The sequence below is a fragment of the Chiroxiphia lanceolata genome, chromosome 19 (genome assembly GCF_009829145.1).
Source record: "Chiroxiphia lanceolata isolate bChiLan1 chromosome 19, bChiLan1.pri, whole genome shotgun sequence".
Classification (NCBI taxonomy): Eukaryota; Metazoa; Chordata; class Aves; order Passeriformes; family Pipridae; genus Chiroxiphia; species Chiroxiphia lanceolata.
Window position 1 is genome coordinate 496,956 of NC_045655.1, and position 71,574 is coordinate 568,529.

The following is a 71,574-nucleotide window of genomic DNA, read 5'->3' on the forward strand; positions in this document are numbered from 1 at the left end:
AAGGAGATTTTGTTCTCCCTATTTTCCCCCCTGCTCTTCATTTTGGTTCAGTCCTGAAAAGGGAGGAGTTGGAGAGAAGCGAGGTGTCCCACTGTATGCAGATACAATTTGCCATTTTGGCACACCTCATCTTGAGGAAGTGTTTCCTTGGGTTCAGCTGGAGTCAGAGAGGTTGAAAGGTCAAGTCAGGTTAATTTGTGACACTGACACAGCAAGCATTTAGGGTTTTTTCCTAAACCTGCTGAAAAAGAAGAAAGGCGTAACATTTATCACTTGAAACTGATTCGTTAATTTGAGCAATGTTTCCTTTCATCTTGTAGTTCTGTTGAGTTAAATTCTGTTAAATGTTTGGGAGGATCTGCACTGTTATGCACAGAAATGTAGCTACCACTGTTTTTTCATGTTTCCACACTTGCATAATTGAGTTGTGTACAGCAGAATAGTATTGGGGCAGCACTGAGTTACCATGTTTATAAAATGCACCTGGGAAAATGTCTAATAATACAAACTTCGAAGTGAAAAGAAAAGTAAGTGATTCCTGTCAAATGGCAGACTTTGCCATTCCCAGGTCTTCCTCCTCTTTATTTTTCTGCCATTCCTGTTTCCATATATCTCTATAGGGCTGGATTCTGTCAATGCTGGAAGAAAAACACAGCCCAGCTGAAAGAGAAGAGGCAAAATTAAAGACATGCATGGAAACAGACTGTTATGCTCAGAAATGCAGCTTGGGCAAAGCACTGGAGTGCTGATATTCCCCGTGGGGGAAAGGGAACTCAGGCATCCTGAAAACAGATCCTTCATGAGAAGATCACAGAATACAGAACCTGATTCAAGCCCTCTCCATGAGCAGGGCCACCTAGAGCTAGTTGACACCTGGAGCCAGATCAGGTAGATCAGCCTCACCTTCTCCCACAGCTTGTAATCCAACTGCTTCTCACCCATGTTCTGTGCTTATTGAAAAGAGTCTGAGAGTAAGAGGTCATATTTTAGTGCAGATTGAATTGTGCAAGGAAGTGGAAATGTCTCAAGAGTGCTTGTCTCTGATCCCTTGACACTCCCCTTGGCACACTGGAGTCCTAGTGGTCGTTCATAGTATAGGAGTGTGATGAGGAATACATTTGGTGCAGGTTTCTCAGCGTGCAGCTGCAGTGGAACTGCAGGTTCAGCTCTGGGGAGAAGGAGCCTGAGTCAAGAGGACGTGAACTGCCGACAAACTGCTGACCAAAGGGCCAGGGAGCTGTGGCCCAGCCAGGTGAGGGACCCTCAGAGGCACAGCAGGAGCCAACAACTCCCAGATTTTCCCTTGCTTAGACTGTGAAGGCATAAAAGCCCTGGGGTTTCTTTGTTTGGGGTCCCTCCTCAGAGGCAGCAGCTCAAGCTGTTATTTTGTTATTGCACCATGATTAAATTATTTTGAGGATCAGGATGTGTGAGATTCTGCTCTGGGAAATCTGGGGTGGAGCCGGTGAGGTCTGACTCTGTTCTTGGGGGGGGGTGCAGCTGCACAAGGGCCTTGGACCCAGCTCAGGTGGTAGAGTGTGACTGACAGAGGAACTCCCGGAGGGTTGGACAGGGAAGTTTCCCCAGTGAAGAAACGTAAGAATAGCTGTATCAAGATCTTCCTAGCCTAGAATCTTGTCCCTGACACTTGCCAAGAAGAGATTCTCAGTTAGAATATGTGAAAATAAGTATGTAGAGATCTTGCTGAGAACATTCCCACAGCCTCTCTGATGTGTTGCTAAGAGATTTTCTGAGTCCGTGACAGTGTCTTTATTTTTACGTCTAAACTCCATTTTTATACTACGAATTTGTCAATTTCCTAGCACTGGATAGTTGTATACCAGAGGAACATGTACATCACTTTGGTGCAAAACCTACTATATTCCATAGCAAAAGTTCTGTTTTGTGACCTGGTTAAAAATAGAAAAAAAAAAGAAAATCATAGTTCTACAGTTTCAGCACAGTAAAGGACATGGAGATTTGACTGAGATGTAGACATAGGGCTATAAGTAGTGTCTTTATTTTTCTAAATCTCCCAGAAGAGCCAGTGGTTCTTGACACTTTAAAAAGGCTCTGCCTCTATAGGGACAATGATGGGGCAATGCACACAATGTCTTCAGCCACCCCTGGAACTGGAGGTCTGATCAATAGTACCTCAGAAGTCATGTAATGGAATTGTCTCTACACTTACTTAAACCCAGTTCACAAAGTTATTTCTGCAAGTCTGAAGTCTACAGACATGTCTTAAATAAAAAAAAAAGAAAAATAAAGAAGAAAAAAAGAGGGCAGGTGTTGCTGTTGGAGAGCCACAACTAAACTTCCTGCTCTTAATGCCAGAAAGAAAACATAAAGAATAAGGTTACAGATGAGATGAAAAGTAGTGATTATGTTAGGGCAAAAATGCATGGGATTGGTCATAAATATAATCATGAGAGATTCAGAGACTTCAATACTGAGAATGTATTTGCAAAAAAAGCTGGAACAAGTTAATGTTAAGAAATGGAGCCTCCCAGATGGGTGCACATTTTCTCCAGCTTGAAATGAGGACATGTAAAAACAGTGTGTTAATTTGGTGTTAATTTGACTGCAATCTCTGGGTAAGAAAGTAGGCATTTTTTTCTATTTTGAGGAACTGAGACATTGCAATCACCATGTCCGAAGAGCATTCTGGCATAAATAAGGCACAAATCACTTCCTAGAAGCAAAATTCTGATTTTCCTGAAATATGTGTCTACTGAAGGCTAAAATGAGAGCCTTCAAGATGATAACTTGATCCATATGAGCTGTGTGATAGTGGAGTAAATACTACTCTCCTATATAAATTCTGAAGTAAGATAAGAACTCTATAGAAGCAACGCCTGAGAGAGAGAGTTCAGGGCATCAGAGGAAGTCACAGGAGTGCTGTAGCCTTCACCAAGAGGCAAGATGATACTGAGTACATGAGCTGACATGGTGCTGGCGCAGTATAAGACCCTGATGACACCTCCTCAGCCAAATCTACTGGAGGGACAAGACATTCTTCAGCCTCAAGTGACCAATATTTCCATTGCAATATTTCCATAGCAATATTTCCATTTGAGCTTTGTAGTTCTTTGAATTGTCTGATACATCAGATATTTTGTTAAAAAGCATTCCCCCTGGGATTTGCAGCTTGGTAGTGTTGTTGTTCCTCTCAGTATCTTCCTCTCAGTTCCTCTCAGCCACACTCTCAGCATGGGCAGGGCATGCTGGAGGCATCAGTGCACCCCGTGGACTCCAATTAACTGCCTGACCTGGAATATTCAGGCTCCGTGGCAGCAGCATTTCTGCTGCCCTCTGTGTAAAACGAGAGCTCCCAGGAGTGTTAGCACATGATGAAAAGAAATGCTGATGCTCTAATCTGCTAGAGCAGAACTTCTCGTCCTTACCCTTCTGTTAAGACATAGCTGGGTACTCGACCATGGCAATGGTAAGGACATACTTTGCTTATAAAATCAATAAGAATCCGATCAGACTGAAGTAAAGTGTGTTTCTTGCAGGCTGTTTGTGTGTCATACTGTGGCTGACATGATGTGTTGCCTGGCAAAGGAATGTGTTTTGGAGATCTATTAGACATACCTAATGGAGAAATCTATGCTGGCCCAGGAAAAAGAAGTAGTGGGAAACACAAACTGAAATCTGGAAGAAAGTTACTAATAATCATTAATGAGGGCCTTGAATGCATCCTCTGGGATGAAAAGCAGCTCAGGATATTCATTGCATGAGCTATGAGAGATGCGACCTAAAACCCCAAATCCATGGACCTAGAACACAAGCCCCAGGATAGTGCTGTTAGTGAAATTCGAGGGGCAGGGTTTTTTTGTTTGTTTTGGGTTTTATTTGTTTATGTGTTTTCTTTTTGTTTTGTTTTGGTTTTTTTTGTTTGTTTTTTTTTTTTTTTTGTGGGTGTGTGTGTGAATGTGTGGCTTTTCTCTCTTTAAGTCCTGTCCCTCTGTTCTTAGTGGTTGCTATGGTTGCGACCTTGCTTCAATTCACGGAAATCAAAGCAGTTACCTCTCCTGGTATGGAGTGTTGGAAGTTACGTTTTTGTAAAGGTGATGCTGTTCTTTTCCAACAGGGATTCCAAATGGCTTCCTGAAAAGCTACAGTGACAGGTAATCTGCAGTTAAGGGGAAGGTGTCATTTCACTGAGCAGAGGAAGGTAAAAACTGTGACCTGGGATGTTGGGATAAACAGTTCTGGAAAGTGCATCACAGTTGTCTAATCATCCTCCTCCTACCAGAACAGCAAACATGAGAGGATAACACCTGAGCATTGTTTTAAAAAGAGATGAGGGTGATATAGAGGATACTTTTTTCACCACACACTGGAGCTCCTGTGACATAGAAGATTAGTAGGGTGGAAAGACTGAGAAGCCAGTGGGAAGAAGAATGCCTGGAAATGTCTGTGATGTTGGAAAGCAAAGCAGAAATGACAGAAATCAGTGTTCAAAGTTTAGTATTAGAAAGAGAAGACAACCGGATTATGAGGTATGATTCATGTATAATAGAAATTCAAATATCTTTGGATGGAAGTATATTAGCTTAATTTTCAAGCCTGACTCTTTTGAGGCTATAAAAGGAAGTTAGACAGACATTGCATCACTTTTGCAACAACATTCTGTATGAAAAATCTCAAAAAATCATAGAATTGTAGAACAACTCAGGTTGGAAGGGACCTCAACAGATCATCTGGCCCAGACTTTCATGGGAAAGGGAATTTAAGTGAGATTATCTAGCACCTGTTCAGTCACCTTGTGGAAATCTCCAGTGACGGAGACTGGCCTTAGGCCATCTATTTCCCTAAGACAATTGTTCAAATGAATGATTTTTCTGACTGTAATAATTTCTTTCATAAATCAAGAATAAACCTCTCCCAGTGTAACTTGCACCCACTACCCTTTGTCCTCGCCATGTGGCTCAGAGCTTCTGCCCTCATTGACACACCCTTTAAGTACTGGAAAACTGTGATGAGGGTGTGCCCTGAGCCATTTCTTCTCCAGGGAGAAAAGAACTAACTCCTTCATTCTTTCCTCATAAGGCAGGTTCTCCAGTACTTAATCTTTGTGGTCTCCTTCAGACCCACTCCTCTGTCCATGTCTTTCTTGAACTACGAAGATCATAACAGGACACACAAGAGGCCTGACAACTGTTGAGAGAGTGGGATAATCACTTCTTTAACTGTGCTAGTAATACCTTATGCATGCAGTCCAGCATAATATCTTCCTTCATTAAAATAAGAATTTTGATTCTTTGTTAGGTCCCACAGAGATTTTCGTTTGTATGTTGGAATATAATGTCATTGCTCTGCAGGACACTTATGCAAGTGCTGTGCACAGGTTGGAGCTGTGAGGAGAAGGAGAAGGACTGTGACGTCACTGCTCTGTACTTCAGAATGTATGTCAAAGAGTTACCTGCTTGTAAAATAACATCTCATGAAGAGCTTGCTATGCTTTTACTCTCTTTGGTCTCCAAGGAGTGTCCCACACTCTACCTGCCCTTCCAGTCCCCACCATCACTTCTGCTATCCCAAGGTGCCCCTAGTTCAGTGTTTTCAGCTGTTTCTTTCAACACCACTGCTCACAAGGACGGGGTGTGAGGATGCACCAGACACAACCTACCCGCGCCTCCTTCGGTGCCAGGACAAAGCAGAGATTCAGAGAACAGATCTGTTTCTTGAGGCACTCTGTGACCCAGCAAGACAGCCATTGTAGGGCAATGGGCATGAAATGGGTGAGTGGACAATGGGTTCACAAGAACAGGGAGGATTCCCCTTCTGCAGACTGTAGGTACAGCTGCTACAGTCTCTCCCTGCATCCCTTTGTTCTTCTTATCACACCTGTGGCCAATGCAGCCACTGTTCAGCACCTGGGAACAGCAGCTACTCACACTGTGACCCAGATACTTGAAGAGGGCTGATGTTGTAACTTGCAAACACTTTCTCAGATGATCAGAAGCAGCAGAGTTGAAGTCCAGGGTCAGGTACCAACAGCCAAATGATGTTAAATTGATTGCTCTCTTCCTTTCTCTTTTCTTTTTTCCTTCCTTCCATCTCCACTCTTTCTCCCCTCTCCTTCATCCAGTTCCTTGTTCCCCACCTCAGTTTTTCTTTCTCAGTCTTGCTTTCTTTTTAATCTTTCTCAGTCTCTTCCTCCCTTCCCCTCTTTTCTCTGTCTTTTTCTACATTTCATTCTCTTTCTCAATTTCTTTTTCTCAATTGCTCCTGACCCCCCTCATCCTCTTCTCTCCTCCCTCTCCCTCCTTTGTTTCTCTGTTCCTTTCCCTCTTTTGCTCTCTGGTCCCCTCCTTTTCTGTCATTGGGGAGGAAAGCCCTTTCTGGTCAAGGCACTGTTCCTGTGGCCTGAGGGCATGGACAGTGAGTACCCGGAGAACTGGAAAGCTGGATCTGGCATTATCAGCTCAGTTGGTGAGAGCATGGTGATGGTTAATGCCCAGTTGTGGGTTTGATCCCTGTCTGGGCCATTCATTAAGAGTTGGACTCAATGATCCTTGCGGGTCCCTTCCAACTCAGAATATTCTGTGATTATTGTAAGGAACTTCTTTCTTAAAGTCAGAAACACTTTCTCCACATTTTAGTGCCTCTTCTAAGATTGATGCCTCCTATCTTTCATGGCCAAGCTGTTTAAGGTCAGAGAACTCCATAGTCCACATGAGGCAGCAGTTTCAGTGAAGCTCATCAGCTGCATCTGTTTTAAACCTTCTTTTAGAGATGTTCCTTTATGCCTGTAATGGGCCCATGTTTTTCCCAAGATCAGTTACCTGTGCATCAGCACATTTCAGGGCACAAGCCGTCTGACTCCAGAAATAGTGCGTTGATGCAAAATGACTCCTGTTCTCCACCTAAGGCAGCAAATCACAAAGTGAGGAGAAACTGGTTTTCCTTAACCCTCCCTTTAATATTCCACTCTGATTCCAAAAAGTCCTTAGCCAAGCTTTCCAAGATGGCTGGTGGCAAGGCCAGGTCAGCCCAGTGCAACGTGTGGGACTTCTCAGCCTTTCCCACACATGTGATTTGAAGCAGATAATTGGCCCAAGGTGTTGTCATTTAAGGAACCTGCAATGTTACCTTTCATCGGTTGAGCATTTAGGAATAAATCCTCAGGCCATCAGGTGAGAGATGAGCCCCAACAGTTTCAAGCGCTCCAAGTGCATCATGATTTTTCCACAGTCAGACCAGGCTGTTCATTTTGGAGGGTCATTATAACATTGTCCAAAGGGAGCAGGGATTTTCGGCATCAACTTATGGTTCCCAAAGTTGTTGTGATCTTTGCTAATCAGTCAGCAGGTTTAAAAAGGTAATGATGGAGCTGGAAATGCTTCTCCATGTTTTCACTGAGCCACAATTGCTATATGGTCATTTTTTAATTAAGCTTTTACAGTTGTTTGTTGATTTGTTTTTTTAAAGAAATACGTGCTTTAGGACAAACGAAATCTTCTTATTTACTTTCAAGGTGTAGAAACAAAGGATTTGTCTGGAAAGAAAGGATCCCACTTATTTCTTGGGACCATATGTGGGAAGGGAAAAGGAGAGCAGTGATTTCCCCTTTTTGGTGCCCAGATCTCACTGTCATGAATACAGTTTTCACAGCTTCACACATAGAGATGCTGTCTCTGAGGAGCATTACTTACAGTGACACAGGAGTCAACACAGGGCGTCACCTTTTCCTAAACAGATTTAGTTGCTGCCCAGCAAACTGCTTCCATATTTAGTTATAACATCGGAGGATTCCTTGTGTGAATACCTCAGCGCGTCTGAGAGGAGGAGGACCTCCCAGTCCTGAATGATGTTGCTGCAAAAACACTGTGGTCAGTGCAAAAAGCTTCCTTTCTTCTGTCTCCTTCCCACCTCCCCTCCAACAGCTCCAGCTCCCTTCCCCAGCAGTTTCACGTCTCCTTGAAGTATTCCCTGGAAATGTAGCAGTGTAGAGCTGTCCAGGAACCTTGAGGGACTAATAAGTGTCCCTGTAGTGTGAGAGAGCCAAGTCTCTGTACAATGGTAAAATGGAAATGGTATCTGCATGTAGAACCTGCCCTTGGCAGCTCTGTGATATGCCTGGGTCCAGTGCTGCCACAACAGTGGTTCCCTGTTTTAAGTCCTGCTTCTTACCTTGCAGGAAATAGCCTCTTGTTTAAGACTTCAGAGCAGCACACATTGTGTAGATGACTTGTTTCTTCTCTGTCCAGGCCTAATGTAGTCAGTGTCTACATTCCACTTACCATTGCTGCAGGAGTCAGACAGGTAGGACACAGTTTGGCATTATTATCTATGTGGTTTTTCCTCTGTAAAGTGTTAGGTTTTGTGGTATCTTTAAAGTGATAATGTTCTCAGTATTATTCTCACTTGCACGATCAAAACCAGTTCCTTTAGCTTTTTGTATCTATACATAACTCTTAATTGTTCCTTAGCACAAAAGCTTATATATTTCAATACTGGAAAACACTATACTGTACTGAAGCAGTTCCCAGCTCATTCTGGTGGCTCTATATGTTACATTGGTTGGGGTTTATCCTTTTGTTCACACTTCTACCAAGCTGTTCAATAATCTCAATTTCATTTACAACAGGAACATTCTGCATTAATATTGCCTATTCTAACAGAGAAAGTAAGAAACTGCAATGTCCTCTTACCCAAATAATACATTATTAGTTTTGTTTTGGAATTGATTGTTAACAACTTCTGCATGAAGCTACTAACAAGGCTACCTGACCTTTAAATCTTCTCAGTAACAAGCCACTCTCTAGAGTTCCTGGCCTTCACCTGCCTTATTCAAAGGGGACAGCACCTCAGTCCTTGCATTAAGTTCCTCCACAAGGACTCAGAGACATCCAGTTACTGCTGGGGCTACAAATGTTTTTCTTATGGGGCAATTTACCTCTGAATACCACTTGCCCAAGTGGTAATGGGACCGGCAATGAGAACCTCTGAGTACTGCAGCCAGAAAGAGGCAAAAACATTTTTGCTGTGCCAAGACAGAAAAAGTACTTGTCCTGCCTTTGTCCTGATTGTCTCCCAGTATGAAAATTAAATTAGTCTTATTCCCTCCTTGGTGATGTATAAAGACACAGTGGAGAAATACTGGAGATGGGACAAGTAAAGCCCTGCTGCTACCCAAAGGTTAAAGTGAAACAAAATATTTAATTTGAAAATCCCACAAACTTATGTAACTGGAGGATTGAATTGAAACAACCAAAAGCATTGATTCTGCTGTGTATGCAAAGGAATCTATATTGTTTATTCTCTACATATTGACATGGTGATAAACACTTCTTGCAGAAGGAAATGACAGAGGGTTCACATTTTGTGCAGCCCTCAGGTCACTTTGCTGCCTCGTGACATCCTCACTCTTCCTCTCCTATCTTCTTCCCATGAAACTCCCGACTCTTGGCTCGGAGCTTGTTGACCTGTGACTCTGCAATGTCAGCCCGTTCCTCGGCTTCCTCCAGCTCGTGCTGGATCTTGCGGAACTTGGAGAGGTTGACATTGGAGAGCTCCTCCTGTGTGGGGAGAGGGAGTTGGTGGTGAGGAGCCCAGGGCAGGGATTTCACTCCTCCTGCACCTCAGCCTTGTGGGGCTTCAGCTCTTCCCTGGGGGAGGCACAAACCTCTGTCCCCCTTCCACCACTGCTCACATGTCAGCTCACCCCAGCCTCCTCATCCTCCCCTTCCCAGGATCCCTCTGGGAAAAGCATCACCAGGACTGTGTCATACGGGAGGAACAGCTTTGTCACTTGGATTTGTCACTTGTGCTCTTGTTCTCCCACTACTTGCTGCCTCATTGTCAGTGTCACTTATCAGGTTGAGAAAGATCCTGAAGCGTTCTGCTGCTGACTATTAGCAGAGATTCAGGAACTTCTCAGTGAGTGGATGTGGCCCCCGGGTTTGTTTGCTCTGACCTCCTGCACAAAACAGGCTGTAGAACTTGCCTCAGTTCATCCTTGACTGCAAAGTGCCCAGAGCTCACCAAGGCCTCATGACACAACAGCAAAACAGCGAGGCCAAGGCTGTTGTGCCTTGGGAGTTTCTTTCAAGCCCCTTTCCTGGTGTTCAGCCTCATTCAATGCCTGTGCTGCCCCAATGGAATGTGGCCCTTGCCCATTCTTCCAGCAATACTTACAGCTTCCTCAGCCTGTCTCTTGTAGGATTTCACCTTCATTTGCAGCTTGTCCACCAGATCCTGCAGCCTGAGAATATTCTTCCTGTCTTCCTCAGACTAGAGGAGATGGTAAGGAGGAAGGAGAATGAATTCCTGGTTCTGCATCACACAGGATTAAGAAATCCCCTTGGGGATGGTGTGTGCAAAATGAGACTTGCTGTGAGAAAACTCTGTTTAAGCCCAAGGAGGCCTCCAGCTTTACCTGGTAGGTGAGTTCCTTCACCCTCCTCTCGTACTTGCGCACACCCTTCACGGCTTCAGCGCTGCGCTTCTGCTCAGCATCAACCTCCCCTTCCAGCTCCCGCACCTGCAATGAGAAGCCCGTCCCTGCAGCTTCCCTGCGGGTGTCTCTCCAAGGGATGGGGTCACTCATGCACCAACACAGCCCTACTCACCCTGGCCTCCAGCTTCTGGATTTGCTTCTTGCCTCCCTTCAGGGCCAACTGCTCGGCCTCTTCCAGACGAAGCTGCAGGTCCTTCACCGTCTGGTCCAGGTTCTTCTTCATCCTCTCCAGGTGGGCACTGGTGTCCTGCTCCTTCTTCAGTTCTTCTGCCATCATGGCCGCCTGAGCAGAGCAAAAGGTCAAAGCCCTTGTGGGGCTGGAGACATTTTGGGGAGAATACATCCCCCATCAGCAATGAAAGGAGCCCCGACTCACATCTGTGATGGCCTTCTTGGCCTTCTCTTCAGCATTGCGGGCCTCCTGGATCGTATCCTCCATTTCGCTCTGAATCTGAGAAATGTCTGTCTCCAGCTTCTTCTTGGTGTTGATCAAGCTGGTGTTCTGTTGAACAATAAATATTTTGTCCAGTTAGTTCCAAAAGAGAACACTTATTTTAGGAATGTATTGTTTCAATGTAAAGTTATCTTCTATATATCTAATATTAAGATTCTCCCGATGCATCTTGTGATGTCATGCACAGCTAGATAGCAGAGAGTTCTTAAAATTTGAAGAAGCCCTTCTGACTTCTGATGCAATTCTACTCATTTACCTATAATCCGTTTCTTCATACAAGTTTACTAATTCTGGTTAAGGTGAAGTTTTTTATCACAACTGTTGATTTAAGAATTTGCACAGCTGAAAATCGGTAAAGGAAAAAAAAGGCTCATGAGGTTTTGAATCTCATGAGTCTAACCTGAGTGTGGAGGAGCTGAACTCTCTCACTGGCATCCATCAGTTCCTGCTCAGCCACTTTCCTCGACCGCTCCGTCTGCTCCAGGGCTGCCCGTAGCTCCTCAATTTCAGCCTGCAGCAGGTTTGCTCTGCGCTCCACCATGGCCACCTGCTCCTTCAGGTCATCCTGGGTCCTGAGAGCATCGTCCAAATGGATCTGGGTGTCCTGTAAGAGAGGAAAGAGAATTTAAAAGGCATCACAGCACTGCTGCAATTGCCACCAGTCCAGTAATTACTATGGTAGTACAATATATATAATCAAATATTTATAGGAGGCATTATTGTCAGTAAATGCACAGTATCTAAGAATGTGAGCAGGAAGCTGATTCATGGTATTGTGCTCTGTCCCTGGCTGAGTGACAGCCCTGCCTAAATTTTAGGCTGTGCAAAGGGAAGGCAAGCCTGAATTCAAACTCTGACTGACAATACTTCCAAGATAAAGGAAACTGGACCTTTGTTCCTGCTTGGGGCAGCAGAAAGAACTTTCCTTCGTCCTCTGAAGTGCTGCTATGTAACAGATACTATGCTCTGGGGTTGAAAAACAAAGAGCACATGAGTGACAGGATCCTACTATTCTGTGTAGGCTTTAATGATACTGCAGTAAGACAACTTATAACCGTCAAAAGATGGCCCTCAGAGCAAAGGATACGAAGTACAGGTGGCAGAGTACTTTCCTCCAGTCAGAGGAAAGGGTTTAAGAAGGAGAAGAATGACTGAAAAGGTGAATGGGTGTTTATCTGGCTGTGTAGCTGATGTCATAATCAAGGTTTTGGCTTCTATGATCATGGGTATACCTTTGAGAAACTCTCTCTGTTGGGAGCTGACGAGATTCACCTGAGCAAGTAGGGCAGGAGGGTGTTCACCAGTAATCTAGCTAGAGCTTTAAACTAGACTTAGTAGGAGAAGAGAACGGAGTTTTGAGTTAGGGAGAAGAGCCAGGGCCTGCTGATGCATTAGGAAGCAACAGGGAAATGTTCCAAAGAATTTAGGGTTCATTCCTCTAAAAAAGTGATAACTGAGGTGCCTCTATACCAATGCATGTAGCATGGGTAACAAATAGGAGGAGTTAGAAGCCCCTGTACATCTAGAAAACTCTGATCTAAATGCTGTCACTGGAGCCTGGTGGGATGAATCACATGGCTGGAGTGCTGCATCAATGGCTATAAAATGTTCGGAAGGGACAATGAAGGTACAAGGAAGGGGCAAGGAAGAAGGGGTGAGAAGGTGGTGTCTATGGATTGTTTGCACAGAGCTGTCTTTGAAAAACAGTGATTTGTCAGGTTGATAGCTTGTGATTAAAAATTAGAGGCCAAGCTAACAAAGGAAACCTTATGGCTGGTGATTACTATGAGGATCCTGACCTAGGGGAGACTTGTAACCAACTATCATAACTTCGACTATTGGAAGCATCGTGTTTTCATGACCCAGTCCTGTTAGGAGACTTGAATCACTTTGACATCTGCTGGAAAAGCAGCACAGCAAGCTGTAAGCAGTCCAGGAGATTCCTGGAGTGTATGAAGGATAATATCTTCATCCAGGGGATAGGCTGCCCCACTGAAGAACTGTTACTGGGCCTGCCACTTACCGACACAAATGAACCAATTAGAGATGTCAAAACTGGTGACAAACTGGGCTGCAGTGATCAACCCCTGGTGGTATTCATGATTTTGAGGGGTCTGGGCCAGTTGAAGAGTAAGGTCAAGACCCTGAATTTTAGGAGAGTGGACTTTCTGTTGTTTAAGGAATTACTGGGTGGAACCCTGTTGAGAAACTGTCCTCAAAAATAAAGAAGCAGAAAAGAGTTAACATTTTTCTTAGAGTGCAAGAGCTCTAAATTGCCACTTGGAAGCAGTCAGGCAAGGAAGGCAGTAGAACAGAGTGGGTGAGCAAGGAGCTCCAGAACAAACTCCAGTGTAAGAAGGAAAAGCATAGGCAGTAGAACCAGGGACATATATCCTGAGAAGACGATAGAGATGCTGCCTGGATGTGCAGGGGCAGGCTTACAAGAGCCAAGGCACAGTTCGATCTGAATTCCTGTTTTTTAAAGTTGAGTTACTCCCATTGAGTACTGTGGGCAATTCTGGGCCCTGCAATTAAGGAAATATGAGACATGAATGCATCTAGAGGAAGGCAGCAAAGCAAGAGAAAGCGCTGGAAGGCATGTTATCTGAGGAGTGGCTGAGGACATGAGGGTTGTCTGGTTTGCAAAGAAGGCTGCTGAGAGGTGACCTCATTGCTCTACAGCTTTCTGAAGTGGGGCAGAACAGAGAGAGCGCTGATCTCCCTGATATCCAGTGACTGCATGTTGTGGATGTGCCACCACTGGAAGTGTTCAAGGTCAGATTGGATGGGACTTTGAGCTGTCTGATCTAGTACAAGGTGTTCTAGCCCACGGCAGAGGGGCTGGACTAGATGAACGTTGTGGGTCTCCTTCAACCCAAATCATTCAATAAATCAATGATTCTATGATATTACACAAATGAGATTCCTATATGCACATCCTTAGCTTAACATACCTTGAGCACAGCCTGTGTGTTTCGCAGGTTCTTTTGTGCCTCTGCAGCCACACGGTTGGCATGGCTGAGCTGGATCTCCATTTCATTCAGGTCTCCCTCCATCTTCTTCTTCAGCCTCAGGGCTTCATTCCTGCTCCTGATCTCAGCATCCAGGGTGCTTTGCATGGACTCCACAATTCTGAGGTGGTTCCTCTTCAGCTGGTCGATCTCCTCATCTTTCTCTGCTATCTTCCTGTCAATCTCAGACTTCACCTGGTTGAGCTCCAGCTGCAGGCGCAGGATCTTCCCCTCTTCATGTTCCAGAGAGGCCTGGACAAGTGGACACAAACATGGGGAACACTGATAAACCTACTGCTTGCTTTCTAGGGAATTTTCTAGAGAATATTCCAGGAAATCTCAGCTGGCTGCCCTCCGCAGCCAGAACAGAGCAGAAGCAAGGCCTTTTTAGCATTGTTTCTGCCTTGCTCACACATTTAGTGCAGACAGCAATGATTCTGACCAGGTACCTCAGCTTCCTCCAGAGCAGCCTGGATTTCAGATTTCTCCTGCTCAACTTGCTTCTTGACTTTCTCCAGCTCATGAATTGCCTTTCCTCCCTCCGCAATCTGCTCCGTGAGGTCGGAAATCTCCTCTGTGGGAACAATGACCAATGGCTTGCTCAGGCCCAGAGCAGAATGGGAAGGGCCCTGTCCCACCAGGGTGACAGGCATCTTTGCAGAGCTGCAGGCACAGACCCCGCAGCAATGCTCAGCTGGTGAGAAAGCCCATCCCGGAGCAGAGGGCCAGGGACTTACGCTGCAAGTTCTTGTTCTCCCGCTTCATTGTTTCCAGGTGGTCCAAGGACTCCTCATAGGCATTCTTCATCTTAAACAGCTCCGTGCTGAGGGAGCGAGACTCCTTCTGGGAGGCCTCCAGCTCAGCCTGCGTTTCCTCATACTTCTGCTTCCATTCTGCCAGGATCTGAAGAGAAACGGGGCGTGAGTAGGGATGTGGCCATCCCGGGGGGAGGCTCTGCCCAGGAGTCCCAGGGCTGGAGCCCAGAAGACCTTGTCAAAGTTCTTCTGCTTCTTGTCCAGAGCAGCGCAGGCAGCATTGGATCGCTCCACATCAATCATCAGGTCCTCCACTTCATTCTGCAGCCTCTGCTTTGTCTTTTCCAGGGAGGCACATTTGGCATTGACAGCTTCGACGTGTTCCTCTGCATCCTGCAGGCGCTGTGCCAGCTTCTTCCTGGGAGGACATAAGCACAGTGGCAGCTTAGAGCTTAGAAGGGAGTCAGTTCTGCACTGCCATGAGAGGGCAGTTGGCCACTTTGGGGGTTTTGAGCTGAGCACTTTTCGCAGATCCTAAAGGATCTGTCCTTTCTGTGTGCATTAGGCCTGTCTTTGCACTTCTAGCCCTAAAGCCTATGCTTTCTCTTCCAATATACACTTTTTCCCTCCTCCCCTCTCTCTGCTTTGCACACAAAGACAGTATATCCCTGCCTTTATTTCAGCCCTGTCTCAGCCCACTCAGAGACTCCCATTTCCCTTGACCGCTCTCAGTCTTCTGCAGTCATTTCTCATCCCACTCCCCACGTACTTGGCCTCCTCGAGCTCCTCTGTGCGCTGAATCGCGTCCGTCTCGTATTTGGTTCTCCACTGGGCCACTTCGCTGTTGGCCTTGGACAGGGCGCGCTGCAGCTCCCCCTTGGCTTCCTGCTCCTCCTCATATTGTTCCCGGAGCAAGTCACAGTCGTGGCGAGCGGACTGCAGGGCGTGGGCCAGGGCGTTCTTGGCCTGCAGCAACAAGAGTATTGAGTCACGGACCAGAAATACCCTGGGAAATCTGACTGAATATTAATGAGACACTGTATTATTCTTCTATGCAAAATGACAGTGGGGACTGACAAAGAGAATAATGGATAAATTCTAGGGAGAAGCTAACGTGAGAAGAGAAGCACTAAATTACCTAAATGTTTTTTTCCCCTGTCTCATCATGATAGCTCAGTAGTCATGTAAGTATCTGAAGCACCTCTTAGAGAGGAGGCATCTAATGGCAATATCCTGGGAAATCTCTTCCGATGAATTAATTTCACACTGCAAACAAGAATGCTCAAAGACTGTTTGCAACAAAGGGCAGAGGTAGGCCTGGAGGACTAAATCCACTAATCACACTCGCTGCAGAAATGAAAACATTCCCCCAGTATGGCTTGTGCTAAGCATATCCTGCCCCCACTAGGCAGTGTGACATTATGAGTGTTTTCAGTGGCCAGCTGTAGGAAATCACAAATTACCTTAATTTCTTCCTCTAAGTGTCTCTTGAGTTCCTCAATCTGTTGAGTGAAAGCCTGTTTGCCTCTTGACAGCTGAGAAATCAGAGCATCTTTCTCCTCCACCTGGCGTGAATATTCACCTGGGAAAGCACATGAAAAGGAGGCACTCTGATCGTTATTTTTGACCCCAACAAGCTGTTTTAGGAGTCCCACCACACACAGGGGAGTCTCTCTCACCTGACTCTGTCTGCAGACGAGCTCTTTGAGCATTGAGGTCATTGATCATGCGCTGATGCTCTTCTTCCTTTGTCTTAATCTCACTCAGCTGGTCTTCCAGGGTGCGGCACATCTTCTCCAGATTTGCCTGTGGAGGTCAGAGAATGAAAGAAGATTAGCATTTAGATGCCTTCTTATTAGGAAGAGTAGGATTCTAAGCAGAAAAACATGAACAGACTTGCAAGCTCTGGACTGTTCCTTGGTGTTAGAAGGTAAGAAACACAGCTCCATAGAGAGACAGGGAGTTAGATGGTAACCAGGCTGTAATTTGAAAAGACGCATTTCAATGGAATTAATTTTCAAGTGGTTTACAGTCTCTTTTTCCATACCTTGGCTTTGGAGACAGACTCCATGTTACTGGCCAAGTCATCAATCTCCATCTTGAGCTCACTCTTCTCCTTCTCCAGCTTCTGCTTGACGCGCTGCAGGTTGTCGATCTGCTCCCCGAGCTCAGCTGTGCTGTCCGCGTGCTTCTTGCGCAGGGCGGCAGCCGTGGCTTCGTGCTGCAGCGTGGCCTCTTCGAGGTCCCGGCGCATCTTCTGGAATTCTGCCTCCCGCTTCTTGTTCATCTCCACCTGAGCTGCCGTCGCCCCTCCTGCTTCTTCCAGGCGCTCGCTGATCTCCTCCAGCTCCCTGGACAGGTCAGCCCGATGCTTCTCTGCTTTAGCGCGAGAGGTTCGCTCGGCCTCGATTTCCTCCTCCAGTTCCTCAATACGGGCCTGGAGAACACGAGGGACCCTTAACACCCGTGCCCTCCTCCTCCCTGAGCCGAGCCTGGGGCAGGCAGGGGAAGGAGCAGACACTTGCCTGCAGCTCCTTGATCTTCTTCTGTAGTTGCATGCCCAGGGCTTGTTCATCCTCGATTTTGCTCTGGATCTGGCTGATTTCAAAGTCTTTCCTTTGGGCAAAGCAAAGTGGGTTACAGCTCAAAGGAAAAAGACAAGAGCTGCAGCCCAGCACTGAGGTGCCCCAGGGCCACACTTACTTCTTCAGTTTCTCGTCCAGCTGCTGCTTATCATTCTCCAGATCCATGATGCTGTCCTGGGCCAGCTTCAGGTCTCCTTCCAGTTTCCTCTTGGCTCTCTCCAGGTCCATGCGCAGTTTCTTCTCTTGCTCCAGGGACCCTTCCAGCTACACAGAACAAGGCCATCAGTGCTCCACCAGCCAGCTCAAACTCCATACCTGTCTGTTCCTGCTGTGTGTCCGTGGGCTTACATCGTCCACTTGCTGCTCCAGCTTGGTCTTGGCTTTGGTCAGTGTATTGACTTTGTCCTCCTCTGCCTGCAGGTCATCCAGGGTCTGCTGATGGGCCTCTTGGAGGGCTTTCTTCTCTTTTGTCAGCTTGGCGATGGTCTCGTCCAGGGCTGCCATCTCCTCTGTGAGGTTTTTCACCTTCAGGAAGAAGGGAGCAAGTGTAAATCAATGAAGTAGATACAGAAGTCCTGGAAGAGCACGGGACTCTTTTCTGGCGTGTGGGTGAGATTTTCTGCCTCATACCTTGTTTTCAGTTGCGTGCTTTTCCTTCTCCACCTTGGCCAGTGTTAGCTCAAGGTCATCAATATCTTTCTTCAGCTCTGAACATTCATCCTCCAGTTTTCTCTTCTTGGCTGTCAGCTCAGCATTGATTTCCTCCTCATCCTCAGCCCTTTCAGTCACTTCTTTAACTTTGGCTTCCAGCTGGATTTTGGTTTTGATGAGCTGGTCACACCTTTCCTCAGCATCAGCCAAAGCATCAGCTTCCTTGTGAAAAAATACAGGAAGGATTATTTATTGCTGAAGGAACAGATGTGCATTTCTAAGACCTTTGGGATTATTTTTGGGAAAAAGTTATTGTGCAATTATGTTACAAATTACAAATCTAGAATAAGATTTTCATAAATTTTATTTTTTTCAGACCTTTAGAGTCATCAGTGCAGCTCTGTGTAGCTACATTGCATTTCACCTTATTTATTTCGTGTGTATTATAAAGTCACTTAGATTTAGTTTTCCTTTTCTCTTTAGAAAGTGATTGTTTATTATGGTGTACTATATTCAAATTTATGTGGAAGTACTGAGAAATGTAAATAACTCTACCGTTGAGGAAATACTTGAAACTTGAATTAGTAGCTTTATACCCGGCTATTGCAGTTAGTGGACACTAGAATAAAATTCATCTTTCCTCAAAATAGACATTTCAACTCATGGGTGTTGCCAAAATGCTGTCCATCATTCTGAGAGGCCAAATGGCTTTAGAGACAAACACAGTGCTTCTGTTTTAAATTCTAATGGGCATCTATGTCTTCTGGGAGCAATAGGTACAGGAGCTGAGGAACTCATTCTTTAGATTAAACTCCACTTCACAGTAGTGAGACTGAATGGGGGAAAGAATGTGGTCTGAATTTTACATTTAGTTACCTCGTATTAGGCTTAAAATATTTTATAAGAAAGCTTAGTATGCAATTTGAGAATCCTGTAGTAGGAAAGAAGAGTTAGATCTTATTTATTTATTTCCCCTGTAAAGAAAGTTATAGAAAAATGTTACTCACAGCCTGCACTTGGAGCTGCAGATCATTTTTTTCCTGCACCAGTTTCACCATTTTCTCCTCCAGCTCCTTCCGCTTTGCCTCAGACTTTGCAAGTTCTTCCTTAGTTTTCTCAAACTCCTCCTTCATGTTGGCCATCTCCTTCTCAGACTCTGCACTCTTCAGCAAGGGCTTGATCTTGAAGAACAGCTTCATCCAGGGCCAGTGTTTGACATTCATGAATGCACGAATGTTGTACTGGATGCAGAAGATGGACTCTCTGGAGCATAATTCAAGTGTACAATGAGTATTTTCAGTTTGAAAATTGTCAACACTTTCCTCCAACCACAGTGAGTTTAACTGAAGACAAGGAATGTGTACCTTCTCTCCACCATTCTCTGGTACTCCACCCTCATCAGGAAGCCCCTGCATCTGGCCTGTGTGCGGGTGATGAGCTGTGCCAGCTTCTCATCCCTCATCTCCTCCAGGAGCCCCAGCAGCCCAGCTTTGAAGAACACCTTAGAGAGGGAATGTTGCAGGACATCACTGTCAGGCCAGGCAAAGCACAGGCACAGAGTGAGTGAGGGAATGGGGGATTTGTACCTTGGTGTGTCCAAATTTGTACTGGGTGTGGTCTACATCAATTGAGCCAAGGAGCTTCTCGGAAGCCTTCTTGCTGTCGATGAACTGTCCCTCTGGGATGGCACTGGCATTAAGCACCTTGTATCTGTGAAAAGAGGAAGAGAAGGCTATTTTTTCCCAACCAACACACAGGAGCCACTAAACCCCGCCAGCTCATATATAGCTGTTTTTGACAACAAACCAAATGGACCTATGAATGGACCAACAACACTTTTAATGATGCTGAGAAGTGCAGTGCTCTTACCTCTGTTTGAAGTCAGCATAGAGGACTCTGCTGGGGAACCCTTTCCTGCAGATCCTGATCCCTTCCAACACGCCGTTACAGCGCAGCTGGTGCAGCACCAGCTCGTGCTCCATGGCACCTGAGCAAGGCAGAGCAGAGCACAAAGGAGTGGCACAGATTCCAGTGTGGAGGAGAATGGATGTCAGAGCAAACCCTCTTCCTACTTGAGCATCTTACCGGGTGTTTTGGTCTCATTGGGGATGATACAGCGCACAAAATGGGGGTGAGTGCTCCGCAGATTGGTCATCAGCTTGTTTAAGTTCTCCTGTGGGAACACATGATCACATGCTGCAGCTTAGATTAAAGAAATTTGCTTCTGCATGCTTTGTACCTAGATGCCAAGGAACTAATATAATGGATCTTAGGAAAAAGAAGCTTTCAAATTCAAAATTTAGATTTAAATAAATCTTCTATGCACTTTTCATTAAAAAATATTCTCATAAAGGAGTTTAAAATTTTTCACCTTATTTTGGAGGAAGTAAAATAATACTCTATAAATATTTTATGACAAGCCTTTTGGAGATTAATACTTACATTACATGCCAGATTCTGAAAAATGTTTTTCAAAAAGAATGTGAGTGAACTCCTATTAGAAAGTCAGAGGATCAAATGAAGACTGGATCCTAAATTTGAACAGAAAACTACTAGAAAAAAGCACTTCATACTTATTATTGTTCTTCATTCAAGAAATGTCAGAAGGAGAACCCAAGTGTATATAGCTCAGATTTGACAGTGTTCATGTCACTTTATAGACAATGAATCCATCCGTTACCCGGAAAAGAGCTGAGACGGTCTGGAAAGAAGAGCCCTTCTTCTTGCCACCCTTCTTTCCACCACCAGCACCACCACCGCTAGCCTCTTAAAAAAAAAAAAAGAAAAAAAAAAGAAAAATTTTTCAATATATTCTTTTTTTATTGCATCTTTAAGTATCACAAAGCTTGAAAAAGAAAATAAAAAAATAACCTGTTTCTGCTCCACCATAGGAAGCAAAAAGTAAAGCCAGGGTCTTGACAGATGATTTCTGGTACAGCCCAATGACAGTTTCATTCAGGGGGTCCTTGTTCTTCTCCAACCACCCAGTGATGTTGTAGTCCACTGTGCCAGCGTAGTGCACCAGGGAGAAGTGGGCCTCAGCCTTGCCTTTGGCAGGTTTGGGCTTCTGGAAGTTGCTGGACTTGCCCAGGTGCTGGTCATAGAGCTTGTTCTTGAAAGAGGTGTCAGTTGCCTTGGGGAACATGCACTCCTCTTCCAGGATGGAGAAGATGCCCATGGGCTGGAAGATAGTTCAATAAAAAAGAGAGACTGCCTGTAGAATAATATGACTATGACCTGGTTTCAAAGGGAAGATAGTAAAAGACAGAAAGCTGAGAAACAAACTTTGCCATTAAGAACATTTCTTTCTGAAAAGTGAGTTTAAAGATTCACCTGCTTGACTCATACTTTGTGATTTAGGAATGGTTTTTGTTCCAGAAACCATGTTACAGATCAGGAGGAGAAAAGTATATTGAAAAATAGTTTTCACAAATGTGAACTATTTTGCATATTTATTTTGCATTGCATATTTACTTCTGCTTTTGAACTTTCAATCAATTCCCTAAATTATATGGTACTACAAAAAATCTCAGTTTCTTGCTCTCAGACATCAGGCATTGACTCTGTTGGCCTGTCCTTACTTTGCTATGAAACATATAGGAAAAAAATGTATTGTTCAGATAACTTCATTCCAGAATCTTAAGAAAATATTTTCATGTTACTGTAGGAGCTACTCTGTGTTTTTGAAGATAATATCCTTTAATCATGCAAATGGAGATACCTTCCATGCAGAGAATGTGAAAGAATTACTTCTACAGTTTTCTCTGGACTTTGTAATATCTATTATGCATAATTAGCAACAGATAAAGACATATTTCAACAACTAAAACTAAGAAAGTAACAGGGGAAACTTAAAATAATCTGGTCCTGAAAATGCAAGACATTTTCAAGTCAAAATGTACCTTCTCAATGAGCTCAATGCAGGCAGCCAGGTCCATCCCAAAGTCAATGAATGTCCATTCAATTCCCTCCTTCTTGTACTCCTCCTGCTCCAGCACGAACATGTGGTGGTTGAAGAACTGTTGCAGTTTCTCATTGGTGAAATTGATGCACAGCTGCTCCAGGCTGTTGAACTGCACAGTGGAAAAACCCCACAACAACCAGCCCTCGTCAACATGCACAGTTCTTAATCATGCCTTTATCAATCTTCTCAGTTAAAACACAACTGTATTATCACAACCACACCATAACTGGATCTATATGCAGCTTCACAAAGAAATACCTTCATAATGAAAATGAGGGTTTATTTCAGAGCAGATATTCCTAGTGAATCTACTAAAAATCATAAAATACTTTGGCAATTTTTTATTCAGTCAAAAAGGTGTGCTCTTCAGGCAAGGTGTGCTCTTGTCTCCAAATTTAAAAACTTGATCTCTCTGGTTAACATTCCTTGGTTCTTAAAACAATTTACACATCTTTAACCTGTTATTAGCTCAGTTGGTTAGAGCATGGTGCTATAATACCCAGGTCATGGTTTGATCCCCATATGGGCCATTAGCTTCAGCGGTGGACTCAATGATCTTTGTGGGTGCCTTCCAGCTCAGAATACTCTGTGATTCTGTGATATATTTGTCGACGGGTCTCCTAGTTCTGCTCTAGAAGCTCTTCTATAAATATATTGTAATTATGTTGGTTTATTTAATCTCTAAAGTTAAGATCAAACTGTTATATCATAATGCATAAAATACTTTTTGCTACTTCTACACAAACAGAATCACTCTGTGCTTGTGCTGATGAAGCTTTTGAGGATTTTGCTCTCTGCTATAAAGGAAAATGATGGGATTTTTTTCCCCATAAAGTTGCAAATAACTAGCATGTTAAGCCTTCAGAGGAACATCGCTTGCAAGTCCTCAGATATAACAATCTCTCACTGCAAGAGTAGTCCTCAAAACTGGAATCCTTACATCAAAAATCTCGAAGCCAGCAATGTCCAGCACACCAATGAAGTACTGCCTGGGCTGCTTCGTGTCCAGCTGTTGGTTGATGCGAACAACCATCCACAGGAACATCTTCTCATAGACAGCCTTTGCCAGGGCACCCACTGAATTGTTCACCTAAAGCACAGAGGAAGGTTTGGAGGTTATTATACACAGCAGAGGAGAACCAACACCAACCATCAAAGTATGTTCCACATTATTCTATTTTTCCTACCTGCTGCACTGTTTGGCCCTTGGTCACGTATTCATTCCCCACCTTGACTCGGGGGTAGCAGAGGGCCTTGAGCAGGTCTGCTGAGTTCAGACCCATCAGGTAGGCAGCCTTGTCAGCAACTAAGTAGAAGGACAAGAAGATAGAAAAATTAAGACTAATATGACATGCAGCACTTTGAGCGATGAACCCTTTGCAAAACAGCTGCAATATTGAATGTCCTTGTGACCAAATTCTGCTTACTGGATCTCAGAGGAGCCATGACATAGTTATTAAAAAAAAAAATCTTTATTTTGAAACTAAAAAGTCTTAAAAGAAGCATCTAGAAGCAATGTATTTATTAAAATTCATACTAGTATTCATACTAGTATTCATTAGCAATTTTACCCTAGATAATAAGTGGTTTATGAAGTAGAAGTCCTAATACTGAATATAGTCCCTCCATTTTCTTTAAAGATCAACCTGAAACGAATTTTTTAAAAATCTTTCCCTTCTCAGTGGGTTTAAACACACTGAGCAGGCTGTGCTAATTCAGAGTGGTAGCTCAGGAGAGATTTATGGGCATATATGCAATTGATATTGCAGATAATGATTAGGCAGTAATCAAAAAAAGGCTGTATTTTAGATGGCAGTTTCATGCCTATATACTATTTCACTTAAACACATCTGTACTGTTTTCTGTCTCCATCTTCCAATTATTGAATTACTATTGCTACTTCTATTCTAATAGGTCAGCCAAAGATTTTGCTGATACCTTCAGTGCCATCAGGCTCTGCCTGCTCCTCACGCTGCTTCTGCTTGAACTTCAGGTTCCCATAGTGCATGACAGCCCCTGTCAGCTTGTAGATGGCTGTTTTCTCATCAGCACTGAAGCCCAGGATGTCAATGGCACTCTGCACCAGGAACAGTAAAATAAAAACTTTGTCTTGGAGAGATGACAATAGGTACAATGTTCTTAATTGGTACTCACATCTGTGGCCATGAGCTCCTCCTGGTCGTTAATGCTGGGAACAGTGATCTCACCTTGACTCACAAACTGATAGTCATATGGGTTGGTGGTGATGAGGAGCATGTCTGAAAGTAAGAGGGGATATACAGGCTTATTTTAGTCAAGCAAGTAACAGTGTTCAGCAGTCTTCCTCCAGTTATTAATTCTTCCTACCAATTAGCTCTGGCTTCTTGTTGGACATGATCTGATAAAAGATGTGGTAGCTTCTTTCTGCCTTGAGCTGGAAAGTGACTCTGGACTTCTCCAGCAGATCTGGAGAAAAAAATTTAGTTAGAAAAAAGAAGAAACAGGAAAAAAAAAGGTAAAGTAAAAAGAAGATGGGAAGAAAAACAGGGAAGGCAGGATAGATATTTCAATGAAAAGATGTTTTATGGATAGACAGGTGAGTAGATGGATTGTTCAGGAAAGTGTCTTACATGTTTCAATATCTGCAGAAGCCAGTTTTCCTGTGGCACCAAAATGAATTCTGATGAATTTGCCCTTTAAAGGAATTAAAGATTATTAGGATTTACAACATAAAAAATATCACTGAAATGAAGAGTTCTTCCATTTATTCCACGGGGCACAAGATTTCTACTTAGAGACATTCCACTATTAACATAAATTTGTCTTTTTCATTTTTGACCAAAAAATAATCAACAGTGGCACAACTGTATTTTGTGTAGGTTGAATGTACGAATTGAAGGAATGTGTGGGTTTCATTAGAGAAACTATCCTAACTGTATCCTGCACACAGAGAGCAGTTGCCTTAATGATACGAAAACAGCAATTTAAGTAGTTCAGCTGCTTAAATCTGTATTGCTAATAGACAATTTCACTTGTGGTTAAATAAATTTGAGATAAAGCTACTATATTAAATTAGAAACTCTCTCCCATTCCTTGCTTCCTTCCTTCCTGAACAACAGAAAAGGATAACCGACATAAACTTCTATTTCCTATCTTTGAGGAATCATTTTGTTAAGCAACTCACAAAGCGCGAGGAGTTGTCGTTCCTCACGGTCTTGGCGTTTCCAAAGGCCTCCAGCAGTGGGTTGGCGCTGATGATTTGATCTTCAAGTGTTCCCTGCAGGGGGAAAATTATTGATGGTTGTCCTTTCCAAAAATCATGTCAGGAACAGAGGAAAGCATTGCCAGCATGTGTCTATTAATTTACCTGCATTTTGCCTGATGTCTGCTCCTCCTTCTTCTTGTCCCCACTGGCTGCAATTGTTGCAAAGTACTGGATGACACGCTTTGTGTTCACAGTCTTCCCGGCACCGGATTCTCCGCTGTCAGAGCAAGGAGGGAAGCAGAGAGCGTGTGGTCAGGCAGGAGGGGCCCTGGCTCTGGGCAGCCCCTCAGGGACCCGAGCAGGGGGTGTACGTACGTGATCAGGATGGACTGGTTCTCCCGATCTGGGGAAGAGGCAGAAATACAGTACTTAAAAGTCAATGAACAACAGAGAAAGAATGAAACATGGTTAGGTAAGTTAAATGTTTTGCCTTATGTCAGATTGACTTAAACAAAGAAATGAACACTCAAAACACATCACTGTGTGCAGAGGTGTCTTTCCTTTATAAGAGTAGAAACAACGTTATGAAGATAGCAAACCCCACAATATGAATTGTGTTTTAGAACCATGAAAGCTTTGAAGAAGTCCCTTCATATTGCTGAGAATTTAATGGTCCAATCTCTCTGAGACAGACAGAGCCACTCACCAGTCAGCATGAACTGATAGGCGTTGTCAGAGATGGAGAAGATGTGTGGAGGGGCCTCCTGGCGCTTCTTGCCTCGGTAGGCCAACACCACCTCCGGGTTGTACACGGGCAGCCACTTGTAGGGGTTGACAGTGACGCAGAAGAGACCCGAGTAGGTCTGCGAGGAAGGGACACAGCACGTTGGCTTCCCCTGGGCCTGGCAGAGCAGTTCCTCCAGCTGCCCAAAGGAAGCTGCTGCTGCCACTTACGTAGATCATCCAGGCTGCGTAACGCTCTTTGAGGTTGTACAGCACAGCGGGTTCGTGGAGGTGGGTCATCATGGCCATGTCCTCGATTTTGTCGTACTTGGGAGGGTTCATGGAGTAGATCTGATCATCCTTCACAGTCAGGGTCTGTCAGAGGACATGCATGGATGTCAGCTAAGAACCCAGAGTGGGAAGAAAATGTTGTCCTTCCGGCTTGTTTTTCACTCACCTCTCCCTTTTCAGTCTTGACAGTGACTTTCCCTGATTCCCTGCTCTGGATTGTCCCTTTCACAAAGGATTCCTTTGCATGTACCACAAAGACGGATGACTTGGCATCGAAAGGCTTGTTCTGAGCCTCAATTCTCTCCTTCTCTGACTTCCGGAGGTAAGGAGCTGCCTCCCCAAAAATGGCCATTTCGGAATCCGAAGACATGGCTGCACTTTGTGGAGAGGCTCGTCAGTAGAGAGCACTGTGGAAGAGCAGATATATTACTCAATTTTGTCAAAAATAAGCACTTTTTATTAGAATAAAAGATGTGGGGGGAAAGAAACTATATTGATACCCTTATTAGCCTTTTGGAAGGAATTGCATATTTTTGCTTTGGTGGGTTTCAACAGTTATGGAAAATGTGAAAATTATATTCGGCGGAAATTATTTGCTTGTGCTGAAATCACATTTAAAATAACCCATAACTTAGTATTTGGTATTCAAGGACTGTACTGTGTAATAAAGGACCTCAAAAATCCTCTCAACTGCTTAGGCATTCCTAAAATTAATTTGAAATTATTATAATGCTATTTCCTCCCAAGTGATACTAATTCACAAAGCTTAGAATGCTTATACTCCACTGTTTGGAGTATCATACTGAAAACTCAAGCTTCTCAGTGGCTTAGTTTCAGTATTTAAAACATTTGTATAATTGTACTAATAATACAATTTTTTGCTAATTTTATTGACTTCTTGGCATAAATTGCAACAATGCCAAAAGAAGAGCAATACCTTTTCAGACCACACTGAGATAGCTCCTTTTCTAGTACTTCCTTTTTCTTTTTAAAACACAAAGTTTCCAACACAAAGTTTCAAAGCTCAAATCAGGAATTTAAAAATAAGGAATTTTAAAGCCAGTATTAATTTCTCGGAACTGTTTTTTTCTTCCCCCTGTCCTTCCCTCTCACTCTGAGAAAAAAAACCCAAAACAGTAGGCAGCTTAGGAAAACGTTTACATATCACTTTCTATATAGAGTTAGGTACCTGATATTTACACAATAATATTGTGCTACATTTGTACTAAAATGAGAGAATAACAGGATAATTCTTTATTTGTGTCTGGAGGAACAGGTAGTGGCTTCCAGAGGAGGAGAGTTGCAGCTTCCATTTTTTGAGGCAGAGACCAGGCAGAGCAGCACAGGGGTCAAACAGCAGTGCTGTGTTTTACACAGGTGACAATCAGATCTTGGTTGCTCATATTACAGCTCTTTCTACTCTTACTGCTTTAGTGATTCCATGGCAAATTTTGGACAAAACATCACATTAATTCACATGTTCTGAGACAAAATATTGAATTTTACACTTTTCGTACGGTGTTCTTCTTGGTCAAATTCTACTGCTGCACCAGCAATGATGGGAAGGCCGTGCACCTCAGTGCCTGCTAGGGGAGTTAAGCAGAGGTAAAGAATGTCCCAATGGGGATTTCCTGGTCTGCCATGAATAGTCAGAGACTTCAAACAAGCCACCTTAAGAACGGACCAGATGATCTTCTGAGGTCCCTTACAACCTGGGTTGTTCTATGATTCAATGATTCCCTTGAAAACCTTACCAGTCTTAGGCACCCACCATCCTCTACTGTTGACTACAGTGTACTTGAAAATATAGGGTGAAACTATGACCATTCACTCAGCCAAACAGAAACCCCACCCTCTGACTCTGCCCTCTAAGAATCAGTAAATCAGGTTCTTACCTCCTGTGACACTAGATGGGTGGCTTGCAGGCTGGCAGCTGGTCAGTGCTGTAAAACAGAAATGGCAGTTCCCTCATTGCTGCTGCACAGAAATCCAGAGTGAAAACGTGCAGATGCCTTGAGAGCAGGTTTACAATGGAGTCTTCTCCTGGACACGAACACTGGAAGCAGCAGGAATGTTGTGGCACATAAGGGCACCATCCCTTCCTGCCAGCCTGCAGACCCCCCTCACCTACCTTGGAGCTTTCCCTGGAGCCAGGGCAGACGTGTCGCGGGGACGTTTATACGATCTCATCTGCAGATGCTACAGATGCCTCCTCTTTCTTCGGTCAAACATTTTGGCAAACATTCTTTGGCTAAGCATTGTCTGGCAAACTGAACTAAGGGCATAATTGTCATTTGACATGACTAGATATAATTAGAAAATTTTGATGTCTTACTGACTATATGAATACAGCTCCTATAAATAATGTGACAAGGGTGTTAAGGAGGGAATCCGGACTAGTCAAAGCACTTAGAGAACTTGGATTCAGGACTTATGGATTCTATTGCTGGCTTTCCCACCGACTCACTGTATGACCCCGGGTGGATTGCTTGGTATGTCTGTGCCTCAGCTATCCCAGCTGTACAATAGGAATGTCAGCTTTTAGCTTCCCCTGTTGATGGTGTGAAGCTTGTAAGAAATGCCTAAGAGCAACACATTAGGCAGGCTACTAAGAGGGAAGTATTACTAAAAGTATTTGACAGATGTACTGGTAAGATCCTGAAAGTAAGGGAGTAATCTGGGTCCTGCAGTGTGATAGTGCTGGTGACTGAGAGTCACATGCATGGCAAGATGGGACAAGGGATGAAGAATTGGTCACAGAAATAGGAGGGTGGGGTGTAGCTGAGCTGCTGGGCTGGGTCTCAGAGAGAGATGTAAGGTCACTTGTGATACATGATGAAGAGCTCATGTGCACACTGAGACAGATATGCCCATCTGTGCACTTGAAATTGCAAAAGAAGTGGGAGATTCTCCAAGAAGGGTTGTTACAAGCCTGTGCATGAATTTGTGCTAAGGGAAGTGGCAGAAGATGTGATGTGATTTTCTGCTATGTAGATCAGTGCAGCTGAACAATACACGTTCCTCTTTTCTTAATGATGTTCTAATTCATCAGAAAGTACCCATATTGACAGCTCAGGAAAGTTGTTTCTTATGCTTTAATCTGCATCACAGGTAAAAGAAATCCTTGAGGTAAAGATTTGGGCCTGTAGAAATCATGCCATTTGAATGTTAATACCCCTTTTGACAAGGAATGGTTACAGCACATTACAGAATCTAGAAACAACAATTTATTTTTTTTTTCCTGCAGGAATTTCTGCTGCTGCAGAATTCAAGAGCCTTTCACCATCCCAGAGCTCAGCTCACACACTCAGGGAGCAACTTAGATAGAGATTTGCAGTCTTCAGTTTATCCTTGGCACTTGACTCCAATTCTGCTAACATATACAAACCATGGTCTCAGTTGAAAGCCTGTCTTCCATCTGTGTGCTCCCACTGTCAAACTACCTAACCAGGACAAAAACAAAGACCCCTTCAGCCCTTCCCTACCCACAACTCCCAGAAAACAATATTTTGCAGGCTGGCATTTTGCTTATTGAAAGAGGCCAGCGACACAGGGCCCAAGTTAGAAAAAGGATGCATGACATACAAGGTAATACAGAGCATCAGGCACTTCCTTGTGCATGAGGAATTTGCTCCAAGAAGGGCTCTGACATTGCAGCACACACATTTTGGGTAGTGGGCCCCAACTCAGAACCCATGTCTGTTCCGAACGTATTCCATGTGGTTCAGCACTGCAGAATGTTATTGGTCCTGGCTGAGAAAGGGACAGGAGCACCTTGTCGTATCAGAGCATAGCTTTAAGAAGGCCACTTAATGACCATGGGTGGCCACGACTTCTCCCAGGGTGTGAGAGCAGAGGGTTTTCTCCCATCAGGTTGGGGAGGAGCTCTGGACTCCCATTCCCAGAAAAGGTGTAATACAGAATCCAAGAGGTCACAGAATGGTTTGGATTAGAAGAGACCCTAAGATCAATTCCAATTCAACTTCCCTTCTCTTCCATGAGACTGGGAGGGACCCCTCCTATACAATGTTGCTCCAAGCCCTGTCCAAACCGGCCCAGGACACTTCCAGGGATGGGGCAGCCACAGCTTCTCTGGGAAACCTGTGCCAGGGCCTGACCACCCTCACAGGAGGAATTCTTCCCAATATCCCATACAGCCATGCATTCCGTCACTTTGAAGCCATGCCCCCTTGTCCTGTCACTCCAGACCCTTGTCCAAAGTCCCTCTCCAGCTCTCTTGGAGCCCCTTTAGGCACTGAAAGGGGCTCTGTTCTCTCTGGAGGCTTCCTTCTCTCCGGGCTGGACGCCCCCAGCTCTCTCAGCATGTCTTCATAGCAAAGGGGTTCCAGATGCTGGAGCATCTTTGTGGCCTCCTCTGGACTCACTCATGCACGCCCACATTGTTCTTATGTTGGGGGCCTCAAAGCTGAATGCAGTGTTCCAGGCAGGGTCTCACCTGAGGGGGCACAGGGCCAGAATCCTTCCCTCCCCTGCCAGCACACACATCTGGGACATCTTGAGCTTCTCATCCAGTAACACATCTAAGTCCTTCTCATCAGGGCTGTTCTCAATCCATTCTCCACCCAGCCTGTACCTGCACTTGAGAATGCCCCAATCCACATGCAGGACTTGGCCATACTGGTCTTCATAAGAGTTCACATGGGCCTACCTCTTCCCTCTGGGTGACACCCCTTTCTTCCAGGATAGCAACCACACCATGTGGTTTGGTGTCATTGGCACACTTGCTGAGGGTGCCCTTGATCCCACTATTCCTGTTGCCTACAGAGTTATTAAACAGCTCTGTTCCCAGTACTGACCCCTGAGGAATGCCACTCATCTCTGGTTTCCACTTGGACACGGAGTTGTTGACAGCAAATCTTTGAGTGTGACCATCCCTTATCCACCAAGCAGTCTATCCTTCAAATCCATGTTTCTTCAGTTTAGAGACAAAGATGTCATTTGGGAAAATGTCAAATGCTGTGCACAAGTCCAGGTAGATGACATCAGTCTCTGTTCCCTCATCAACCAAACCTATAACACCATCACAGAAGGCCACCAAATTTGACAGGCATGATTTGCCCTTACCAAAGCCATGTTGGCTGTTAGCAATCACTTCCTTATTTTCCATGTGCCTTAGCTTAGTTTCCAGGATGAACTGCTTCATGATCTGCCAGGCACAGGGGTGAGACTGACTGGACTGTAGTTTCCCAGGTCGTCCTTAATTCCCTTTTTAAAAATGGGGGTTATGTTTCCCCTTTTATAGTCAGTGGGCAGCCATGACTTAGATATAATGGGTAGTGGTTTAGCCATTTCTTCTGCCAGTTCCATTGGGACCTGTGGATGGATCTCATCAGGTCCTATGGACTTGTGCATCTTTAAGTTCCTTAAATGGGTCCTCAAACCAGATCTTCTCCTACAAGGTGGTTCTTCATTCTCCCAGTTCCTCACTTTGTGTTCTGCAACTCAGATGGTGTGGCTGGAGCACTTGCTGGTTAACACAGAGGCAAAACATACCTCAGCTTTCTCTATATCCCAGGTAATGAGGTCACTCGATCCCTTCCAGAGAGGGACCACATTTTCCTATCTTCCTTTTATCACTAACATTCCCAACTTTTCTCTGTGCCCTTGCTCTCCCTGGCCAAGTTTAATCCTATCGTGGCTTAAGCTTTCCTCACCTAATCCATGGCTGCTTGGACAATTTCTCTATATTCCTCCCAAAGCTCCCAGTTCCTGCTTTCACACTCTGTAGGCTTCCGTTTTGTGTTTTAGTTTGTTCGGCAGCTCCTTGTTCATCCATGCACACCTCCCAGCATTTTTGACTGACTTCCTCTTTGTTGGGATGCATCACTCCTGAGTTATCCCCTGAAGAGTCCAAAGTCTGCTCTCCTGAAGTCCAGGGTAGTGAGCTTGCTGTGCACCCTCCTTGCTGCCCCGAGAATCTCTAACTCTACCATTTCATGGTCACTGCAGTCAAAGTTGACCTGCAGCTTCACATTCCCCACCAGCCTCTCCTTGTTGGTGAGAACAAGGTCCAGCACAACACCTTTCTTTATTGGCTCCAATATCACCTGAAGAAGGAAGTTATTGTCCATGCATTCCGGGAACTATCCAAGCTATCCTGGACAGCTTATGCCCTGCTGTGTTGTCCCTCTAATAGATATCAGGGTGTTTGAAGTCCCCCATGAGGACCAAGGCTTGTGTGAATATTAGGCCATTACTATCTGTCTATAGAGTGTCTCATACACTCAGTCTTCGTGGCTGGGTGGTCTGTAGCAGACCCCCCTATAATGTCACTATCCCTGCCCTTCCTTTAAGCCCTCAGTCAGTTCGTCATCCAATTCCCAGACAGAGCTCTATGCATCTGGTTAGTCACTGACATGAAGGGCACCCTCCCTACTCATCCCCCCCGCCTGTCCTTCTTAAAGGGTCTGTACCTTTCCAATAGGAGCCATCCCACCATGTTTCCATGACGCCTATAAGATCAGAGCCCTGCAGGTGCACATCTCTAACTCTTCTTGTTTTTTGCCTGTGCTGGATGCATTTGCACAGATGGGCCCCTGATGAAGCCAACTAGAGTGGCTAGAATTCCCTTGTGCTGCTCTTCAGATGCTCTCCTGCTGACCTACAGTCCCTCTTGCTGGCCCTGGAAAGGCATTATCCTCGGTTGAGAATTACGTGGAATGACAGAATGCCTTGCATTGGAAGGGGCCTTCAAAGATTGTCTGGTCCAGCACCCCTGCTCTGGGCAAGGACATCTTTCACTAAATTAGGTCGCTCAAAGTCTCATCGAACCCAGGCCTTGAACACTTCCAGTGGTGGAGCACCTGTAACTTCTCTGGGAAACCCATTCCAGTGTCTCACCACACTCATCCTGAAATATTTCTTCCTTATATCTCCACCTAAGGAGTCCTTCTGCTGTGCCTTTTGCAACCGGACCTGTCTATCTCGTATTGGCCTTTTTAGCCACCAGCGCGCTTGTAACAAATGTGGGTAGAGCCCTTCCCAAATCTTCATTTGTGAAGCCTAGCCATGATGATGATGATATCTATTTGAAATTTACAATTTTTCAGGTTAAACCCATTGGTTTCTTATAAGCCTGCTTTAAGTATTGAAAGGCCTCAAAGAAAGTATCTTTGGAACCTCTGTCATCGCCAGGCTGAACAATCCCAATGACCCAGACGTGGCACTTAGAACTATGCTTAGGAGCATGGTGGTGTCTGGTCAAAGGTTGTACTCTGTGATCTTGGAAGCGTTTCCCAACCCTAATGATGTATGATCTATGAAGTATGTCAGCCTTTCTTCATAGGAGGGATGTTCCTGCTTTTGGCCCTCCTCTGTAATCACTCTAACTGGTCGGGTCCTTCTTGTGCTGGGGGCTCCAGAGCTGGATGAAACAATGCAACACTGTAGGTGGCATCTCACAGATGGGAAGAATCACCTCCCATCACCTGCTGGTCATGCTTCTTTTGATGGATATTGTTGGCTTTCTGGGCTGCAAACACACCTTGTTTGTTCATGTCCAATTTGCCATCCACCGTATCCTGAGTTCTTCTCTGAGTAGCTGCTGTTGCCTTTCTGTTAGGTCCTGCTCTCAGTGGCACGTAGCAAGTCTGTCCTGTGCAGTGCTGTCAAGCTGGGACAAAGAGCCCTCAGGATGCGCCTGGATCACCAAGGACTATATTGAGAGCCTCTGAGTGTGACTTTGGGGACTGAAAATCTTTGCCTTCCCAGTGGCCAATGACAAAGCCAGTGTACTCAGAGAGCTCTTCTGGGTTTTTGCTGTAGTGCTGTGCAGGATGTGGACCCAACCTTGTCACAGGAGTGCAGCACATGGCCAGGCAGCTCTGGACAGGCTGAGGGAAGATCTGGTTTGAACAGAAAGTGCTCTGTGAGTTGAGGGTTCTCTAGGGGTTGATGGTCACTCAGCAGTGCTTTCGGATGATCATGTCTGTTCACAAAAGAGATTAGAAAACAAGAACCTTCTATGGAATTGGTCACAAACCCAAGGTAGCTTCTCACATGGAGCCAGACTGTGGGAAAGAATTTCTTCCTGCTCCTTAATGCCCTCTCAGTACTCAGATGACATTTCATCCAGCTGCAGATCATTCCAGCTTTATTTAGTTGAAGGTTAAATGGGTTTGGCCAGTGTTCCTGGGTTGCCAGTGTACCCTGTGTGCTTTCCACAGCTATATAGCAGAATATATACATATGGACTTTGTGAAGTTATTGCAGTAAAGGTACATGAGAGATATGTCCAGTTCCCAATTTTACTTAGGGAAAAATTACAGTATTGTGTACATTTCTGTGTAGTATATTATGAATATCAGGGAAGATAATTGAAACAATATTCATAAAATTCTGACAAAATAGTGAAAATATTACATCCTTAAGTGCAGAATGCAACAGTCCTACTATATCCATATGTAAGTATATATGGATATTCAGGTCTTAATTCTCACATTGCTTTACAACTTTTCTGTACATGAGCAACATGCTATTTCCTGATATATTTCACAGTTCTAAACTCTGGTGACACCTTCTATTGTTACAAATAAAGTTACAGTGGTTTTCTGTCTTTTCAAATACTCAGAATACATTGATTATATTTTGCTGAATTGTGTTCTCAAATTCAAACTATAGGCAGCTTTCCCTGCTGTGATTGTCTTACATTGTCCAAAAACAATGCAAAAAAAATTCAAAGTTATGAAGAAGTTTTGGTTAGCTTATGGAGCCTCACACAATTTCTACACATTGACTGAAATGGATTTGGAGGAAGTAATGACAATTTCAACTTGATGATGTGTATATGCTCTCAGGCACAAAGTCAGGTAATTTTCAATGTACAGAGAGAACAACAAAATTATCTGTGCTCTGCCAAGGAGGTTGAGGAAAATGCCTATGTACTGAGCTAATCTCAAATATGAAGGTTTGTCATAAAACAAACTGTTTGTTGTCTGTCTGTTGCCTTTTCCAGAAGCCACATGGTCTAGTGCAGCACTGACCTGTCTTCTCAATGTGACCTTCAGGAGAGCCTTTCAAGGCTCTTTTCAAGTTACATCAACAGCTGAGAAGATAAGTCACAGATTCCCACTGCTGCCAGGACTTAGTGGAAACTCAACAGGCAATGGCTGGAGAAATTAATCCCTTTTTATGTGTTTTCTCTGATATTAATATCTACTGCTCTTTGCCACCACTTGCAGGGTGACATGTATCTGATAAACACAAGGACTGGTTAAACTCCAAATCCCTATAGCTGCAAGTACTTTCTTATGGAATGAGATTTAAATAATGATGGCTTCAATGTCAGAACAAAGAAACAACATAATAAAAGAGCTGGAATGCAAAGCTGAATTCACTGGTCCAGATTTATCTTATTCAACCTTGTGTGGTTGACAGATGTTAAATTCATCATCATCTATAAGGTCCAACAGACCAGGAAGACAAAAGGCATGTGCAGCAGCATAAATATCCTTCCACTGTGAGCATGATAAAGGAAAAAGGCATTACTGTGTTTTTTACTGTCACATAATTGCAACCCAAGCTACTAGGAAAACTTTCAATAGAAAAGACATTTGAAAGTCTTAGTTGTTTCAGTGGACTATCATCAGTCCTTGCACATCTGGTCTTCTTGGTCTCACAAATCCCAGCTGACTACTCCTAGTGACATCTCACAGTATATTTCGTGTTCTAGAGGAACTCCTTTGCTGACATTAAATTTGAGACACTGTAAAAATAAAAGGAAACATGTTAAAATTTTTATTTTTTAATTTGCCAGTTGTCTCCTACCTTCATCTAAATATGAATACACAAAAAGGGATAATTCTTCAGCTGATGTTTTAGTACTCAGCTGTACTGTTCATTAAAAGAAAGAGCTTTAGACCATTGAAAATGTTATCAGCTTTTGACATTTTTACTAAACAAAACATAAATTATAAAGGAAGAGAATTTAGATGAAAAATGTAAGTGATTTACATACCGTGCTTGAAAGTGCATTGGTTAAATCATTCCAAACCAGTATGATTTCATGAATGGCTTAGATGCATATCAAAAGTTTGGAAGATGATATTAGCACAGGGTTGCATAAATCTTCCAGGAGAAGATTTATATATTAGCAAAAGCTTTGCATGGACATATACTATCATTAGTGCTTTGAACTGAGAGAACTCACAAAGGCAATAGAAACACAAGTAAGAAATACTGAAGAGTAATTTAGCAGAAAAGTTGACTAAAGCATATGGAAAAAATAACCTGAAAATTCTTAGGTAATCTTTGACAAAATACCAGTGAGGCTTTTTTTTTTTCCATCTCTGCTCTTTGTTCACAGGATGAAGATTTCCAGAAGTAAGTTCAATGAGCAATATCAAATAAAATAGACTAAATAAACTAAACAATACATTCAAGTTTCAAGGCAAAGTGGGCAGGGAAAAGTAATTTGGATTATATTTATAGAGGTCCAAGATGGAAAGAAGCATCAGAAGAACATCATGGAAAATCATTGGATATCCAATGGCACTTTTCAATGTGCCATTGAAAGTATCAGTATAGATAGCATTTCTTTAATTTCCAGCAGCTTAATCAAAGAATCAATTATAGAATGATTTGGGTGGGGAGGGGTCTGAAAGAGCCTTGGACAGGGACACCTTCCACTAGCCCAGGTTGCTCCAAGCCCATCCAACCAGGCCTTGGACACTTCCAGGGATGGGGCAGCCACAGATTCTCTGGGCAACCTGTGCCAGGGCCTCCCCACCCTCACAGGGGAGAATTTTTTTCTGATATTTAATCTAAATCTCTTTTCTCTGTTTAAAACCTTTATCCCTTGTCCTGCCACTTGGCATGGTGAAATCAAAGAAAATTTGTAACCAGCCTATTCTTGAGTGTTCTTCTTCTGTAAGAAGCAAAAATTGCCCAGACTCATGTTCAGTCACTTGTCCACTCACAAGAACATACCCTGAATAATCTGAGCGATTCATCCTTTGTGGCAGCTTTATCTTCTTTCACAAAGCTGACCTTTCTCCCACTGATGACTAATTTATATCTACTGGTATATTGGCCTATAAGCTTCTTGCAAAGAATCCAAAGTCCTCAGTTCTGTTGGTTGTCTCCTCTAATTTAACAGACATTAGTAAATTACACTGGAGAAAAGTCTGGTTTGTAATGTCTTTGCAGTGCACTGCACTGTGCCAGGGGATGGCTGCACACAGGGGAGGCCAATCACTTATTCTGACAAACCATTAGCTGATTTCTTGTCAAGCTTTTAACCTGTGCCAGCTACACTTCTCCTAAATAGATTTGAAGGCATAACTGGACAGCTGGCATTTTCTGGGACCATTCCCAATAGACCTTGCATCCAGCCTCACCCTTCTGGATACAGAAATAGTTTACTTCTGTAAGTATAAACAGTCCTGTGCCAGTTGACCTAAGTTCCTGGACACGTTTAATTTGCTAGTGTAGCTGTAGTGTTCCTCTGGAAAGGTTTGGAGAAGCAACAGTGAAATCTGTCTCTGGGAAAGGAAGGACCTGCTGGGAGAAGCAACAATACCTTGATGGAAAAAGGAAATTAAAAGTGATTGTGCATCTGTTAACTTTCTGCCAATGTTTCCATCTCTTCAGGTCTGGACTCCACTAGAGATGAATGCAAAGCAGAGCAGAGTCAGAAGAGAAGAGGCAGAACAAGGGTAGACTGGCTACAGGCAGAGCAACAAGGATTGGGCAAGGCTCTGCCCAATGGGCAAGGCTCTGCCCATCCTTCCCATGGAAGAGGAAGGATTTTGTTGGGCTGAAAATAAATCCTTTTTCAGATGGAGAGGCAGCTGCCTCACTCCCTGCCACCCCTTAGCAATGGCTTCCCCTCCCCCATGTTCTGTGACTGTGAATTCAGGAGTAATAATCACATGCCAGCAAGGCAGCACAGGTTGAGTGGGAAAGTGGAGGTATCTCAAGACTGTAATGGGATACTGATCTGTATCCCATTAGGACACCCCGTCCTGCAGCCCCCATCCATGTTTTTTCTTGGTGCTATTCATCTCATGAACTGGAAGGCTTCCCTTTGTGCGTGGATGAGGAGATAGTGGTGGAAATAACACATTTTGAATTACACTGCTAAACATCTTCAGGCTTTGTAAAACTGTAAGTGTTTTCATAATATATCTTATCTCATTTGGAAGCTGAGGATGGGGTGGACAAATGGGTGGTCGTGACCTTTGAAAATCGTCTGAGCTGTTCCAGGAGTAGAAATCATCAGCTAATTAGTATCTGGCTGGCAGTTGTTAATGAGAACAGTACCCCTGAGGTTCATAACAAGGCATTTATCTTTCAAAATCTTCATCAATACCATGAGTGAGTCACAGACTGCGTCTTTGGCAAATTTGCAGGTAACACTAATCCATGGGAGTGGCTGAATATGGCCAAGATTCAATCCAGGGGGACCTTGATAAACCTGAGGATGAGACCAATAGAAACCTCTTGAAGCTCATTAAGTAATGCAGTTTTCCAGCTGGGGCAGAATCACACTGTGTGGACAGGGAAGTGTCTCAGCAGCAGCCCTGCTAGGGAGGATGTGGGGGTTTTGTGAGAGGCAGTTTGACTCTAAACCAGCAGTGCTTTCTCATCCTGAGGAAAGCAAATCCCAGAGTGGGCTGCATTAGGAATATTGTGTCTAAGAGACCGAAAGAAGTTACCCTCCTGTACGTGGGGCTGCTGCAGTCACACCTGGAATACAGTACTGCATTTTGGGCTCTGCAGTTCAACTCGGATGTGGAGAAACTGGAGCGGGTCCAATGAAGCGCTACCAAAGTGGCACATGACCTAGAGCACGTTACCTGGGCTACAAGCTCCCAACAAGTAGAGGACAACAACCTACCCTTACATGTTCCACCATTTCCTGTCTACACTTCCCTCAAGCCCTCTGCTCCTTTGGTCAGAATGTGTCTGCCCATAAAAAGTGGAAAGCAGCATGGAGTTAGAGGTGAGTCTGTAACTCCATGGTCTCTTCTTTGCTAGAGTGACTGGATTCATTCACAACTTCCTGTTGGTAGGTACAAGTTTTAGGTATTTCCAAGAAAGCAGCTCCATCAGAAGTAATGGTGACTTGGGAAGACAAATACCATAATTCCAAATGTCCCCCAATCTTCTTCCCTCAGACTTAATTGCTGAACATTATATTACATACATTATATGGTATGAAATACTCCTTTGGTCAGCTGCGGTTATCTGTCCCAGCTGTGTCCTCTCCCAGCTTCTTGTGCCCCCTCCAGCCAATCTACTGGTGGGGCAATGTGAGAAGCAGCAAAGCCTTGGCACCATGTAAGCACAGTTCAGCAATAATGCAATCATGCCTGCTATCACCAACACTGTTTTAATCACAAATCCAAAACACAGCCCCATGCAAACTACTATGAAGAAATTTAACTCTATCACAGCTAAAACCAGTCCCTAACTTTTGGTGCAGAAAAGAGATGCTAATAGAATAATAGAATCAGCTGGGTTGGAAGGGACCTCCAAGATCATCAAGTCCAACCCTTGATCCGCTACCACTGCAGTTACTAGGCCATGGCAACTAAGTGATATCTCATTTCTTTCTTTAAGGTGATGCTGCAGTGGAATATCCAAGCCTACTGTGTAAACACACCTTTTTGAGGCTCAGCAGGTACCACAGTCTGTCCCACCAGCTGAACTGATAGTTGAACTGTAGTCCAACTTGATGCCCAAGGATCATGCTGTCAGTAGTTCCTAAATTGTATGAAATTGGTGGCTGTTCCTTGTTTAAACTAATGACAAGAATTAACTTTACTCAATGAAACAGGTGAGCTGAAGCTTTCTCACCTGTTTGGGGACTTTGTGGTCTATCTGTTTCTTTCACCTAAGTTTCCTATTGCACCTCTTTCTGACAATGTTTCTTTTGTCAAATCACAATAAATTACAATAAATATCTCTTCAGCCTGTGTGAACCCAGCCTCTTGCCCTTTGTCCATAGATGAGCTCCAGAGACGGTGTGTCTGCATATTAACTTCATTCCAGTTCTAGTCAGCAGAGCAATGTAAACGATTCCCTTCTTGGTTACAGGAAGGTCCTGGTACCAGATTTCTTCTCACTCTGGAAAAAAAAAAAAGCCTCAAAATCTCAAACCTACTAAACACAGCAGGCAGACACTCCTGGATTCAGAGCAAGACACAGCCTTACAAGTTCACAGTTCACAAGAACACAGAATGGCAGCTTGGTGCTGATCTGTTCCAGTTGCACTGGGAGACAAGGCTGAGCTCATTGGCCTGTGCTGCCTGTGTGTGAGGATGCAGCAGCAAGTTAAACCTTTGGGTGTGTCCTTTGGCGTTGAAAGTTGGAACCGATGACAGGTTCCCATCCCCTTTCACCTGAGAATTATAAGAATGCTGCAGTGGCACAGAAAGGATCCCTGGAGTGCAGTGCAATCCCAGATGGTAGGGACTTCTGCTGGCACCTGACTTAGTGGCACAAAAATAAAAAAGTAATTCAGGGACATGATGGTCTGGCCTCAAAACTCAGACTGTCTCTCTCTGTTAAAATGTCTTTTCTCCACGGACCTTCTGTATGTTTTCTTACTTAAATGGGCTCCTATTTCTAAGCAAAAGCTTTCTGCAGAGCAAATACATCACACACATCCCAACCTCATGGGACTACGCCTACATTCTCTGAAGATTATATAGCAACTAGACTAAAATCTTAGGGGTCACATTTACTCCTGCACCCCACTTATGCACTCATTACTGAAACAGTAAACCATTAATTGCAACTTCCAAAGAAGTTGTCAGTTGTCAGGTAAAGCTTATTGCAGTTAACTGAGTTATTCTCCTTCCCAAGACCAGTTTTGGTGATTCAAAATGCGTTCAGTCTGTCCTCCAGCCCTCACAGGTGCATGTGGGTCTTTCGTGCACATCCAGGGACATATAATTCCCAGCTCCATCAGATTTGCTTTTTGTTGCCCTTGCATTCAGATTTCTTCTGCTAATAGCTGTGCAAACAATCCTGTATCTCAGTGAACACAGAGTCCTGGTGTTAAACATGCCATCTATTTAATGCAAGCTGGAGCCAGATGATGAGAAAACAGACTCCAATGACAGCCATGCCTAGCACTGTTCTTGAGGTACTGTAGTCTCAGCTGGACAAGGCAGATGTGATTCATGGTGACAAGCAAGCCTGAAGCTTTTCTCAGCTGGGAATTCAAGCTCTAACAACTAGAGAGCGACAACCTGTCTTTACATCTTCCACTATTTCCTATCTGTAGCAATAAAATAAACAGATACAGGATCAAAGCAGATATGTCACAGACAAGAAATATCTCAGTTGAGCTCCCATATCCCTCTGAGGTATTGGGAGAGGAGATGCTGTGAGTGTTTAGGGAAGATTGTCTCAGCACAGGTAAATCATGAACCTCCATCATCCAAAGGATGTTAAGCAGCTAAGGAATAGAGGCATTTTAGTGTAAAAATGAGGACACAGGGCTACCTGTTGGAGCCTTTCCTGCTGGCTGCTTGTTACCTTAAGGAAAAGAATATCACACACAAAGAGGCAAAGTTTTTGATGATGTCATCAGTAGGGCATGTACACAGCAAGTCAGAGCTACAACCTACAAACTTATCTTTTGGGGTTGGCGGGGAAAAGGAACCAAGAAGAAATATCTTTTTCCCCATCTGATGAGCTTGCTCTCCCTGCACACCCACAGGCACAGTGCTACCCTAATTGCTGGAGTTATCAGTGTCCTGCCTTAACCAACCACTGCTCTCCTGAGTGAGAGAAGTCACGCTGGAGAAAAGCAGGTAGAGTTTGCAAACTGGCTGCTGATAGGTAAAGGGGTCCCTGAGGAACCCCCCAGTATGTGGGTGTTCCTGCCAGGGACGCTGGTGTGAGCAACCCTATTGCTGCCCACTGCTGGCTCTGTTACACTGTGGTTATCTGGACTATAGGTGCTGGAGGCATGTTATAGGTGTAGTCCTGCCCTGATGAGAAAATTTCAGGTCAAGATATCTTTCCTGGTCTGCAATATAGGAGGATGAAAACAGTAATGTAGAGGGAGAATAGACAATACCTGTGCTTTTACTGGACTGGCAGGTCAACTTGTCAGTCCTTCAGCCTTAAAACACATCATGGACATCAGTATTCAATCAGTGTCACTCAAAGCCAGCAAAAAGTGCTAATTAAGGAAACTAATAGGAAATCCCAGGATGAAAGAGCAACAAAAGGTGTGACGACACTTTTTAAATTGGCAGAGTTCTTGCAATAACTCCTCTGGGAAAGGTGGAATAGCTACGAACCTTGTGGGAGAAGCCTCTACCACTCATTAAATCCCTTGCATCTAAAGCCAGTCACAGATGTACCAAGAAATCTGTGATTGTTGGACAATCTGAACTATAACAAGGAAATTTGGATTGAGTTTGTTGTTGCCTTAACAACCGAGACGGTAACTTAATATTTGATCCACATGGGCTGTGTAACACTGCAGTAAATAAAACACTCCCCCATTAGCTCAGAGGTAAGATGAGAGCACAACAGCAAAGGGTGACTGAAAATAAGAGGTGAGAGCATTAGCAAAAATCACGTGTTCAGTGGGTTTCCCCAATAGGCACAGTGATGTCAAGTGCCCCAGTTGTGGTACTTCGGAAACTGTTAGGGGAGCACGGATGGGTCTGTATAAAGACCCGGTGGCACCTCTGCTGAAATATTCTGTGCTGTCCCAGCACTACACACTCAGAAATTACTGACTCGAGGGGTACAGAGTAAAGATAGAATTTTGAGACCTCGGGGGAACAAAGAAGTTCCCTTGAGTGCGGAGCCTGGAAGAGTTCAACTTATGGCTTTTGGGTCTTGGCCAGCACCCAAGGGGCACTGGTGAGCCACATGCTTGCTTTTAGGTGGAACAGATCCCTGCAAATCCATCCTATGGGGTGTTGCATCCATGGCTCTGTCTCAGGCACTTCACATGAATCACTTGCCAAATTCAAAACCAATGTCAGTCTGAAGCAACTCTCAGCTGGAGCCAGCATTACCTGGTGCCAGCATTACCTGGAACCAGTATCACTGAGCCCAGCCTGCGCTGCTTTGCCCAGACAAGGAGAGGCCCCAACCAGCCCTGGCTCCAGCAGCTTTCCATCCACTCCATGAATGCACAGAATACTTTACCTGCCGGGTGTGTGCTCTGTCCAGAGCCACAAGCAGTGGCTGGAGTGGCACTGCCTGTGCTCGGCTGCTGCCAGTGCAAACAAAGGGGTGTCCTGGCTCCAGAGCAGCAGCCCGTGGGCTCCAGGCTCTCCAAGTCCTTTTTGCAAGGGGGACCTCCCTGCCTTGCTGCTGCCCTTTGGCTTGTTGTGACAGACATGTCAGGACATGGCAGCTGCTCTGTGTTGACCCAAAGGCCAGCCCAGCGCAGTGTCCCCTGGCAGTGGCTGTGGGCCTTGGTGGTGTCTGAGGCTGACAAAGTACAGGAATGAGGCAGGAAGATGTGCTGAGGCTTTCCCTGAACTCTGCCCCATACTCCCGGTGCTCCTGGCTGGCACATCCCAATCCTGATGTCTTTCTTTTGTGTGGGATCAGGAGCCTGGTTCTCCTCTCACAAATTTTTGTGGCAGATTTTTGAATGAATGGAAATGATCATTAGCCGTTGATTGTGGTGAGGAGCTGTGCAGATTAATTACCAGTGTTTGGAGGAATATGTGACACCAAATGGTCTCCAAAGGATGGCTCCTCTCATAGTGGAGGCACTCTCTGGGGCTGTGAATGTTCTCTCCAGAGCATGTGATTTTTTGTCTCTGTAGCAGGCTGAAATGAGACAGAATTGTTCCTATTCTGTCACACATGAATCATGCAAGTAACCTCTTCAAATTTATGATATGGACATCTGCACTGTTCTTGCCTGAACAATTCTGTCAGCGATACATCCCTAAGGATCCCAGACCAGTTATTTTTATGTATATTAGTATCACTGCTCCTTGGAGTTGGGTTTCAGAAACAAGAAGATTGTTTTTCACTGACATCTTAAAATTAGATTAGAGATTAGAACTCTCCAGGGAGTGAGAGTGGCATTTGACTCTGTCAGCTGCACAGAGTATATGATCTTTTCCTATAATAAGAACACAAGGATTTATACAATTCAAGACATCACAAATTACACTAAAATAACTATTTCTTTCTGCATTTAGGAAATTTAATTAGAAATTCATAGAAATGGAAGTACACCCACATTTACCCACATACTATTTTTGTTACTCTAATATTTCGTTTTTGTGTTGATTCTGCAGTGGTTGTGCAGAGCCTGGACTCTTCTTGGGAAGAAACCTCTGCATGAATGCACAGAATAGTGCCTTTTTCCTTAGAAAGTCATGAATGTTTCTAAACACAAATTTCATTATTCCACCCTATTTCATCTTCCCAGTCATCTCTTTCTTTATTGGCAAGTAAATTCATGCAAATACTCACAATTTTATTTTTTCTAGGGGGGAGGCGGGGCGGGCTAAGAAAATAGGTTCCTCTGTGTCAAGGGGCGAAAACCTTCCTAGGCTGTTGAAACTTCCCAGAAAAGAGATTTCTCCACTGCTGGTTTTCCATGGAGGTGGGAGGACTCCTTTTCTGCTTTGATAGCAGGAGTGAGGTGGTAGAAATGTCCCCCTTCTCTGGTTTCCATAAAATTCACCTGGAGAGAGGTCTCCTATGTGGCATGAGAGTTCCTTAGAGAACGAGGATCATCGTGTTGGGCACATCACAGGTACCGCTGAGAAATGTCTGCAGCAGCCTCTCTGTGTTACCCCACCTGCCCCTGCCCCCATCGCAGTATCAAAGATTGCAGCAGGCACTAACAGAGCAAAGTTCACAGGGAGTTTCCTGAATTTCACCACAGAAGATTCCACACAGCAATATGCTCTGAACTTAAACATGTCCTGCCCTCCCTCCACTGCAGCACAACTAAACCTTCTGCTGTCATCCCAGACTCGCAGAACAGGGAGGAGTGGGAAAGCCTGGAACCTCCCCCCCAACCATCATGGCTCAGTCAGCCCTGGGTCAGAACAGGATGTCTCCTGAGGGACAGGGAGAGAAGGAAGAGAAAACTGGGCCAGAGAGGTGTCTTGGAGGTGCTGTGGTGCAGTGCAGCTGAGGTAACACACCCTCTCCAGACTAGGAAAGCATCACTGGTCCCATGTCAATCTGACACTTTTTCCCTCCCAGAGGAAATCTCTGGTCCCCTGCCATGACAGAGCAGTTGTGAGTCTCCCAAAGCTTGGGGAAACAGGGCTGAGGATGCTGACTGCATTTAGCTCAGGGGAAGGTGCTGGGCTTCCAGCAGTTCAGTCCTGCCAGAGCGGCAGGTCCCCCATGTGCTCAGCTGAGATGTCCATGTGGCAGTCCCGACAGAAGCAGTCCTGGCAAAAGGCTTGTTAACATGCCCAGGAGACAATCCATACATGCAATGGCTGCTTGGATTGTTTGGGAAGAGCCTATGGCATGGCATCTACTAAACAGTGGATTATCTGCATAACAAGGAAGTTTGGATTTTGCTTTATGCAGGGCATCCAGGGCTCTTCTGATGAAGGCCAACAAAGTGTTTGACATGTGCAGGAAGAATGTGATTCCCCTTCTAGTGGCAGTAGTACAATGTGGCATGAATGAACCCTTTCCTAGCATGGTATTGTATAACCGCCAGCAAGCACCTCACCCAGAAGAGAAGGCAGATGGGTGCTGGAGAGCACATGGAGCACTAATCTGCTAATGACATAAACAAAGAGAAGCAAATTAAAAAAAAAAGGTAATTACATGCCACAGTAATTCTGGAAGAGGTCATCACATGAGTCATTTTAGAACAGATGTAAAGTCATAAGTCAGTGCAATATTTCCACCCCTTGTTATAAATTCAGTATTTACAAGACACAAGGTTCTCCCTCCAGCAGTTCACTCCCTAAAGGTGAGAAATGTTTGGCATGGTATGTCATTTTTTGTTGAATGATTTTTGTGATTTACAGATAACTATTCATGAGTGGGTATTCTGGCATATCCACGTAAAAATAGAGTTTGTGCTCTCCATGTCTGTCCAGATAGAGAGACTGGATAAATACCCCTGTCATTCATTTGTTATCCATGACACAGCAAAAATGCCTTTAGCAGAAGAACATTGTTCTCCTGACAGTCCAGCTGGGACCAAAAAGAAGGTTGAGCTTACATTAAAAGCAAGAGTGCTGTCACGTGGAAAACAGAAGCATAAGAACACAGAACTAGACACTTTCCCAGTCTGTCTGTAACAATCATAACCTTACAGTCAATTCTGTAATCTCATCAGGTCCCAAATTATAACCAGTTACAATGAAGAACAATACAGGGATGAGGCAAAATTTATGATATGGGGCTCACCACTGCAGTGACCAGAATTTCATCAGAATTTGATGGCATCTTTCCAGGTCTCAATTTCAATAAAATTTATTTGTTTACCTTAAAAATTCTCAAAAGCCGGATCTAATATATAGGTGTTTCAGGATCAGAAATGCACTTCTAATTCTCAAAAATGATTTAGCAAAGGGACTCTACATTTATTCATTTTACTCCTCATATTTTCCTTCAGCCTAAAGAGATTTTTTTCCTCCTTGGTTTTTTTTCCTCCTCAGTCGAGTTATACAAATAAATCCATCTTGTATCAGCTTCAGCTCACTAGATTATCTTTTCAATCACTCGTCAAGTGTGAACCATCATCATTCAAGACATTCTTTTCAACTCATAAAGGAGTTCATCCATTCTCATGACCATTTTAATAATTCTGATGGGGTGGAATAGGAGAGACAGGAATAAAGAGAGGTGTGCAGTAGGGACTAGGAGGCAGGAGAAACCAAAAAGCAACAGGGAGGTGAATAAAAGGAAAGGTGGTTTTGAGCAGTGTAAGAAACCATTTACTGCTCAGCAGTAGCTCTAATTACCACCTTGTTCAGATTTCTTTCTTCCCAAATCAGTCCTTTAGTGACCTGACAGTAACTGATTGACAGTGTTTTCCAGCCCACCCAAGACTCCCCACACTGTTTCTGCACAGGATATGTCCCTTCAGGACTCGGGCTGGCATTATGAGAAGGACCAGGATCTCACTGCCTCACAGTTGTTTGCATGAAGGTCACGCTCAATCTGTGTCTCAAAGAGTTACCTGCTTGTAAAATAGCCTGTCACGCAGTGCCCAGTGTGCTCATCCTCTCTCAGGTCTCCCAGGAGTGTCCTAAACACTTTCTGTCCTCCCAGTCCTCACCAATACCTCTCCTTTCCTTTCCTTTTGTGTTTTCAGCCATTTCTTTTGGCACCCTTGCTCACAAGGACTTGAGGCGTGAGGAGGCACCAGGCACAACTTGCCTGCCCTCCCTGAAGTGCCAGGACAAAGTAGAGACTTGGCAGATGGATCTGTTTCCCAGATCATTCATTCAGTACCCAGAAAGACAGGCATCAAGGTACTTGGGCAATGGCCATGAAATTGGGTGGAAAAACACAGAATACACCCAAAGCTGGTAGATCTTTTCTTCAGACATTTCCCAGCGAATGACCTCTGATCTTTCTTCTGAAATTATACATTTGCCTTAAAGATTGCAAACTATCTAATCCACTCATCACTGCTTAAAAAATATTTATTCATAGTTCCTCTTTATTTTGAAAGAGCCCAGCAACATGTGCAAGTGGTGAACATTATCCACAGTGAAAACACGTGCCAATATCAAGCATCAAATTAGGTATCTGGAGTTAGATACTGTTTCTTCTTGGGCATTGGATTACTCAGGGTAAAGCAGTTTCACCAGTTAAGTCTTTCAGAACTGAAGTCCCTCAAGAAAAATACTTTCTGTGGAACTGAGTTGTGGTGATCCAACTCTGATGACAGGAAACGTAATGGAGCTCTTATATTCTAAGAAATACCTGTCACTCTTTCAGATCAAGATCATTACAGACTTGGAAGTTTATGCAATAAGAACAAGGTATCAGATGCGTCTATTTTAAACTTTCTCTCAGAGGTGTACATTTGTGCCTATTATGGATCCTTGTTTTTCCCAAGATCAGTTACCTTTGCATCAGCACTTCCCAGCTGACAGGCAGCCTGACTCCTGACTCCAGGAATAGTGTGTCACTGCAAAGTGTTGCCCATCCTCCACGTACGGTAACAGATCACAAAGTGAGGAGAAATTGATTTTCCATTACACTTCTATTAATATTCCTTTTTGATCCTGATAATCCTCTGTAATTTATAGGGTGTGTAGTGAAGTTCTGCAGAGTGCAATGTGCGGGAAATCTGTGTTTCCCAAATGTCCCATATATAGCAGAAAACTCAACTGATACTTCTAATCTTAAAAATTTGCAGAACTTTTCTATCAAAAAAACTCCACAAAATCAGTAGTTTGTGCAAAGTGCTGTAAGATAGTAATTTACTAATAAATAAATATCTTTGATTTAAAATATGTTGTGATTGCTTTAAAATAAACATGTGTCATCCATTCCATATCCTTTGTGACATCATCCAAAGCAAACAGAATGGATTGTGGCTAGTTGTCCACTTGCTCTTCAGCAAACAGACATAGACTTCAACCTTTTCTACACTTCCGATACAATTTTTTAATGGTTTCACAAGAGCGGAATGTAAACTAAAGGCTTCATTTTTTGTCCTTTATTTTATTCTATGTCCTGGAAGACTGTGGGATGACTCCAATCACTTTCAGTCCCTCTGGCATGCACCAGACTGGTATCCAGATACCAAATACTATCACTAGTGCCCAAAAGCCCTTTACAGAGTTGAACTTGCTGTCTTCTATAACTTTATGTAAAACCAAATTATATGAAGTCATGGAGTCATAGAATTATGAGGTCATCAGAGGTGTCAGGGGATTAGATAGTCCAACCATCTTGCTCAAAGCAGGGTCAACCAGAAAAAAGATGTTCGGTAGGGTTTGAAATATCTCCAAGGATAGACACTACTGAAATGCTTTGGGTGACATTTTCCAGTGTTTGAACACTCTCACAGTCTAAAATCTTCTTTCTTATGTTTAAGTGGAATTTCTTACATTTCAATTCACGTCCATTGCCTCTTGTTCTGTCACTACATAGCATTGAGAAGGGTCTGGCTTCATCTTCTGCTGCCAATCAAATATTTACACATAGTGACATAGCCTTGAGGCTTCTTTTTGTTCAAGGCTAACAATTCCAGCTTCTCTCTATAGTTAGATGACCCAATTCCTTAAACAACCTTGTGATCCTTCACTGGAATTGCTCAAGAATCTCCATCCCTTTCTTGCACTGGGGAGCCTAGAATTGGACACAGCACTCCAGATATTGCTTCACTAGGGCTGTACAGAGGAGGAGGAGCACCACACTCAACCTCCTTGAAACACTTCTCACAGTAAAGCTCAGGATCCTGCTGGCCTTGTGTCTACCAGGTCCTTTTCTGCTTTCTGGCCAGTCATCCCCACATCTGTGCTGATACATGGCATTATTGCTCCTCACGTGTAGGACTTTTCATTTCCATTTGCTGAACTTATGTCAACCTGTTTCTCCAGCTTGTCTAGATCCTCCTAAATAGCAACACAGTCCTGTTGTGTATCAACCACACCTCCCAGTTCTGCATCATCCATAAATTTGCTGAGGCTCACTCTGTTCCAGCATCTAGAATGTTAAAGAAGATGTTAAAGAATGTGGGTATGTGTTTTGACCACTGGGGCAGAACACTGTTTTTCTGTTAAACTTTTCTTCCAACAAGAAAATCAACTCCTAAAGAACATTCATACAAATCACCTGTGAGGGACTACAAACATGTGATAAACTGTTGCTCCAGAGATTTTAAACTATCAGATGCTGGATTCAAGAAGGCAAAACCGTATGTCTGCTTCTGCTGCTATGCTGGGGACTGCACACAATTAATAGTTTTCCTGCAGAAAGACTGATATAAATATTTAAAGCTGGATTTTTATCTGAAGGGTTTAACACTCATATCGATCTGACACTTTGTGAGGGTGTTCTATGTTGCTGGAAGGACAGCCTCCTCATTCCTTATTTGACAGGCACTGATATCCTTACAGGACATTATCCTCAAGAGAGGATGTTTGATAACCAGCTCCCAGGCTCATGCAAGCAGGATCCCATATCTTTTAGCTGCAAGTGCAAATTAATGGCTATCACAACTGCCAAGATATTCAGGAAGAGCACTGCAGTTCAGGATAGGTGAGATCTGCCCTGGAAACATCCAACAGTACCCAGCACCCAAGTCACAGCCTTTTGCTCTCTGGTCTGTTTGATTAAGTATTTAAAAACCGTTCTTCAAAGTTCCATGGAGTCAGACTACTTCAATGTTGTAACAAAAATATCTTTTTTGGAATTTTTTTTGCTCTTGTTATTGATGCTAACATGGAGAAAATAATTCTGTAATGATCAATACACCAACAGAGTAACTGTAAACAGGCTGTTTCCTGGCACAGCAGCCTTACCCCCTTTGGCAAGGTCCCACTTTGATGTACACAGTGGACAAACCTTTGTCCATTCTGTGACAGTGGAAAATTGTTGTAACTCTCAGCAACAATCCCCAGAAAACATTAAGTCCCTGCTATGTTTTCCTGCACACTGTTCTGTCCTTTGGCCATGGGATTCTCTGCCACAGCTGAGTGTCCCCAGCTGTTGCCTTGAACACACATGTGCTCCTAAACATTTTCTCTACTCCTTGCATAATCAGAAGATATTAGAAGAGTTAAAATGATCCATCTAGAGCAAATAGGAAATGAAGGACAGAAAAAGACTCTGGAGAAAAGGAGTTCTACAATCGATACATGTTAAAGTGTGTGCACAGGAGCCCACTAGAGAAGGACTTCCTACAAACGCTAGTGCTTAGTAGCACAGTTCATGCTCTATAGCAGAGTTCATGCTGGATCAGCAGCAGTCCATTAGTCACGTCATGTTACTAAATCACAGAAGAAATTCAACACCATATTTGACAGGAACAGGTGTATACACTTATGTCTCTAGACTTCAGCAAACCTTCAGGAGTGTTTAATTTCATTTCACAAGATGCAAAACAAAGCTGAGCATTTTCAGACTGTTAGTAGCTTAGTTCTCCTTAACAAGTTTCTTTAACAAATTTTACCTCCATAGTTACACAGCGACTCATACTAATAGTTTCAGAGCTGGATTATGAACATAACCAAGTAATAAAGCAGCTGGCAAAGTACCCAAGCCATTGTCATCTGACAATTCTTCTTCATTTCAGTCTTGAACACAAAAGTGATGCATAAACCTATGTAATGTGTTCTCATGCCACAGAGGGACATATCCAGTCAAGACCCCACTGGGAACCCAGAGGTTTTGGGCACAAGATGACATGTTTATGAAGGAAAGATTATTCTCTGCCATCACCAAATTCTTACTCAGCATGGATACTGATTTAGGAAGGGCATGCAAACTAAGGCATACAAAGGGCATACAAACAAAACTAGAGGACTGAGGACAATCATGAAGAGTCTGAATGCAGAGTTCAGCAGAGAAACAAACCTTGTGGGCTTGTAAAAGTCTCCTGTGAAAGAGCAGGAAGGAATCTGCGTGTGGAGAAAAGCTGAAGAACCGGCTTCTGGGTGACAATGAGAGTGAGAGCTCTCCAAGAACAGTCATGAATAGAGAACAGCTTGCAGGAATGTTTTCTAACAGGTAATTCAGGATTTAGCTCTAATTTCAGCTGCTACTTTCTCCTAACTGTACCTAGCTGCTTTCAGTTTAGCCTTGGTATGGAGCAGTGAGGGGCTCAGCCACTCGGAAATGTACCCTTTCCCCAGAACACTAGATTGCTGAAGATGCCAGGAGGAAGCAGCTGGATGTCACAGGAGCTTAAACCTGTGGTTTAAGCTATTTACCTGTAGGTCTTTGTACCTACCTTAAGTCCTGTCCATTGGTGGGAAGGTAATTGGCCTCTGCATTTCCCTGTTGATTCAGCTTCATGGACAGAATCTCTCGTGCCAGACATTCCCTCAGACAGGCGGCCAATTCACCAGTGACCCATTTGTCTTATGTTAATAAGACAAATCACCTGAGAGTTAATAGTAACACTACAGTGAGAATAACTATGTCCTTCCTCGTGCCTCCAAAAACCTCTGATGGACATTTTACTATGCATTCAATAACTGAATTCTTGGCCATAGTTTCTTCAGATTTTGGTTCCTTTAAATCATTCTTGAAACCTATTAAAATACTGGCATCTCTTTTTCTGTACTTTGTGTACTGAGGCAGAATGAAATGTTATTCAACAGACTAGTTTTGAAGCCATCAGCTCTTCTGAGAAACCACCTTTCAAAGTTAATGAACACAGGTCTTGGTAAATTATTGGGTTCCAAAATTCCTCTTTGCGTGCCCCTGGAAGAAGTTAGAGATTGGATCCTCTTTGAGCTTCCAATATCTAAAATTCACATTTCTGAGTCTGCCATCATCACGGCCTCCTAGCACAGTCAAAGGAGAGAAATGCTGAGACAAATATATATGAAAAAATAATCTGCCACATTTTGTAGCCCACTCTAAATAAATTGCAAACAGCCAATGAGAGAGTCATTACATCATCAGTATCAGGTATTAATGGAAATGATTATTTACAGTCAAACTTTCTTCAAAGACCATTCAAATCACCTCACAAAGAAAATGAGGGAAAAAGCTCAGATTTCCGTACACTGGTTCAAAAGAAGAAATGATGGATAAATTGCCATTTTACTGTGCTCTGTTTTTCTGTCTCATTTAACATCTGAAAATGGAAATCCTTTACCCCAGTCTCCTGTTCTCTGAGCAATATTTTACTTTTTCTTTAAACCAAAAAAGCTTAATGATATGAGGAGGAGTATACTTCAGCATTTCCATAAGAGGCAACTTCAGATCCTCAAAGGAAATACTGTTCTAGCCAATATATCATCAAACTTCCCACTGCTGACTTTGAGAAGGTAGAAAAGGCCAAAAGCTATTTGAACCAAGATCATTATTCTAAAACCAGCACAGTCTGGCTGGTGGAATGAAAACTGCTCCTTAGTGGCACTGATGGATGGTGCCCTGCTGCCAGGAGATGGATGCAGAAACATCCATTCTCACACTCCTCCCCAGTGTTAGTGCTGCCAAACACGATGTGATGGTCTGCCTGAGAGAGCTGGCATGGACACACTCTAAAACAACCCACAGCTCCAGGGGAAATGAAGGAAAGGCAAAGAGCACACATACCTCCAGGTCCTGCTCTCAGTTCCACTAGATCCCGTTCTCAGATCCACTTTAATCTACAACTCTAAGTAACTAAGGTAACAAAACTAATTTTGTCTCCTGACAGAGAAATACACCTGATAAGTCTTCTCTACTTAAAGAGGTATGTGGGCGGATTATCTCAGTGGAAGTCCACATCATAGATACGTAAATTATACCTTATCATCAACATATTTCCTTTAGCCCCATGTAAACATACAGAGCGTCATTTAACTGTCCACTCGCTGCTTTGGTCAAACCACAGCCCATTGTAAATCACACTTACTAGTATCACCCACTATCTAGTCACATTGTAAAACAGTCTCAACTGGTCTAGAATACGGTTGATTAATCTATCATACACACACACAGAAAAACACTCATTGTAAAGATAGACTTCCCTTTGTCACCAGGTTACAGAGGTTTACCTGCCAAAATCAATTGTAGCTGCCATTTCCTTGTCTCAGAGGGTTTCAGTGTGCTTTTCCCCACTTATCCTGCCTTAACTCAATGCTAACTGCATGTGAATTGCTTTCTGCTAAAGGATGATTTTCTCAGCAGCAAACAGGTGTGCATTAATCTTTACTTTGAAGATCCTCAATGGAGTAGATTTAAAGCTGAGGTCCAACATAGATTACATAAAACTTTCTTCAGGATCCTGAAGCCAGGCTGAAGTAAGGCTGTTCAGTATATGATAGTCATGTTTCCTAGATATGTCAGCTGATATCAGAAAGGCTGTTACTAGTTCTATAAAACATCTTTGTGTAGATTACTAGCACAGAAAACTTCTTTAATCTTCATTGCTTATCTTGATATAAATGTAATGAATTAAAATAATCTAATGAAATCCCACCTTTCTACCACTGAAGAATCATCAACAAAATGAAAACCTTCATCCCACAAACAATTCTTCCCTGAATCTGAGTATCTGAGTTTCATAAGATCTTTAATTGACTGGATTTCAATATGTATAATATAATACACTGACAACATTTCCATTTGACATGAAAAACAATTACCCTTATCTGCTCTTCTTCAATAGGAAAAGACCATCCTGCTTGCCTGTGTAGACTCAGACATTTGCAGTATAGTAGGTGTCACTGTCTAAAAATTCAATTTCTGGTCTAACTTCATTTCTAGACTTGTCTTCCTATGGAAAGAAATAGGAATCTCTGTAAGTGATAAACCCTTCTCTACAGAGTTGTCAAGGTCATGGAAAGAAGTGCCTTTCAGAGTGACTTTCTTTTTTCCACTCAAAATGAACAGCTTGAACCATGAGAATGACCATTCTGTGCCAGACCAAACATCAAGCCAGAAGGAGTCTAAAGCCGTTTCCTAACGTCATCCTACTGCATATTCCATCTTCTGTTGCCATTTCTCTCAGACAACCTGAACTGGCTTAGCAATACAAGGGCTCATCAGAGCTTGACTACTTGAGTCTTGAGCCTATTTAAGTTTCTTTAGCTGAAGCAGCGAGTTTCCCAATAGTTTGGAGACAACTGTCCAAATTGTTATTAGCTTTAGCTGAGATTATATGAAGAAATTAAAGCCTATATATGAAAGATTTAAAAAACCCTAAGTGCTCATTGGATAAGTAGAACTACAGGCTTGGGAAAAAAAAAATTATATCCACTTGGACACCAAAATGTGTGGGCAACTCTTTTAGTGCCACTCTCCAGCCAATTTCTTATCCACCAAGTGCCCCACCCATCAAATCCTGCTCAAAGGGTCCTGAAGGCAATGGGGACACACCAACAGGGCTTTCAGCACAGTTGAAAGGAGCCCATGAGGAACTACAACTTGTGTAAAATTACCTTTTTGGTAATTCTATTCTGATCCAAAGCTCTTTTGTTCAATTTCTCTCATTTAGCTCAGAGAATTATTATCTCTTAAAGTAGCCCTCTTTTTAAAACCATAATCTTTATTCTGAGTTAACTTTGTCTAGTTTATTTAGACAAGCCCACATTCTACATCCAGTGTCTCTTTCAGACAGTAAACATGGATTCATAGGTACAGATGTAGCAGGATAATACTTTCTGGAGTTCACAGGAAGCTGTAGTCATAATTACAGCATGAAACATCCTGTTTATTCAGTGTTTACTGAATATTTCAGGCTGCTTCTGTGCAGCTCCCGGACAAGATGGTTTAAGGTCTTGGTGTGGGCCTTCAGTCGCCTTAGATTGAATAGATTTCCATCAGTATCGAATGCAGATGCCGTCCTGATCATCGAGGTCTGTTGTGGCCCTTTGGAGCATCATGCTAAAGAAGACGGTGAATAGGGTAGGAGCGAGAACGCAGCCTTGTTTCACACCATTCTTAATTAAAAAGGGCTCAGAGAGTGCGTTGCCATATCTGACTTGGCCGTGCTGATCCTCATGGAGTGAGATGATCATTTTAAGGAACTTGGGGGGACAACCTAACGTTCCAAAATCTGCCACAGACCTTTTCTGCTCACAGTATCAAAAGCCTTGGTGAGGTCGACAAAGGTTACATAGAGACCTTTGTTCTGTTCCCTACACTTCTCTTGCAGTTGTCTGAGGACAAATACCATGTCTGTGGTGCTCCTGTTGGCTCTGAAACCACATTGACTTTCAGGTAGAATTCCTTCTGCTATAGTGGGTATTAGTCTGTTCAAGAGTATTCTTGCCAGGGATTTTGCCAGCAATGGAGAGCAGTAAATACCATGGTAGTTTACATTCTGCTTTGCAGGTAGTTTAACATCCTGCTTTGCAGATGCTGCTGAGCTCTTTGGGCTGGAAGTCAGCTTAAAGAAGACAGAGGTCCTCCATCAACCTGCACCTCAGGAAGTCTTCCATCATCCCCACATCACCATTGGCCAATCAGAGCTCAAATCAGTCCAACAGTTTAACTACCTTGGTAGCCTCATCTCCTCAGATGGTAAGATCGACGGAGAGATAGACAACAGGTTAGCTAAGGCATATAGTGCCTTTGGAAAACTCCACAAAAGAGTATGGCGTAATAAACACTTGAAGAAAAGCACCAAGATCGGTGTTTACAAAGCCATAGTGTTGTCTGCTCTCCTATACGGCTCCGAATCATGGGTCATCTACCGCCACCACCTGCGTCTCCTAGAACGCTTCCATCAACGCTGCCTCCGTACAATCCTTAACATCCGCTGGTCAGATTATGTGACCAATACATCTGTACTAGAGCAAGCAGCTGTCACTAGTATTGAGGCCATGTTGATGAGAACACAGTTGCGATGGGCAGGGCACGTCTCAAGGATGAAGGACCACCGCCTTCCTAAGATCCTGCTCTATGGTGAACTTGTCACTGGCTGCCGCATGAGAGGAGCCCCGAAGAAAAGATACAAGGACTCCCTGAAACAAGGACTCCATCTCAGCCTTGGCCATATTCATCACCATAACTGGTCTACTCTGGCCTCAAATCGGGAGGCCTGGAGACACACCATCTATAACGCAGCTGTCTCCTTCGAGAACACACGCAGGATCACTCTCGAGGAAAAAAGGCAACGCAGAAAGAACCGTGTCTTGCAGATTACACCATCTAAGGAGTCTTTCTGCTGCGCCTTTTGCAATCGGATATGTCTGTCACGTATTGGCCTCATAAGCCACCAGCGTGCCTATAGCAAAAGTGGATAGTGCCTTCCCAAATCTTCGTTCGCGAAGCCTAGCCATGACATGACTGAATATTTCAATCAAGTAATATTTCTCGGTTGATACTCAAGGGACTGCCTGTGCTCCACGCTGGAATCACAGTAGTGGTTTGTCAAAATGGAATTTGTTGGCACAATGAGACCTTTCTTCACGGTATTTTCTAGATCAAGTGCTAGTGAATGCAAAAAGAATATTCCATTATCACCATCCCGGACAAAAGCAGTGCCATCTCCACTCCTCATTCCACACCTTTTAGGCATGCACTGGTCTCACACTATCCAATGCACCCTTATTAAACACTACACCCCTCCCCATTTTATACACATACACTTCCTATGACAGGGGTGGTCTAGAGGCCACTCTTGTAAAATGTCCATAAAATGCCCCTAAAATATCTATATAGAGGCCATGGCTGGGCAGCTGTGGAATGAATGCATGGAGTGTGATGTGCAATGGCTGCATCTGAACTGCCTGTGCTCAGCCTGCCCAAGCAAACAGGAGGGTGTCCTCTCTTCCTGGAGCAGATTCTGCCCAGGCACCAGAGCAGCAGCACATGGACTCCAAGCTTTCTGTGGCACAGCCTCTTCTTGGCTGATCCCAAGCGGAGCCCAGAACCATTGGTCAGTATGATAATGACAACAGTCATTTTCAAAGAAAATAGGTTCTCAGAGGTTCATGTCACAAGTTTGCTGTCGGCAGAAGGTGGGAAGGACGTCCAGTGGAATCACATGAAATCAGTAATTTTGAGTTGGGATCACAGAGGAACACAAGATAAAGGTGCTTCTTTCCTGTCACATGTGAAGTGAGCAATGACTTCTTAAAGTGGACAAACCTGAAAAAGGGACCTCACAGGGTCTTACTTGTTATGAAAATGCCTGTTCTATACTGGGCTCAAGAATCCGAAGCAAACACTTCTTTAAGAATCCCAGCCCACGGAGTTATTTTTATGGATGCTGGTGTTACTGCTCCTTGGAGTAGGGTGTCAGCAGAAAGGAGCTAGTATTTCGCTGACATCTTATGAAGGAGAGCTTTGAGCTCTCTGAGGAGTGAGTGAAACATTTCTCTGTACCAGCTGCACAGGCAATATGATATGAGCCAAATATAAGAACCGAGGGATTTATACATTTGCTTCAGACATTCTAAGTTAATTTTAAGAAATTGTTCTTCCTGCACACATGCACACACATTTACTCACACCTTCATGTGCCCACACACCACTCAGTGTGTGCACTAACATTTTCTTTGGGATTGGTCTCTACAGGTGTGTAGAGCCTGAAGTCTTCCTGAGAAGAAATCTCTACACGATGGACAGAGTGGCTGCTTTTTCCACAAGCTTTTCTGAACATGATCATCATGATCACCCTCATCTGCCCTGTTCTGTCACACCACCAGTTCTCTTTGGTAAGAAAAAAAACTTCCTTGGTACAGGAAACTGAAAACTTCTCTCAGCTTATCTGATAAAAAAGGGCCTGGGAGAGAATTCCTCCAGCACTTCTTTTGCTTCGAGATGTGGGTTTCCTCCCTCAGCAGCAGGATTGAGGTTGTACATACGCTTTCCACACACCCCCTGGCCTTTCTTGAATACAGTTGGAGGGAGGCCTCATACATGGCACCAATGTAATGCAGGGAAGCAGCAGCATCACATGGTAGGCAGGGCACTGACAAATGGGTGCAGCAGTTTCTTCGTCCCTTCAGTCTCTGCTACCAAAGGCCTTGCAAGCCTTAGCTTGGCAAAACTGTGTGGGAAATGTTACTGAATTCCACAATGCAAGATATCACTTATCATCATTCCCAGAAGTGCTTTGCTATCTGCCCATTAGAGCATCTTGTAAGTGCAACTGTAGTTTTGGTTACTCATCTCTGTGGAAGGGGGTTCCTCCCCATCAGGGGAGGAACAGCAACCCTTTCTCATTGTCCGTAGCAGGAATATTATGGATATCTGAACAGCTGGTTTTGCTTAGTTCCCAGTATTTGCCCACAAAGATGCTGTTTTCTGATCAGGGAAGCTGGTACTTTCTACCCTCAGGAGATACTGAACTCTTCAAATTCATGAGAACCAGAATTGTGGAGAACACTGCATGTCTACTTTTACCATGAATTATGTAGTTATAATCAAACACCAATAACTACAGACAGATCTGTGATGTCAGACAAGACTATCTACACAGAAAGTCAAAGATAACTCCATTCCAGGCCAACAGAAACATGTACAGAATGTTATTTACCCAGTAGTGCCCAGTGGGAGTGAGAGAGGTCTCCCTTCAGTATGGAACAAAGAGACAATTTTCTTCCCACTCCAAGTCTTTTCTTCACACATCTTATATGGAGAGCAGAAAAGCAAACATCTGCAGGCTGGTATCTCTGTGCTGCTCTCATGCCAGCTCCATTCCACACCTGATGTCTGGCACAGAACACAATTTTGTGCCATCCCCCTGCCCACACAACAGTAACTCAGCAGACTGAAAGAATATCAAAGAGCTACATAATTCTTCAGAGGAAACAGCAGAGAGATAAAAAAGTATTACACAATATTTATACCAGTCAGAGACAAACAATGACATGCAGGACATTTGACTGGAAGGGCATGTCCCTGTCCATGGCTGCCTTGGGAGCACACAGACTGTCAAGGCTAAAGGCATCAGGGATAATAACTTGCCGTAAGGGTGACTTGCCTCTGAGGAAGGATAAGCAAGGGCTGTTCTGACAAGAGACTTTGGCTCACTTGTGTGTGTATGCAAACAGATCCTGAGCAATCAACCCTGGTGCTAAACTGGAATTTCTTGCTTCCCAAATGCTGTGCAGAGTCCACCCTAGAACTCCTTATCCCACCAGCAAAAAAAGTACTTCTTCTCTATCAGCATATTTGTTAGGAAATACTGCCTCAATCTATATTGATGGTTCAAGCCAAAACAAATCCCACCACAAGGCCTGTAGTGACAGCACGAGGGGTAATGAATTTAAATTTGAGAGAGTAGATTCAGTTTAGATACAAGGAAGAAATTTATTATGATGAGGATGGTGAAACACTGGAAAGAGATGTGGCGTGTGACCCATTCCTGGAGTTGGGCTGGACAGGACTGAGCAACCCGATCTGTTGAAGATGTCCCTGCTTCTTGCAGGGGCGGTGGACTAGATGACCTTTAAAAACTCCTTCCAGCTGAAATTCTGGGGTTCTGTAACACTGATCATTGCCTTGTGCTTTCTCACTTTTGGTACCGTACACTGTGGGTACGCTGGGGAGCATTGGGCTAAAATGTCACCTCTTTATGGTAATTCTGAGGAACTGCTGGTGAATCACAGGACTGGGCCAGGGTCTTTGAAAAACTGTTTTTTGTCTCCTCAATTATAACCCACAAAGCGCCAGAATTTTCTCAGGTGTGTCTAGTGAGAAGGTAAGAGGCAGTGGGCAACAACTGAAACACAGGAAATTCCTTCACACATTAGAAAAGACTTTTTGCTGTGAGGGTGGTTGAACATTGGAGTTGGGTGTCCAGGTGGTTTAATCTCCATCCTTGGACATGTTCAAAGACATGGCCAAGTCTTGAGCAACCTGCTTCAGTTCACCCTATTTGAGCAAGGGTGAATTGAAAACAAATGAACAAGATAGAATGCTTGAGAATGTCTTGAAGACAAAAGTGCTTGAGAATTTAATAAAGGTTTTTTTCTTGAATTGTTTTTGTAACACAAAATTACTGTTGAATAGAAAAGAGCTCTTCTTGTCTACATATGTATATTTTATAAGCTCTTTAGATGTCATCTCCATCTGCACTGATACCTGAGGGAATAGTTTCTAAACATGTCTGAATTTGGCTTAGTAACTGATTTTATTCAACAAGAAGACATTAGACTTAGAAGTAGGACAACTTGCCTTTCTGAGTCCTATCTATTTTGGATGGTTCTTCTTCTTTGACTGATTTACTTTCCAACAAGCTTCCTACCTGTCAACACTGACTGGTTAATGAGTGGGTTTAAAATAGATGAGAAATGCTAAGATTTGTGTCTTACAAGCCAGTCAGAGTGTGTAGCCTTTCAAACATGCTTGTCATTCACTAGGTACCTGACACACTGCCAAAATATCTTCAGTAGTTGTTATTGCACATCTGCCAGTCCAGATAAGGTCAGCTAAAAGGTTAGATTTATAATAGTAAAACAAGACTAGAAGAAGAGTGGCATAGGAACACTGAACCAGCAGGAAGTCTCGCTCTCTTCTACTGTAAACCTCAACATTGCAAACAGAGGGAAATACCAACTGCCTAAATTCTATTAAATGCAACCCTGATTGCCTTCTCCATAGCTCTAGTTAAACTTTTTATTGCCTAAATAAGTGCAAGCTGTAACTGTTCTTAGATGGTCAGTGTTAGGTGGTTTGTTCACTCAGCAGCAATCTCAGTCTGGGGAGACGAGCCTTTCTGCTGCCTAAATCTAACCTGGGATCTAGGTTAGACAGAATGTTAGCTAAAAATCTCTGCAGTTCCAGGACTTGTGATCAAATGTATGGTGCAGGAATGCCTGGTGGTTACAGCACATGCTGAAACCGGGAACTAGCTTTTCTGAGGGCACTCATTAGCACAACCGACCATCATATAAAATACAGTGGCAATGCTCTAATCATTAGGATATAGTCAGCTTTATGTAGAACAGTATTCAGTTTTCAAGATCTGTGGACCAGGAGAGCAGCAGACAAGAGAATATGGTCAGCGGACCCGGGTTTGCAGTCAGCAGAGCTGGGGTATTTTCCTGCTAAGATGCAAGGTACTGTGAAGGACACCTGAACCCTAAGAATGCCCAGCAAATTGCACCTGTAGTACATAGAGAAAAAAGGCATCATGATGGAAAATTCTGAAAGAGTCAATACAGATCAGATCAATGTTAACACAGCACGGAGCATGGAAAGATTGGATTTGTTAAGTACAAATTAGGTAAACCCAGGTCATATAAACCAGTCACTGGCAGTCCATGTAGCCAAAAGCTTTCAGCCCAGCTCACACTGCAAACAAAATTTTTGGAATAAATCCAGAATACTAAAAACTATATTTGAAAAAGACAAGATAAAGCCAGAAAAGTACAAGATGAATCAGAATTAAATGAAGATAGGGGGAGGCTGCTTACAGATTATCAAAGGAGATCTGAATCTCTGAAGTAAGCACTACAGGCCATTATGCCCAGAGATTTCTTCAAAGAACAGGAAGAATGGCTCTGTACTGGTTTTTGAAGTAAGCTCATGGACTATAATGTCTTTGATTGTCATAAAACATAGCTGGCCTGCTGGTAAAGAGGGGTTCTTAAAACATCCAATCTATCCTTCTGCAGAATGACCTAAATTCCACATGAAAGCCAGGTAAATGTCAGGATGCTTTGTTAGCAAAGGGCTCAGGAGCACAGAGCATAGCTCTCTTTGCATAGAGAGAAGGGCAGGTCTGAAAGTAGGATATTCTCTCAAAACCTGGTGTGTGGAAAAAAAAAAATTTAAAATCCCATTAACTTGTGGCTCTAGCAGTACTAAAACTGGAGCACTCCTTTGGAAGAGAGTATTCAGTTACTGATGGGGAATATATTATTCTTCCCAAGAGTCAATTCAGTAAGCTGCCCTGTAGCTAAGGAGACAGACAATGGGGACGATTGTTGACCCCTTTGTTCATTCACCAGTGTAGTCTCTGCTATAGAAAGTTTCAGATTAGTCACATGATCAAAAAGGTGCAAGGTCAGAGACATCCACAGATCTTGCTGGTAGGCTATGGGAAGCAGCCCTAAGTACTTATGTGGATCAAGTCATTACATATATTCAAATTTTATTAATGATCTAAAATTCACAACAGCAACTGTGCCCAAGACCTGTAAGTTTCAAAAAAGCACTATATGATAAAAATACAAAAATATTATAACGATGTTATGCATTACTTCAGTGGAATATTTGAGGATTTGAGAGAGGGAGAGCTTGAAACAGACAATAAAATTGCCTATGATATTAAAAATCCCCCCGAGTTTGGTCATCGGCTTTTCCGGACGTGTGGGTTAACACCTGATTGTGACAAGGGTGGAGAGAACCTTGTGGCAAGGGAGGTGGTACAGGCTATCAACATTGCTAGATCTGTGTACTGACATTTCAGAAGAAATCACCATAAATTAGTAATTTGAGGAGGAAATTAAATAGGAAGAGAAACAATCTTTTGCAAGGAGTCAGAAGACGGTTGTTTTCCTGACAGGTTAACTGATCATAGGTTCATGTTATTCTTATAGGAAACAGCCAATAGACATTTAGTTGAGGTGATTTTGAGAGGAGCTCTGTAATGAATGTTGGAACTAGAGATTATGTCTACTTCTTTCGTGTTCCCTTGTTAATTATGGTATATAAGAAAACGAGATGCTAGATATTGATCAGACTGCAGAGAACATCCCAAGATGGCTCTGCCAATCAATATCCCATATATAACATAGACTCATTTATCACTCCAGGCAGAACAGAAACCTTCAGCATGCAGCATTTAAGTCTATTGAGAAATTACATTAAAAAAACCCAAAACAACAACAACCACAACCCCCCATGATCTTTGAATCTGCAACTAGGCAATACTGCTGTCAGCTCTGCTGTCAGAACTGAAAGAGAAGGCTTGGAAAGATCCATATGGCCTTGGAAACCTCATTCTGGCCACTCCCTGGGTAAAGGAGATCTTCCAGGAATGTGGCAGAAGTGCCAGAACACTAATCCTTCAGAGCAGATCTTGTCATTGCTATACTTCAACTAACATATTGCTGTGAACGCCACCTGGAGATGGTAAGGACAACTTTTTATTAAACTCATTTGTTAAATATAGAGTTTAACATGCTGTGCTACCTTCTTAATTGTCTTCTAAGAATCTATTTGAATATTCCTGATGAAGACTTGGTGTGCTGGGGAGGAAAGAGATGTAATTTTGAATTGAGTTTTTGAGATAACCCAGTAATTACCATTACTAATGGAAGTTGTAGAGTCATTCTCTAAGAAGAAAGGCAGTTGGGACCAATAATTTATACACTTATGTAAAAGGCAGTGGTTGGGACTAAATATAAATCTCCCAAGAATATTATTGATGAAGACCGGCTTGTGCTACAGTTCATGCGAGGCAGAGCAGAGATGCCCATCCTCTTTCCTAATCTTGCACTTGCCTTCAAGAACCAATATCTGCAATTCCTTGTGTATTTATAATTTAGCCTCACTACATAAAATGGGAAGCAAAAATTCCTTGTCTTCACACAGGGAATTTGGAAAATGGACTTTCATACACATGATGTCTTCCGTTTCCAGCAATAACACTGTTCATGCATAGACTAAAGCCACTTAGTCCCTTGGAGAGGTTCTGAAACGAACAAGTGAGAGTAGAAAGGTGGGTTAATATGACTGAAAACGGGCAGTACTGCAGATGCAGCCAGGGTAAGCAATGCACACGCCTCCTACTTGCACAGCAAATCATAGGTAACTCTTTGGTGGCATGCAGGATGCCATTTCCTTCACACATCTGAGCAGCTGAGTGACTCCAGTTTCAGAACAGCTCAGTGAAGTAAAAAGGCTTAGAAGTATCTGAGTAAAGTGCAGAAAGCAGAGGGACAACAGGTGGCAAGAAGAGTCAGAGAAGGACAGAGAGGTGCATGGAAGGGAAATTACAGCTGCTAGCTTGACATTAGTGTTAGGATGCAAATGACTCAGGAAAAGAAGTCAGCTGGCAGGTTCCTTAGCTGACCCTCATCTGTCACACTGGAGAGGTGTCAGAGCATAACTGAGGTGGGGCTCTCAGACACTATAAGTGGAAAGTACAACTAAACTATGTTTTGCCTGGACTTTGTGAAAATATTTCCTATGGATCTTAAGCTGGAAAGACTGTTTTACTCATCACTGCTTCCTCAGGCATGCATCCATGTTTCCAACTCCCTGATGCTCCCTCAGGGATTTCTCCAGCTCTCCTCTATCCCCCTGAAGCAGACTGACCTCTAGAGGCCTCTGGGCAGAGCTGGCACACAATGAACTGTGTGCCCTGCCCTGCACATTTGCAAACCTTAGAACTTTGCCTGTTAGTGCTTCCCGTCTGAGGTCTTTCTATATGTGTTGAATCATATACGCCCAGCAATATGGTCTTGTCTTCCAGAGGGATACCCACGTAAGTAGAACTAGACACAGATTTCTTCTTTTCCCTCTTCCATGAGAAAGGCAGAATCTTTTTCAGTTAGGAGTTTCTCCTGGGGTTTGAATAGACTCGTAGGTCATAAAGAACTGAATTGATAAATGCGGTTTTGTCAGAATTCATGGAGTAGAAGTTTCTCTCTGCTCCACAGGAATACTTTCAGTTAATGTCATTCTGTCAATGAAATTGTGCTTATTTCTTAGGGGGCACATCACTGATGGTCACATTATTGTAGCTCTGAGACAGCTCCACGGAGCTCTAGGGGCAGCTCCATGGGAGTTCACCAGCTGTGACATTTCCATTGTGGTAATTATGGACAATGCTTTTTTCCAGGGTCAATGACTTTGCATTACTTACCATCTAGTAGTCAGTCTGACTACACAGGGTGCTTGTACAAGCTGATCCTAATCTTCAGCGTATGCCATCAAACAATAAATATATGAGAAATGAAATATACTTTATTTATATGAGTGAATGAAAGATGTTCCCAGTACAAATAAGGAACGTTTCCAGATTCACAAGAATTAAACAAGGATTTAAGGTACAATGTTGGCATATGCAGGTTGAGTTCTTGATGTTAAGCACCATCACCACCATAAATGTTCAGCGTGTTATTAATGTAGTTCATATGTTACTTTTTTGGTAAATAATAAGAAAACTTCTATATTTTAATTTCTAGAGTAATCATCTCTATTCAAGGAAATATCTGATCAAACATGTCAAGTTTTTGTAAAATTCCAATAGTATTACACATGAATGTCCAAGGTCTGCTGATTGGATAATTTTTCCAGTCACTTTAAAAATGGAAAGCAGAAGGAAAACAAATACTTTTGGAGCAAAACCAAATACAAATGTTTTAGTTTAGTTACTAAAAAAATAATGTTGACTGACATAGGCATAGTTTCCCCTCAAATGACACTGGCTATAAACAGATTTTTCTCTACAACTTCAAAACTGTTAGCATACAAAAAAGTTCAGAAAGTTTTTTCAACAAGAGAAAACTTAACGGTCAGTATTTTCTTCATAGGCATTTTCCTTTATCCAAGATGCTTACAGTGGCCTTAAATGTTCTTTAAAAAACCCACAAAGATACGATCTTTCTTATGGGATGCCATTTGCTCAAATTGTCTTTTGCTAGTAAACCAAATAAACATCTACTTATTATAAGGTAAAAACTGTGGTTATAGTTGCTCATATAATCATAATTGTAACTACTTTACATATTTAAAGAAAGCCTCAAGCCTATAAAATATTACAGTAACGCTCTTGTCAATTTTTCCCATCTCTTACACCTATTCCCAGAAACACAAAATATCCTGAGTTGGAAGGGACCCACAGGGATCATTCAGTCCAACTCCTGCCCCTGCCCATAACACCCCAACAATCCCACTCTGTCCCTGAGAGCATTGTCCAAATACTCCTGGAGCTCTGTCAGCCTTGGTGCTGTGCCCACTGCCCTGGGGAGCCTAGTCAGTGCCCAGCCAGCCTCTGGGGGAAGAACCTTTTCCTAATATCCAATCTAACTCATTTCCATGGAAAATGCCATGGAAGCAAATATCTGGTTTCATAAAATAGAATCATGATTGCTTGGGTTGAAGGGACCTTTAAGTCCTGCCTGGTTCTAAATCCTACCTCCCCCCCGTCATGGGCAGGGACACCTTGCACTGTCCCAGGTTGCTCCAAGCCCCATCCAACCTGGCTTGAATACTTCCAAGGATGGGGCAGCCACAGCTTCTCTGGCAACCTGTGCCATAGCCTCCCCACCCTCACAGGGAAGAATTTCTAATATCTAATAAGAATATCTAATCTAAATCTCTTCTCTTTTAGTTTGAAAACATTCCCCCCTTTTCCTATTACTATCTACCTATGTAAAATCTTCTTCCACTTTTTTATAACTTCCTTCAAATACTGGAAGGCCACAAAGAAGGAAGACAACTGGAAGGCCATTCCCTGAAGCCTTCTCAAGGCAGAACAACCTCAGTTCTCCCAGCCTGTCTTCAGAGCAGAGTTCTCCAGCCCTTGGAGCATCTTCATGGCCTCCTCTGGACCAACTCCAATGCATCCACATCTGTCTTGTGCTGCAGACTTGTTAAGATCCTATTAATGAGAGATGCCTCTGCATGAATTAAGGTTCAAATGAACCATATGCTGAACTCCACAGTACAGATTTTATTTAACAGTAAATGTGAGGTAGAGAAAAATAGGAAAGAAACGGAGGAAAAGATCAAGCAGAAGATTGTCACCACCCTGCGGATCCAGTGGCCTCCTGTTGGTCCTTCTTCACCCAGGTCTTCTTGGTGGTGGGGGACCCAGAGTCATTCTTGTGGAGGTTCCACCTTTATGCAGTCCAATCTCCAGGTATCCACAGGGTTATTGCAGATGTTCCTGTAACTTGGAGTGCTATGTGTATAATTAGCGCCCTCCTGTTGCAAATTCCTCTCTTCTGTGCTTATCTCAAGTTCTTGCTGTGGTGGCCTATCTTATGGCAAGTTCCTTCTGTGGCCTTGATAGTGTTTTAAAACAGGCAACATCATTCTTCAAGTCCTTGCAGAACCCCAGACTCAGATGCACTACTCCAGGTGGGGTCTCATGAGAGCAGAGGCAGGAGAAGGCAGGCCATGTTCCTTTTGATGCTGCCCAGGATGTGGTTGGCTTTCTGGGCTGTGAGGGTGCAATGCCGGGTCAGTTCCAGCTTTTCATCCACCAGAACCTCCAGGTCTTTCTCTGCAGGGCTGATTTCAACGAGTTCGCCTTCCAATCCATACTCATGTCTGGAATTGCCCCGATTCAGGTGCAGCACCTCGCATTTGATTTTCTCATGAGTTTCTCATGGGTTTACTTCTTAAGTTTGTCCAAGTTCCCCTTGATGGCCCTGTCCCTGTTTGTCAATTGCATCACTCGGCTTTGTGCCATCTGCAAACTTGTTGAAAGTGCACTCAATCCCACTGTCTGTCACTGATAAGGACGTTAAAGAGCACCAGTCCTGAGACAGAGCCCTGAGGGGCACCACTCATCACCAGCCCCCATCTGGACATGCACAGCACTCTGGCTGTGTCCATCCAGTCATTCCTTATCTACTGAACAGTCCATCTTTCAAATCCACGTCTCTCCAATTTGGAAATAAGGATGTTGTGTGGGACTGTGTTGAAGGCCTTACTAAGTCTAGGTAGATGACACCAGTCAGGCTTCCCTTGTTGACTGCTGCTTTCATTCCATCATAGAAGGACACCAGGTTGATCAAGTACAATTTGCCCTAGTAAAGCCATGCTGGCTGCCTCAGATCACCTCCTGGTCTTGTATGTGTCTTAACATTGCTTCCATGAGGATCAGTTTCATGATCTTCCAAGACACAGAGGTAGGCAAGGGAGACAATGGGCAAAATTTCTTCCGCCCTCCATAGTCCTGCTGTTCTTTTCTAGCGAACAGCGAAGGTCAAGTGGGCTTTGCTTAGGTCCACAGCCATTTTGACATCTGCTTCACAGGGAAGAATATCATGATTACCTGTGTGTTTTGAGGTGCCTTACAGGTGGGAATGGCTTATCTGCACTTTAGGCTGCAAAGGCTTTCTCTGTTGCTCCTGCTGGTCTGAGCCCAGGAGGTGCTTGTCTGCAGCAGCTGGACCTCATCTTAGGAGGAGTGAGGGTGCTCCAGAGCCCTGGGCCTCTCCTCATACCTTCACTGTCAAGGTCCAGCCAGATTACAGGTGCCAAAAGAGGTGCTGCAGTCGCTCTCCTGAAGCTGCTCTGCAGAGTGTGCAGTGGAGGAGACAGGGCCCTGGTGCTGCGTGTTGTCCTTTTGACAGTCACACACTCCCAAGCAGCTGTGTGGTTCCCTTTCTAGGCAGAGAGCCCAGTGCAGATGAGGCCCTGCACACTGACCAGTGTCTGCTTCTGTCACCTCAGGGTCTTTTCTTCCAGCATTGGTGAGCGGAACATTCCCAGATGTTCTTTGGCCCATCCCACCTGACTTTGTTCTGTCCCAGTGGGGAGCAGATGAAACCGGCTGAGTGCTCTGGTTGCCTTTGAACCCTTGTGCTGTGATTTGCTCCCAGTCCGTGGGCCCGGCAGTTGCAGCAGGTTTGAAGGCCCCCGGCTGAGTTAGGCCGAGCGGCTGCTGTGCAGAGGAGCAGCTGCCCAGAGGAGGGTCCCGTGATGGCTCCAGGCTGCCATCCCCTGGCAGCGGGGCCTGGAGCAGAGGGGGAGATCGGGGCCGCCCCGCTGAGCTCCCTGGGACTGACAGGAGCCTGAAGCTGGAGCCTGAAGCTGCGGATAAAGCTGATGGAGCCTTGCCCTGATAGCAACAGCCCAAATGGTGAGGCAAAAGGTACAGCCACTGTCCCAACTGATGTCTTTGGGCCCTACACCAGCACTCACCTGTGAAGGACCAGGAATCAGAATGGGAAAAATCTCAGAAGTGGAAAAAGATGTACAGTGATTGAAAGGACTTCATGATGCAGACTTCATAGTTATTATGTATACACACATTGTATGTTCCCCCAGAATTTGTATCTTCCGGGTATGTCCCGGCCTGCTCACCTCCCTGCTCCTCTGTTTCTCTGCCGATTCGCTGGAGAAGCTGCAGCGAGGGGACAGCTTCCATTCGCCCCTTCTCTCCCCGGTTCCTCCCATGCTCCTCCTCTTTTGCCCGTGTCCCTATCCTGGTTTGTCCCCCCGCTTGTCTGTCTCATGCTCCGCCCTATGTTCTGGCCCTTTCCCCTCCCGAGCTGATAAAAGACCGGGTGCACGCTTGACTAAAGCGTTCTACCTGCGTCCCACCTTTGTGTCCCCACCTCGTGTAATGCCACGGTCCCCCTCCTTTTCGGCCCGCGGCACCCACCCTGGGGTGTCACCACATCTGTCTGTGCTTCCTTCACGTGTCACCATCGCCTGGGACAGGTGTCAGTGTGGGACAGTGGGCCACTGCCTCATTGCACCCATGGTCTGTTCAGGGTCTCTGGGGGTGAACAGACCTTGCAATCTCCCCCCTCTGTGAGCTCGACCTCCACAAAGCTGGTGGGTGCTTTCCTTCCTGCCGACTCCCCAGCATCCCCTTGGGCCTCCAACCTGAAGCTCTTGCCTTGTTTGTACCATTTCACACACCTCCATGCAAACGACCCCAAATTTTAGGTCCACCTGCAGGGTTCAAACCAGATTGTTCCTGAGATGGGGAAGGATCTGGTAAGCCATTTTACACATTTTCAATAAATGCAGAAGTGCAGTTTGCCCTTTCCCTTCTATAAAAGGCTGTTTTAGAAAACATTCCCCAAAAAAGGTAAACTGCATTTGAGAGAAGCCCAGACCATTCTGTCCTGCACTCCCTCCTAATAAGTGAAGGTCCCAAATACTCAGCTGGGGCTGATACACACTAAAAACTTCATAGTAATGTGTGCATTATCTGTTGAGCGTGATTTTAAAGTGTCTCTAAAATCTATTCTACATGGAAATCCACACATCCTGCTTAGCAGGAACGGGGAAGAAGTTATTTCCTTGCTAAGGGCAGTTTGGTACTTAACATATATGTGGATCTAAGTTCTCATTTGATGTTTAGTAGTAAAACCCATGTCATTGGTACAGAAGAGCCTCATTAAAAAACAGTGACATTTTTTACATTAAATACTTTCTCACATGAATACAGCCTCTTTTTTGTGTATTATACTTACCCTCCCACTGTCACTTTTTGTCCTAAAAATGACTCTTTAGTCTTGCTTTAGAGTGATGGAGCAGCAAGGAGGCAGCCTGCTATGAGTTATCAGCATCTTCCTGTATTTGCCAGGAGGAGTATGGTGATGGAGGATCTCTTCCTACTTGTTCCAGGTTTGCTCAGCTTTTTATTGTTGTCTATTTCCTTAAGACAGTCTGCTTCCTTTCACAGGCTCCCAACCAAAGTTTAAAAGGTGCAGAGCAGTTTCTGCTGCCTCAGTTACCACGAAAAGCAGTACTTTATTATGCAATGAACCCCCAAGCTTGTCAGACCTTTACCATATATATGGTGTTCACAAGCTTAACCTGAAACAGGTTGACTAATAGTTGTGTGACTACTACACAGTTATTAAAGCAAGATAAAACCACTTCAGGCTTAGAGAGGCCCTAAGATCGTGCATTGTCAGGTCAATACAAACCCTCAAGATTTTTATTATTGAAAAAAAGTCACATTTATTGGTCTACGATAGCGGAGGTTTTAAGGAACTGAAGCATCTTAGCATAGAAAGAGAATGGTCAGGTATTCAGAAGTAAGTGTGAAAAGAGACAAACTGATGTCAAAAACAATATCAGAAAACAGTCAGGCTTGTATCTGCCATGGAGAATGAGTGCAAAGAATATAATAGAGTGAAAGAAATCTGAAGTCTACTAGGGAAACATAGGAAGCTTCCCATACCATGGGAAGGAAGAGCTAGGCTGGTGTCACTACAAGGTGTAAAATGGATTTATAAGGCTCTTTGTGACTGAAAGCTGGTAATCTCTGAAAAGACTTACTCTCATCACTTTTT

At 43.7% G+C, this 71,574-nt stretch overlaps 1 protein-coding gene and 2 long non-coding RNA genes across 3 annotated transcripts; 2 read left to right on the top strand and 1 right to left on the bottom strand.

Annotated features, from left to right (window-relative positions):
• Positions 1-3,360: 3,360 nt before the first annotated feature.
• On the top strand, positions 3,361-24,789 carry LOC116796367. Its single transcript, XR_004360334.1, has 3 exons — positions 3,361-3,448; positions 4,097-4,133; positions 23,809-24,789. It is a non-coding gene; the product is annotated as an uncharacterized LOC116796367 (long non-coding RNA).
• On the bottom strand, positions 9,239-26,477 carry LOC116796359 (myosin heavy chain, skeletal muscle, adult-like). Its single transcript, XM_032706925.1, has 38 exons — positions 26,259-26,477; positions 26,033-26,176; positions 25,785-25,941; positions 25,454-25,481; positions 25,241-25,355; positions 25,058-25,150; positions 24,504-24,567; positions 24,241-24,339; positions 24,049-24,152; positions 23,833-23,971; positions 23,082-23,200; positions 22,835-22,984; positions 21,833-22,003; positions 20,802-21,111; positions 20,611-20,696; positions 20,003-20,103; positions 19,800-19,967; positions 19,517-19,640; positions 19,295-19,431; positions 18,938-19,193; positions 17,910-18,152; positions 17,628-17,804; positions 17,398-17,543; positions 17,220-17,310; positions 16,742-17,131; positions 16,374-16,500; positions 16,158-16,276; positions 15,464-15,660; positions 14,929-15,112; positions 14,677-14,842; positions 14,389-14,513; positions 13,883-14,191; positions 11,329-11,532; positions 10,851-10,976; positions 10,587-10,757; positions 10,394-10,498; positions 10,153-10,248; positions 9,239-9,533 (listed from the first exon to the last, which is right to left on the bottom strand). The coding sequence occupies exons 1-38, from the start codon at positions 26,460-26,462 to the stop codon at positions 9,378-9,380; spliced, it is 5,901 nt and encodes a 1,966-aa protein (XP_032562816.1). The 5' UTR covers positions 26,463-26,477; the 3' UTR covers positions 9,239-9,377.
• On the top strand, positions 25,386-37,858 carry LOC116796364. Its single transcript, XR_004360331.1, has 3 exons — positions 25,386-25,550; positions 26,273-26,414; positions 37,703-37,858. It is a non-coding gene; the product is annotated as an uncharacterized LOC116796364 (long non-coding RNA).
• The last annotated feature ends 33,716 nt before the right edge of the window (positions 37,859-71,574 follow it).

Coding starts and splice junctions, on each gene's coding strand:
- LOC116796359 (XM_032706925.1), bottom strand. CDS start 26,462: ATGTCTTCGGATTCCGAAATGGCCATTTTTGGGGAGGCAGCTCCTTAC. Junction 24,153..24,240: donor CAAGAAGCCAGAGCTAATTG/GTAGGAAGAATT, acceptor TCTTACTTTCAG/ACATGCTCCTCATCACCACC. Junction 17,544..17,627: donor TGGAGCAGCAAGTGGACGAT/GTAAGCCCACGG, acceptor TGTTCTGTGTAG/CTGGAAGGGTCCCTGGAGCA.